This window comes from Xenopus tropicalis, chromosome 2 (genome assembly GCF_000004195.4).
Source record: "Xenopus tropicalis strain Nigerian chromosome 2, UCB_Xtro_10.0, whole genome shotgun sequence".
NCBI classification, from domain to species: domain Eukaryota; kingdom Metazoa; phylum Chordata; class Amphibia; order Anura; family Pipidae; genus Xenopus; species Xenopus tropicalis.
The window spans coordinates 168,040,941-168,113,029 of NC_030678.2; the positions used below are offsets into that span (position 1 = coordinate 168,040,941).

A 72,089-nucleotide genomic window follows, 5' to 3' on the forward strand; every position below is an offset into this window, starting at 1 on the left:
TCACATGGTACCAGAGCCTCCAAAGAACCCAGAATGCTTTTTGGTTCAGAATGGCTAAACCTTTAGAAGTTTATACAATGTAGTTGGGGAAGGGGGAACCTGAAAAGCCCCCAATGGATGTAAAAGGGCTTACTTCTATTACAGATCATTTCATACATGCCTAGCACTATAAAAACCAAAGGCCGAACTACTCAATGCCCATTTCTGGGTTGCAGCAATAGCTTAGAAATAAAATTAGCCTGCCCTGCTACATGGATAAATATTTATATTTATTTTTAGCTCATTTAGATACCATGAGAGTGCTACAAATGTTTGAGACAAGGGATGGGCCCAGCCAGCCAATAGGAACAAAGCCCTCACTGGGACTCCCAGCAGTTGCTATGGGCTCCATTGTACTTCTAACAATGAACCCTGTGCCAGGAAAGCACATGACTCCGCACCACATGACCCGGCGGGCACATGACTCCGCACCATGTGACCCGTAACCCGACCAATCACCGGACCCGGGCAGCGCCGCTCTCACTCTATATATTCCGTGGGGGTGCGAGTGTTGCTGCTGAGTCGGAGTGAGTCGGAGTGAGGGGATGGAGAGGCTGTGCTGCTTAGTGTTCCTGGCTCTGCTCTGCCGGCTCGGAGCCGCGGACACCCCGGCCAACTGTTCTTTCCCCGACCTGGAAGGCACCTGGGAGTTCCAAATAGGAGAGGGGAGCGGGGCGGCCCGGGACAAGAGTATCGACTGCTCCCAGTTGGGTGAGTTCTGTTATCCTGTTACCCAGCATCCTCAGCGCTCTCAGAGCGGTGTCCTCTCCCCCTACCAATGGCAGGTAAGTAACCTTAGTGCTGTAACCAGGCAACATGCCTGCAAGTAGTGCAGAACTACAACTCCCAGCATCCCTCCTGCTACTCCCTCACAGTGCAGAACTACAACTCCCAGCATCCCTCCTGCTACTCCCTCACAGTGCAGAACTACAACTCCCAGCACCCCTCCTCCTGCTCCCTCACAGTGCAGAACTACAACTCCCAGCACCCCTCCTCCTGCTCCCTCACAGTGCAGAACTACAACTCTCAGCACCCCTCCTCCTGCTCCCTCACAGTGCAGGACTACAACTCCCAGCATCCCTCCTGTTGCTCCCTCACAGTGCAGGACTACAACTCCCAGCATCCCTCCTGTTGCTCCCTCACAGTGCAGGACTACAACTCCCAGCATCCCTCCTGTTGCTCCCTCACAGTGCAGGACTACAACTCCCAGCATCCCTCCTGTTGCTCCCTCACAGTGCAGGACTACAACTCCCAGCATCCCTCCTGTTGCTCCCTCACAGTGCAGGACTACAACTCTCAGCACCCCTGCTCCCTCACAGGGCAGGACTACAACTCCCAGCATCCCTCCTCCTGCTCCCTCACAGGGCAGAACTACAACTCCCAGCACCCCTCCTGCTGCTCCCTCACAGGGCAGAACTACAACTCCCAGCACCCCTCCTGCTGCTCCCTCACAGGGCAGAACTACAACTCCCAGCACCCCTCCTGCTGCTCCCTCACAGGGCAGAACTACAACTCCCAGCATCCCTCCTGCTGCTCCCTCATAGTGCAGAACTACAACTCCCAGCATCCCTCCTGCTGCTCCCTCACAGTGCAGAACTACTACTCCCAGCATCCCTCCTGCTTCTCCCTCACAGTGCAGAACTACAACTCCCAGCATCCCTCCTGCTGCTCCCTCACAGTGCAGAACTACAAATTCCAGCTTCCCTCCTGCTGCTCCCTCACAGTGCAGAACTACTACTCCCAGCATCCCTCCTGCTGCTCCTCACAGTGCAGAACTACTACTCCAGCATCCCTCCTGCTGCTCCCTCACAGTGCAGAACTACAACTCCCAGCACCCCTCCTGCTTCTCCCTCACAGTGCAGAACTACAACTCCCAGCATCCCTCCTGCTGCTCCCTCACAGTGCAGAACTACTACTCCCAGCATCCCTCCTGCTGCTCCCTCACAGTGCAGAACTACTACTCCCAGCATCCCTCCTGCTGCTCCCTCACAGTGCAGAACTACTACTCCCAGCACCCCTCCTGCTGCTCCCTCACAGTGCAGAACTACTACTCCCAGCACCCCTCCTGCTTCTCCCTCACAGTGCAGAACTACTACTCCCAGCATCCCTCCTGCTGCTCCCTCACAGTGCAGAACTACTACTCCCAGCATCCCTCCTGCTGCTCCCTCACAGTGCAGAACTACTACTCCCAGCACCCCTCCTGCTGCTCCCTCACAGTGCAGAACTACTACTCCCAGCACCCCTCCTGCTTCTCCCTCACAGTGCAGAACTACAACTCCCAGCATCCCTCCTGCTGCTCCCTCACAGTGCAGAACTACTACTCCCAGCATCCCTCCTGCTGCTCCCTCACAGTGCAGAACTACTACTCCCAGCACCCCTCCTCCTGCAACGTTGAGGTGGAAGTACAAGCTGCAGCCCAAACCACATCTGGAAGATTACAAGTAGGCTGTTGCTGCTCTGGTTGCCATTGGTTACTGCCCTTGTGCACGTTTGCTGCTGTGCTAGTTAATAGCACCCAAGAGATTTCTGCCCTAGGCCCGAACACCCCGTGTAAGAGTTCCCAGACACAGACACAAGGAAGTAAATCAACTAAACTCCTACTCTCAGCGTATGGGAAATATAATCTAGAGCCAACTGGTTGCGCAATGAGTCTGTCATTAACCCTGTGCGGTGTGTGTGGGGGGTAAAAGGCTGACGTCTGTTAGATTGTTTCAGGAGTCGGAACCAGAAGTAGGCACTGGGAGCGGGGGGTATGACACACAGTAGGGGGATATTTTGCAGAAAATATGACTGCTCCCCCATCTAGAGTGTGGGCTCTGTTAGTGCTCAGCCTCTGGTGGTGGAAACCATATTTGGAAGATATTTGCCCTTTAATTCTCTCCATAGTAAGCAGAAGGGTTTCCAGTCGGCAGATTGCAGCCATTGCCCTAGGTGCAAATTCTCCGTGCATGGGGGTTACCTGGGGCAATAATAAATAACCCCAGTGCTGGAACTAGGGGTAGGCAGAAGAGGCACCTGTCTAGGGCGCAATGGTGGGGGGAAAAACAAGTAGGTACTGCTTCTTTCTCCTACCCCTAGTTCCGGGACTTCCCCCCCCCCCCCCCCCCCCCCCCCCCCCCCTCCAGCGGCCCAGGCAACCCCGCCCCACACACAGGGTACAGGTCAAGCCATAGGGGTTTGCCCGGCCAACTTGGTCTAATGCTGAATAAGCCCTACATGCTAACTCCTAGGAGCCAGATACACTTTTTAACAGAGCTCCTATCTTGGCCATAAAGCAGACCGGTACTGCTGTTCTGCAAGAGAAAGGAAAAACTGACTTTGAATCCTTTTAAGCCAACAAAAAGGTTCTGTCCTGTAACTATTCTATAACTATTCTGTAACTATTTATTTTTCGCCAAAACAACACGGGTTCTATTGTTTAATGACCCTGTCCTTTTAATAAATCACCCAGCGCTTCTCCCCTTCTCCTCCCTCGGTTACACGGCTACGCATGAATATTCTCTATATAACTGTAGGCCCGGGACCGTTCCCCTATGAGCCATTCGGAGTAAGTTTCACTTTTGGATTTGGAAACGTAGACTGTTTAATGCAGCTGGCAGGAACCCGAGCCTGCAGTGTATACAGAGTGTCTCCAGTTCCAGTGATCCGGCCTGTCTCTGTCTCTCTCATGGCTCCAGCTCAGCGCTCTCGGCCACAGGTCGCTTAGTCTTGTGATCTCTCTGCACACAGCCAATAACTACGGAAGTGCAGAGAGAGAGAGAACCGAGCTCCTCTAACTGCTGTTACTGGAAGTGCCGTTGATTAAGTGATAAATGTTGGTTAAAGGGGAAATCCGCTCTGGTACTGACAGACTATATAATCCTTAGCAACTTTCCTCTATACGTTTATTATTTGTACATATAATTGCAGCTGGCTTCTGCTACACTGTTTCGGGATAGAACCAGCCGTGCAGAGGATATAAACAGGCGGGCTGCTTTCAGCGCAGTTACATGTACAAGTAACATTGAAACCAAAATTCCCCCTTAAAGTGGCAACCCACAAAAGATAGCAGGTTGAGTTATACAGGGAACTCTGAGTATCACTCATGTATTATAAGGGATAATGTACCCCCTACTGTAAATGATAAGGATATTAGCAGTCACTGAGGGGTTCTGTGCCCATATAAAGGCACAAGGCTGCAGGCTGAGTTATACAGGGAACTCTGAGTATCACTCATGTATTATAAGGGATAATGTACCCCCTACTGTAAATGATAAGGATATTAGCAGTCACTGAGGGGTTCTGTGCCCATATAAAGGCACAAGGCTGCAGGCTGAGTTATACAGGGAACTCTGAGTATCACTCATGTATTATAAGGGATAATGTACCCCCTACTGTAAATGATAAGGATATTAGAAGTCACTGCAGAAGGCCCCAGGCTGATATCTTTTATGTTACATATATCTTAAATGGAAGGGGGAGAATGCCCCAGTGGTGCTGGTATTAGTTTGGGTATCAGCCATTGATTATGTATATCTAATATAATATTATAGTGCCGGTTACAGTGTGTGTGTGTTGGTAGGTCGGTGCCAGAGCTGTACTGACCCTCATTCTTGTTCCTCAGGTAAAGTGAGAACCAAGCTCACAGTCACCATGAAAGAGCTGTACATTGCGGAGGATCAGTATGGGAACCTGGGCGGCTTCACTCTCATCTACAACCAGGGCTTTGAAGTGAAGATCCTCAACTACCTGTTCTTTGGGTTCTTTAAGGTTCGTTTGGAAGCTCTCCTTTCCTTGTGTCTGTAAATAGATACCTGCGGTTCTGTGGGTTTGGGGCCGGCCCCGCACATCACTGCAGCTATAACCTTGAGGGGTTTAGCCTTGGGCCTTTGAGTTTAGAATTTATTTTCTTAAATAAGGCTTTAGGGCATTGGCACAGAAGGCACTTGTCTGTTGCTGGCACCCAGGGATAACCAGCGTCAGACTAAACTCCCATGTCGGCCATTAGGGGTGGGGTGAAGCTGGTCATACATGGCCAGTAAAACCTGCCAGCCAAGTTGGATGCTTATTAACCCATTGGTGGCATGCCCCCCCCCCCCCCCATGCAGTACTCTCAGGATTGGTCAGCATAGGACCATGTTAGAATCTAATTTTTTTTCCTGGGGGCCAGACAGGCTGATTGGCCCAATTTTGCCCTGTTTTCATTGGTGACCAAGCACATAGTGATGTGTGCCCTGAAACTTACTGGTTAAATTACTTCCTATGGCAAAATATACCTAAAGGGGAATAAAATGCTTTCTCTGGGGTGGAGGATGGGTAGTTCCATTGTATTAAGGTCCCTATACACGGGCCGATAGTAGCTGCCGATATGGGTCCCTTGGACTGATTCGGCAGCTTATGGGCACTAACGACGGGCCTGCCCGACCGATATCTGGCCTGAAATTGGCCAGATCTCGATCGGGCAGGTTAGAAAATCTAGTCGGATTGGGGACTGCATTGGCTAGTTGATGCGGTCCCTGGACTGACTTTGCCTATACCCGCCCAAGGGCCAAACGATCGAATTACCCTGGATTCTTCCGATATTGCCCACCCGTAGGTGGGGATATCGGGAGAAGATCCGCTCACTTGGCGACATCGCCAAGCGAGCGGATCTGCCCGTATATGGGGACCTTTAGACGCTGGCTTACACGGCTTAATGACCCAGCTGCAGTTCCCCGTGCCATACCTCTTAAGGTCCCCATACACGGGCCGATTGTAGCTGCTGATATGGGTCCCTTGGACTGTTTCAGCAGCTTATCGGGCCGTGTATGGGCACTAACAATGGGCTTGCCCGACCGATATCTGGCCTGTAATCGGGCAGATATCGAACGCCCAGGTTAAAGAATCTAGTTGGCGACTGCGCCTAATACCTGGCATTCTAATTCGATCATTTGGCCCAGGGCCAAACGACCAAATTAGCCTAAATTCTCCTGCTATCGCCCACCCATAGGTGGGGACATCAGTAGAAGATCCACTCGCTTGGTGACCTCGCCAAGCGAGTGGATCTTAACATGTATGGGCACCTTTATGCGCCAGGGTTCCAGTAGTAAATCTGTGGCACGTGGGTATGGGACAATACAGCACTCCCTGTGAGCTCACACATATTCTCAAAAAGCAGATCTTTATCATACAAAGAGTCGGCGGGGGGCGCCTTCCTGCAGATGAGTGGGTGATGAATAAATATTACACATTTTTGTGCTGAAGCAATGTTTGGGTAGGAAGGGGAAGTGGTTAAGTCTTGTGAGTGTTGCACTTTAGAGCATAAGAGGGATAGAGTAAAAGAGCTGCAAGATTATGGCCCTGCTGATAGAGGCTCCCGTGACTATATAAGCACCATTATATTGGCTTGTGATGCACCCCTAGTCTTAGGCTGGCCACATACATTAGGCGCTCATAGTCTTGTTGGCCAGTACACCCCATATCTACACAGGCTTCCCATTATCCCTTCTGCTGACTATTGTGTATACAGTGCCTTTTAGTTACACCTGCCCCCAAGACAGGACCTGCAATTAGGATGAATTAAGTTGGTATTTATTAATTACCATTTACCATACTTAATGCTTTGAAAGTTCTACATTTTTTTTTATTGGGGGGAAAAATGATTTAAACAAAAACAAACCTTAGGGTTGAATATTTATGCAGCCGACAAAGTCAGAATTTGGTAGGATTTTCAAACCTGCCTGATTGATATCTGGTCAATTTTCAGCCAAATATCTGAGTCGACCTGTATAAACAGCCCCATACACGAGCCAATAAGCTGCTGACTTGGCAGAGTTGGCTGTTTTTATCTTTCGGTGTATCGATGCTTTAGGGCTCTGGCACACTGGGAGATTAGTCGCCTGCGGCAAAACTCCCTGTTCGCGGGCGACTAATCTCCCCGTGTGCCAGAGCCCTTAATGTCTTTGTTCACTTTAGGTCACTGTTGTAATTACTTATTTCCCAGCATTCCTTTCCCAAATGAACAATGTATTTTCTTTCTTCAGTATGAACAGCGAGGTTCTAATGTCACGAGCTACTGCCACGAAACCTTTCCCGGTTGGGTACACGATGTGCTGGGTCGCAACTGGGCTTGCTTCGTTGGGAAGAAGATCTCTGCAGACTCGGGCGTCAGGGTTAATCCTGATCCATTCCCGAAAAAGGAGATGTAAGTAAGAACGACATGGGGTGTTTAGAAACCTCCCTTATCAAATCTAGATATAAGAGGGGTAGCTCAGTGAACCCCACCCCCAGTAACCAGGTATCCAAGTATTTGGCTTTCAGTTCCACAGTGTATAAATTAAATACAATTCTCCTATGTTTCTCCTGCCAGGCTCACAAGCAGGCTCTACAACTACAACCATGACTTTGTGAAACAGATCAATGAAGTGCAGAAATCATGGACCGCCACCGCCTACCCTGAATACGAAGGCATGACTATCGAGGATCTTATCCGGAGAGCCGGGGGGCGCAACTCCAGAATTCCAATGTATGTAGACATGAACTGTTAATGAATATGCAGTTGCTATTATATGTACATATGTATGTGTACAGATCTGCAACTGTCTATCTGCCTTCCTTCCAGGAGGCCTAGGCCAGCTCCTTTGCCTACTGATGAGAAATACCAAGGCCTGCCAACTGAATGGGACTGGAGAAACATCGCTGGGTACAACTTTGTCACCCCTGTTAGAAACCAAGGTACAAAAGTTTGTGTATAATTCATGCTGGTCTGCCTGTGCAATACCAAAGAAGGATTCGTGATAGTTCCCCTTTAACTTGGCAGTGACCATTATTATTATTAACATTTATTTATAAAGCGCCAACATATCCCGCATCACTGTACAATATGTGGTTTACATACATTGGGCATACGGAGTAACATATAAAGCAATCAGTAAACGATACAGGAGGGGAAGGGAGCCCTGCCCAAAAGAGCTTACAATCTACAAGGAATTACTGCATTTCATACATTGGGCATACAGAGTAACATATAAAGCAATCAGTAACCGATACAGGAGGGGAAGAGAGCCCTGCCCAAAAGAGCTTACACTCTACAAGGAATTACTGCATTTCATACATTGGACATACAGAGTAACATATAAAGCAATCAGTAACCGATACAGGAGGGGAAGGGAGCCCTGCCCAAAAGAGCTTACACTCTACAAGGAATTACTGCATTTCATACATTGGACATACAGAGTAACATATAAAGCAATCAGTAACCGATACAGGAGGGGAAGGGAGCCCTGCCCAAAAGAGCTTACACTCTACAAGGAATTACTGCATTTCATACATTGGGCATACAGAGTAACATATAAAGCAATCAGTAACCGATACAGGAGGGGAAGGGAGCCCTGCCCAAAAGAGCTTACACTCTACAAGGAATTACTGCATTTCATACATTGGGCATACAGAGTAACATATAAAGCAATCAGTAACCAATACAGGAGGGGAAGAGAGCCCTGCCCAAAAGAGCTTACACTCTACAAGGAATTACTGCATTTCATACATTGGGCATACAGAGTAACATATAAAGCAATCAATAACCGATACAAGAGGTGAAGAGGGCCCTGCCCAAAAGAGCTTACAATCTACATGCCCAGATATGGGTATCTGGGATGCTTGCTAAGTTAAAGGAGACCTATAGAATAAATGAAAAAAACTTTATCAATCTTGTAGTTAATTATGAATAATATATGGTGCTGGTTTCACTTTGGTCAAAAAATTAATACTGTCTGTAAAAATGGCCCTATTGGAGCTCCCTATAGAACCTCTCAGGTCCCTGTTTGTGTTTTATATGAAGGGTGGGTGTGTCCTCTGCAACGGCCAGAAGCACAGTAGGAGGGGAGTAGCCAATCACAGCCCTGCAGTCACACAAGCACAGACAGGCTTTAGTTCCCTATCAGGTCAGCCTAGCTGCTGATTGGTTCCTATCCTCCAGTGCAGTGTGCTGAGTAGCGCCCCCCTGCACAGCCTGCGAAAGGAAGACCAGAAGGTGGAACAGATGGGCGGACTAGTGGGGTATTTGGAGTAATTTTCAGTAAATCAACCCAAAATACTACTTTTTAAAGCACATTCCTTCTATACTTAGATGAATAAGTCAGGAATTAGAAAACCTAAAATGGATTTAACCGATTAATATAAGCCTCCTATAAATCAGTCTGGCTGTTTGGTCTATTCTACAGCTTGAAGTGTCACAATTTTTTTTTTTTTTTTTTGTATTTCCCCAGCAAGCTGTGGAAGCTGCTATGCCTTTTCCTCAATGGGTATGTTAGAGTCTAGAATCCAGATCCGCTCTCAGCTCTCTCAGAAGCCCATTCTGAGCCCACAGCAAGTGGTGTCCTGCAGCAATTATTCCCAAGGTAAGCGTGCCCTCGTGTAGAACATCTGCTGGCTCATGTTGTTCTGTTGTGCCGCAATATTATATTAAGCTTCAGAGAGAATCATTCACAGCGGTTATACAAACTTGCACAAAGGTCAGTTTAATCAGGAGCCAGTTAAGTTATGGTTTGGGCTTGGGAGGGGGGACCCACATAGATGACAGAAGGGTCATGCAAACTGCACAGCAGTAATACCCTAGTCTGGCTCAGACTCATCCCAGTTCTACAGGGCTGCAGTGCTAATCACTGCGTCTCCAATGTTTTCTTATCAGTAGAGGTTGTAGTAGGGAAACAATATCCCTTATAGAAAGAAATTATTTATTGCACCAATCTGAACTGGTTCCTGCGAATGAGGGGCATGCATGAGGAATCATGCATACAGTAGCTGTAATAAATAAATATATATATATATGCCCCTGACTTGCCAGAACTATTTCCCCTCCCTCACCTTCTTCCATGTTGGACTTGGAGTCCCTCAGCTTTTCAACCCTACCTGCAACTCTCAGACCTGCATCAGAAAATCCTACCCTTGTCCAGGCACGTGGATTTTGCCAAATCCGAATCCATAGGCCAATTCATGGGTCGCTTGGGTGCCTGAGCAGTCACTGGCATTGAACTAAGTGTAGGTCTGGCCAAAGCTCAGCCCCAGGATTGGGAAGCCAGGCCTTCTATATAGTTGAGTGTTTCATGGTTCCTTGTGTTTTTTTTTGTTACCGGATGCAGTATGGCTTATATGGCATAGTACCGGATGCAATATGGCTTATATGGCTTAAAAGGGTGGTTCACCTTCAGGTTAACTTTTTTAGTATCTTAAAGAATGGCCTATTCTTAATAACTTTTCAATTTGGTCGTTTTTTTTGTTTGGGTTATTTGCCTTCCCCTTCTGACTTTTTTTCCAGCTCCCAAACTACTGCTCTGTGAGGCTGCTATTTTATTGTTACATTTTATTACTAATCTTAAGCCCTCCTTTATTCATATTCCTATCTCTTTAAAACCACTGCCTGGTTGCTAGGTTAAATTGGACCCTAGCAACCTGCTGAAATTCCAAACTGGAGAGCTGCTAAATAAAAGCAAATTTTGTCTTTAAAATAGCATTATCTACATCATACTAAAAGGTGAACCCCTTTTAAGTGAGATCATGTGATGAGGTATCGGGGGTGACTGGGCAGCAGAAGGCAGTATTGGGGTGTGTATTATCCTTATTCTCCACTTCTGATTTCAGGTTGCGAAGGTGGCTTTCCCTATCTCATTGCCGGGAAATACGTCAGTGATTATGGAATTGTGGAAGAGTCAGACCTCCCTTACACTGGTTCCGATTCCCCCTGCACCTTGAAAGATTCCCAGCAAAAATACTACACCGCCGAGTACCACTATGTTGGCGGCTTCTACGGCGGCTGCAACGAGGCCTACATGAAGCTGGAGCTCGTTCTCGGCGGCCCTCTCTCCGTCGCCTTTGAGGTGTACGACGACTTCATGCACTATCGCAGCGGCGTCTACCACCACACTGGCCTGCAAGATAAGTTCAACCCCTTCCAGCTGACCAATCACGCGGTACTCCTGGTGGGATATGGCACCGACCAACAAACTGGGGAGAAGTACTGGATTGTGAAGAATAGCTGGGGGGAGTCCTGGGGGGAGAAAGGATACTTCAGGATACGCAGAGGCACCGACGAGTGTGCCATTGAAAGTATCGCTGTATCTGCAGAGCCCATTATTAAACTCTAACCCCCATATGTAATTAAAGTGTGCCCAGGAGCAGTAACCCATAGCAACCAAGAAGATGTTTGGTTTTTTTAACAGGTAAATGCTACTTGCTGATTGGTTGCTATGGGTTTCCACTCCTAGTACCTTTTATTACATAACCCCATAGGTCTTCTCCAATGACCTTTTGGTTTTTGTTTTTCCCTATTCACATGAGTGACCAGACCTGCTTCATTTTTGTTAACTGTGGGGTTTGTTAGGACCCTACTCTGTGCACTAAATTTAAAGGCAACATGTACCCTGTTTATGTGCTAGTATTGCAGGAATAAATAACCTGCAACCAGCTGGGGTGAGCAGTATTTGTGGATCACAAGATGGCACTGTTGCCATTGGTTCTTCTCTCTCAAGTGGTGATTGGCTGAGAAGAGACTAGCAAAATGGCAGCTGTTATTTTTATAAAGTCACTTCTTCAATAGAATACATTTTCCCTTTAAATCAGAGTACGGTTTGGTCACCTCGTGGGCTGCACTTAGCTTTAGTCCTGAATCTTGCCCTATTTCTATTGTGTTCTTTGTGCGATAAATCACCTTTTTTATGTCTCCTAAAGAGCCAAAATCCGCTGCCTGTAAACGTGAAAAGCACTTATATATCCCGCACTTCACTCAAGTGTTAGACTATTACTAAGCGACTGATCATTGGGGTCCAGCTGCCCCCCCACAATAAAGGGACACGTTATTTATTTGATTGGATGTTATACACTGGGTACGGAAATCACTCGGCGTATCTCGTATAACCACTGAAATAGTTGGCGGATATATTTTTATTCATCAGGGTTGTTGAGCGGCGCAGCATCCAATAATCGCCCTGTGCCGCCTCGTGAAAGGGAATCTCTGGCCTGTGCCTTATGTCTGAATCAGGGACAAATTTATGCTTTTTATAAGGAAATTTATATTGTATGTCCTATACTGAAAATGCTGAATAAAATAAATGTCTTTTCCTAATGTCGGTTGTAAGAAATACTTCATTCATTGAGTCCTACGGGGCTTGTTCAGCTTTCAGCATGATGTAGTCATTAATATTCTAACACCATTTGCAATTGGTTTTTTCGGTTATATAGCTTTTTGTTCAGCAGCTCTCCATTTGGAAATGTCAGTAGCTTACTGGTTGCTAGGGTCTTGTTTACCTTAGCAACTAGGCAGGGGTTTGAATGAGAGACTGGAATATGAATAGGAAGGGGCCTGAATAGACAGATGAGGAATAAAAAGTAACCATAATTAAACTGTAAGCTCACAGCACAATAGCTTTTGGCTGCCAAAAGCTATTGTGCTGTGAGCTTACAGTTTAAAAAAAAAATGGAAAGATGTAGACTGGAAGGCAAATAATTAAAAAAAATTATAATAAGACCAATTGCAAAGTTGGTAAGAATTAGCCTCGAACTATGGCCCGCAGGCCCCCCAAGGTCATTTACCCGGCCCCTGCTCTGTCTTCACCCCTAGCTACTACCTGTCTTCCTCAGCCCCATTGTGTCACATCACCACAGAGTCAGACTGGGGGGTGCAGGGCAGGTTCCCACACACCCCCTAACCCCCACAGGGTCCCCAACCTGACATCTTCCCCTGAGCACGTAGATGCTTAACGCGTCGGGAGGAATGGTCGGCCAGGAGAGCGCCGGCAAGGGTCGGGTCTGGGCCGCCGGGGCCCACCGGGTTTTGTCACCACGTCCCACTGGCCAACACCAAAGACGTGATACAGTGACGAGGCAGACAGCTAGTAGCCGGGGGGGGGGGACTGTGAACTGGCCCCCTGTTTAAAAAGTTTGAGGACCCCTGAATTAACGTAACATACTGAGTTATTAATTTAAAGGCAAACCACTCCTTTAACTCGTGTCTCTGTGAGACGCCTCTAGGTTACTGGGTTTTTAGACCCCCCCCCCCCCCCCCCCCCCCCCCCTTCCGTTTCAAACCATTACAGTCCAATACAGAGTAGAAAATGCTGATTTGTCGAGGGGTCAAGATACACTTTGGGAGCTGTATTCTCATTCAGTACCCCACTGCCTATAGAAAGCTGCAGTATGGATTCCCTCTGGTCTGTAAACTGAACTAATTCTGTTCCTTCCTTGTGCCATTAGGAATAGCGGGTAGTGACGGGGGGGCCTCAGCTTGAAAATACCCCCCCCCCTTCCATCATGAGCAATGACAGGCACTTCCCATCCGTGTGAATGACACAGAGACATAATGTGCTTATAGGCCTTATAGCTGCCCACTGGGTGGTTCACATTTACATTAGAATAGTTCTAAGAAACTCTTTCATTTTCTTCATTTTGTTATTGTTGCTTATTCGGTTTCTTGTTCAAATTACTGTCTGGTTGCTAAGGTAATTTTGATCCTATAGCAACAAAAGGGAAAGTTGTGCTTGCCACTAAATTTTAAACAATTAGGCCTGGGTGCAATGAGGCTGTGACCATAAAATTCATATAGACAACAACAAGAGATCCTCTGCTCTCACCCATGATAGATAGATAGATTCGATAGATACCGTAGATAGATACCGTAGATAGATACCGTAGATAGATACCGTAGATAGATACCGTAGATAGATACCGTAGATAGATACCGTAGATAGATACCGTAGATAGATACCGTAGATAGATACCGTAGATAGATACCGTAGATAGATACCGTAGATAGATGATAGACAGATAGATACAGTAGACAGATACAGTAGACAGATGATAGACAGATAGATACCGTAGATAGACAGATACCGTAGATAGACAGATACCGTAGATAGACAGATAGATACCGTAGATAGATAGATAGATAGATACCATAGATAGATAGATAGATACCTACCGTAGATAGATAGATACCGTAGATAGATAGATAGATACCGTAGATAGATAGATAGATACCGTAGATAGACAGATACCGTAGATAGACAGATAGATACCGTAGATAGATAGATAGATAGATACCATAGATAGATAGATACCATAGATAGATAGATACCGTAGATAGATAGATAGATACCGTAGATAGATAGATACCGTAGATAGATAGATACCGTAGATAGATAGATACCGTAGATAGATCCGTAGATAGAATAGATACCGTAGATAGATAGATACCGTAGATAGATAGATACCGTAGATAGATAGATACCGTAGATAGATAGATACCGTAGATAGATAGATACCGTAGATAGATACCGTAGATAGATAGATACCGTAGATAGATAGATACCGTAGATAGATAGATACCGTAGATAGATACCGTAGATAGATACCGTAGATAGATAGATACCGTAGATAGATAGATACCGTAGATAGATAGATAGATACCGTAGATAGATAGATAGATACCGTAGATAGATAGACAGATAGATACCGTAGACAGATAGATACCGTAGACAGATAGATACCGTAGACAGATAGATACCGTAGACAGATAGATACCGTAGACAGATAGATACCGTAGACAGATAGATACCGTAGACAGATAGACAGATAGATACCGTAGACAGATAGATACCGTAGACAGATAGACAGATAGATACCGTAGACAGATAGATACCGTAGACAGATAGATACCGTAGACAGATAGATACCGTAGACAGATAGATACCGTAGACAGATAGATACCGTAGACAGATAGATACCGTAGACAGATAGATACCGTAGACAGATAGATACCGTAGACAGATAGATACCGTAGACAGATAGATACCGTAGACAGATAGATACCGTAGACAGATACGTAAATACCGTAGACAGATAGATACCGTAGACAGATAGATACCGTAGACAGATAGATACCGTAGACAGATAGATACAGTAGACAGATGATAGACAGATAGATACAGTAGATAGATAGATAGATACCGTAGATAGATAGATAGATACCGTAGATAGATAGATAGATACCGTAGATAGATAGATAGATACCGTAGATAGATAGATAGATACCGTAGATAGATAGATAGATACCGTAGATAGATAGATAGATACCGTAGATAGATAGATACCGTAGACAGATGATAGACAGATAGATACAGTAGACAGATAGATACAGTAGATAGATAGATACAGTAGATAGATAGATACCGTAGATAGATAGATACAGTAGACAGATGATAGACAGATAGATACAGTAGACAGATAGATACATAGATAGATACCGTAGATAGATAGATAGATACCGTAGATAGATAGATACCATAGATAGATAGATACCATAGATAGATAGATACCGTAGATAGATGATAGACAGATAGATACAGTAGACAGATAGATACAGTAGACAGATAGATACAGTAGACAGATAGATACAGTAGACAGATAGATACCGTAGATAGATAGATAGATACCGTAGATAGATAGATAGATACCGTAGATAGATAGATAGATAGATACCGTAGATAGATAGATAGATACCGTAGATAGATAGATACCGTAGATAGATAGATAGATACCGTAGATAGATAGATACGTAGATAGATAGATAGATACCGTAGATAGATGATAGACAGATAGATACCGTAGACAGATAGATACCGTAGACAGATAGATACCGTAGACAGATAGATACCGTAGACAGATAGATACCGTAGACAGATAGATAGATACCGTAGATAGATAGATAGATACCGTAGATAGATAGATACCGTAGATAGATAGATACCGTAGATAGATAGATACCGTAGATAGATAGATACCGTAGATAGATAGATACCGTAGATAGATAGATACCGTAGATAGATAGACAGATAGATACCGTAGACAGATAGATACCGTAGACAGATAGATACCGTAGACAGATAGATACCGTAGACAGATAGATACCGTAGACAGATAGATACCGTAGACAGATAGATACCGTAGACAGATAGATACCGTAGACAGATAGATACCGTAGACAGATAGATACCGTAGACAGATAGATACCGTAGACAGATAGATACCGTAGACAGATAGATACCGTAGACAGATGATAGACAGATAGATACAGTAGATAGATAGATAGATACCGTAGATAGATAGATAGATACCGTAGATAGATACATAGATACCGTAGACAGATAGATACCGTAGATAGATAGATAGATACCGTAGATAGATAGATAGATACCGTAGATAGATAGATAGATACCGTAGATAGATAGATACCGTAGACAGATGATAGACAGATAGATACAGTAGACAGATAGATACAGTAGATAGATAGATACAGTAGATAGATAGATACCGTAGATAGATAGATACAGTAGACAGATGATAGACAGATAGATACAGTAGACAGATAGATACAGTAGATAGATAGATAGATACCGTAGATAGATACATAGATAGATACCGTAGATAGATAGATAGATACCGTAGATAGATAGATACCATAGATAGATAGATACCATAGATAGATAGATACCGTAGATAGATGATAGACAGATAGATACAGTAGACAGATAGATACAGTAGACAGATAGATACAGTAGACAGATAGATACAGTAGACAGATAGATACAGTAGACAGATAGATACCGTAGATAGATAGATAGATACCGTAGATAGATAGATAGATACCGTAGATAGATAGATAGATAGATAGATAGATACCGTAGATAGATAGATAGATACCGTAGATAGATAGATACCGTAGATAGATAGATAGATAGATACCGTAGATAGATAGATACGTAGATAGATAGATAGATACCGTAGATAGATGATAGACAGATAGATACCGTAGACAGATAGATACCGTAGACAGATAGATACCGTAGACAGATATATACCGTAGACAGATAGATAGATACCGTAGATAGATAGATACCGTAGATAGATAGATACCGTAGATAGATAGATACAGTAGACAGATGATAGACAGATAGATACAGTAGACAGATAGATACAGTAGACAGATAGATACAGTAGACAGATAGATACAGTAGATAGATAGATACCGTAGATAGATAGATAGATACCGTAGATAGATAGATAGATACCGTAGATAGATAGATAGATACCGTAGATAGATAGATAGATAGATAGATAGATAGATAGATACCGTAGATAGATAGATTGATACCGTAGATAGATAGATACCGTAGATAGATAGATACCGTAGATAGATAGATAGATACCGTAGATAGATAGATACCGTAGATAGATAGATACCGTAGATAGATAGATAGATACCGTAGATAGATAGATACCGTAGATAGATAGATAGATAGATACCGTAGATAGATACCGTAGATAGATAGATACCGTAGATAGATAGATACCGTAGATAGATAGATACCGTAGATAGATGATAGACAGATAGATACAGTAGGCAGATAGATACAGTAGACAGATACAGTAGACAGATATATACCGTAGACAGATAGATAGATACCGTAGATAGATAGATACCGTAGATAGCTAGATACAGTAGACAGATGATAGACAGATAGATACAGTAGACAGATAGATACAGTAGACAGATAGATAGATAGACCTACACTTCTTATCTGATTCATTAAGATCTACTGCTGCATTATACATTTAACAGAGGGACTGAGTTTTACCGCCAACTTACATATCTTAGTAGAAAAGCTCAACTGAACATTATTTCGGGGCCCTAAATGCAGTTTGCTGTAGGGCCCAGTAACATCTGTTTATGCCACTGGTTGCAGTAGAAATATTGCCTTTATTGGCACTGAGTAAACGACCAATCATTCGAGTCGGTGAGGGACATCTCATTCCATCTTCTGCTCAAACCGCTTCCCCCCTGCTTATCTGGGTGGGTTCCCACTACAGGTTGGACATTGTTGGTGGGATTTGCTTACATCCCTACTGTATGTACAAGGTTGCTGGTATCTACTATTGCCTACTCATTGCAATACTCCTCTCAGCATCTGGCCACTAGGGGGCATCTTTGTGCTGCCCCATACAGCATGTAGTATAATAATATACATACGGCCATTCATGTAGAGCCACAAAGGCACCGGGGGAAATCACTTGTAGGTTGGTTGGGCTTAGTAAGTCATGTTTTTGTTCCTCATTATTATTATTACTGGGAGTTTCTGAGGCTAAAAAAAAGTTCTTTATTGTAATCCTGTCTGGCTCCATGTTATTCCCCCTCCTTCTACCACCTGACTCAAACAATATGGCATTCATGTACCTTATAGCGTATTGATAGCCAATACAGAGCGGGGCGGAGCAGCTCAGCAAGCATGGTGAGTGGGCACATTTCATTCAAAACAGCCTTGTGCCTTTATATGGGCACAGAACCCCTCAGTGACTTCTAATATCCTTATCATTTACAGTAGGGGGTACATTATCCCTTAGAATACATGAGTGATACTCAGAGTTCCCTGTATAACTGAGCCTGCAGCCTTGTGCCTTTATATGGGCACAGAACCCCTCAGTGACTGCTAATATCCTTATCATTTACAGTAGGGGGTACATTATCCCTTATAATACATGAGTGATACTCGGAGTTCCCTGTATAACTCAGCCTGCAGCCTTGTGCCTTTATATGGTCACAGAACCCCTCAGTGACTGCTAATATCCTTATCATTTACAGTAGGGGGTACATTATCCCTTATAATACATGAGTGATACTCAGAGTTCCCTGTATAACTCAGCCTGCAGCCTTGTGCCTTTATATGGGCACAGAACCCCTCAGTGACTGCTAATATCCTTATCATTTACAGTAGGGGGTACATTATCCCTTATAATACATGAGTGATACTCAGAGTTCCCTGTATAACTCAGCCTGCAGCCTTGTGCCTTTATATGGGCACAGAACCCCTCAGTGACTGCTAATATCCTTATCATTTACAGTAGGGGGTACATTATCCCTTATAATACATGAGTGATACTCAGAGTTCCCTGTATAACTGAGCCTGCAGCCTTGTGCCTTTATATGGGCACAGAACCCCTCAGTGACTGCTAATATCCTTATCATTTACAGTAGGGGGTACATTATCCCTTATAATACATGAGTGATACTCAGAGTTCCCTGTATAACTATAGATACGGTGAGAGCCACAAGTGAATGAGGCCCACTATGACCCCCGCTCAGTAATCCCCTGACGTTCCCTTATGCATGTGATATGTCACACTGATGAGCTTGGCCCCTGTGTCATGTGAATGTTCGGGGGGGGGGCACGGTCAGTAGGAATCCTGTCTGTACAACGGCGCATTCATTGCATGTTCTATTCTCCGTGGGGCTTATATCCCCAGGAAGCGCAGAAGCCGATCTGTCCCCAGAAAAGACGTGCAAACTGGACTGACCGGGCCGAGCAGATTTATAATTAAACATTAACCCCTTCTATGCTTATGGAGTCCCACCAACAGAAATTATGAAAAATAAAAGCTGAAATTGTGTTTTTGAATAGACATCAGGCTATAGAGAAGGGGCGGAGCTTCCCTTGCATCAGGTCCCAGTGTGACCCATAGATAATAAGGGCTGCTCGGCTCCCTGTTAGAATATCCCTGGGCAAGGAATGGAGGAATGTTTATGGCCTGATTGTATAGAGCCCCATTCCTTTGCTGGTTCTTACAGTAAATCCCCTTTGGGCCGGTAACAAAGGGCTGAAGTCATGTGCTGGATGCTGACTGCAAGGAATTCCATAATGAGTCTGTGCCACGCTCGGAGGCACGGCCAGGAATCCTTACTCCCCATAAACCCTTCCTACAAACACACAGGACTGACTTAGAACTGTATCCTTCCATCTGTCACATGATACCACTTATTTGGGCTGAAATGCTTGCGCCGTTTAACCCTGTAAGTGCCTGACATCTCATAAGATCTACAGGGCTGATATTCATCTACACAGCAGATCCATAAGTGCCATTAGATCAAAGTGCTCCAGCACAGAAAGGGTTAAAGGGCATCTTGTATGTTGTGTATAGGCCTTACTCTGCCAGTAAAGGGGTGCGACTGCTGTATGATAGGAATGACCCATGCCTGCAGATTTGTACCCCATATAATACCTCCCAACTGTCTCGATTGTCGCCGGACAGTCCCTCTTTTGACAGCTCAACCCGCAGTCCCGGATTCTTACTGAAAAGTCCCTCATTTCCCTTTGCTCTTCTGCACTGAAACTAAAAAAGATCTTAACGAGCGTCAACTGCACTTAGATACAGTGTTTCTCACATTTAATTAAATAAGTGGGCTTTCGGCAGAGAGCCCAGAAAGGTAAAAAGCCCCCCCTGCACTGAGATACAATTGTAAGTAATAAGCTAAACAGGTCTATTGGGGGAACTGAGACTCACAGCTTAAAGGGCAAGTTCACCTTTTTCAGCAAAACTGTAATAACACATAAAACAGGACCCCAAAACCCCCAGAAATGTGTTCAAACTTTAAATAACCTGCCAAATTTATGAAATGGGAGTGGTATTTAGGGGGTGTAGTGGCAAAAGTGGGTGTGGCCAAACAATTCACTGTGCTGCGCGCACCATTTATTTTTGTCCCTCTTTCTGTTTTGAAAATGTTGGGAGGTATCAGTGTGGGACTGGGGTGTTCCGGACCTGCTACACGCCTTGATGGGAGGGGGAGGGGGTCGGCGAGGGCTGTGGGTTTTTTCCCAGTGCCCTGTCAGCCCAGTCCGACACTGCCCCATATATTCATATCTTCCTTATGCCGAGGCTCATTTACAAACATAACTGTAAAGCCGAGAATGCATTGATGCTATTTACTAAGCTACTTGCTACCCAGGAAATCCAGCATGGGGTGCCGACAGCCTTATCCCTACCCTAGGGGTGCCGACAGCCTTGTCCCTACCCTAGGGGTGCCGACAGCCTTGTCCCTACCCTAGGGGTGCCGACAGCCTTGTCCCTACCCTAGGGGTGCCGACAGCCTTGTCCCTACCCTAGGGGTGCCGACAGCCTTGTCCCTACCCTAGGGGTGCCGACAGCCTTATCCCTACCCTAGGGGTGCCGACAGCCTTATCCCTACCCTAGGGGTGCCGACAGCCTTGTCCCTACCCTAGGGGTGCCGACAGCCTTGTCCCTACCCTAGGGGTGCCGACAGCGTTGTCCCTACCCTAGGGGTGCCGACAGCCTTGTCCCTACCCTAGGGGTGCCGACAGCCTTGTCCCTACCCTAGGGGTGCCGACAGCCTTGTCCCTACCCTAGGGGTGCCGACAGCCTTGTCCCTACCCTAGGGGTGCCGACAGCCTTGTCCCTACCCTAGGGGTGCCGACAGCCTTGTCCCTACCCTAGGGGTGCCGACAGCCTTGTCCCTACCCTAGGGGTGCCGACAGCCTTATCCCTACCCTAGGGGTGCCGACAGCCTTGGCCCTACCCTAGGGGTGCCGACAGCCTTGGCCCTACCCTAGGGGTGCCGACAGCCTTGTCCCTACCCTAGGGGTGCCGACAGCCTTGTCCCTACCCTAGGGGTGCCGACAGCCTTATTCCTACCCTAGGGGTGCCGACAGCCTTGTCCCTACCCTAGGGGTGCCGACAGCCTTGTCCCTACCCTAGGGGTGCCACCTGTCCGGTTTTGACCCATACAGTCCGGTTTTCAGTGGTGCTGTCCATGTAAAAACTATCTGCCCAGTCCTCCCAATTTGGAAAACCGGGCAGGATTCTTGAAGATTGAAGCGGCGATTGGCCAATCTCCGATTGCTGCATCATAGCCCTGCCCCCTTGATGTCATACCCTACCTCTGTGATGTCACTCCCCGCCTCCCTGCCCGGGGTACCTGGTGGCAACCCTACTCTACCCGCTGCCATTGGAAAGGTGGTAAATACAGAGATGAGTTGCGGGGACCTGCAGCAATTTTTTATTGTGCGGCGCAAGTGCAAAATACAGGGTGGGCTACACTCACTTTCTGCGCTGTGTACCCTGCCCGTAATAAATGAGCCCCTGTTATTAGTGATGAGCGAAACGGCCTTCTTCTTCTGACTCTTTCAGCTTTCAAATGGGGGTCACTGACCCTGGCAGCCAAAAACGATTGCTCTGTGAGGCTCCAGTTTTATTGTTATTGTTACTTTTTATTCCTTATCTTTCTATTCAGCCCCTCTCCTATTCATATACCAGTCTCTCATTCAAACCACACCCTCATTGCTAAGGTAATTAAGACCCTAGCAACCAAATAGACCCTAGCTGAAACTCCCAACTGGAGAGCTGCTGAACAAAAACGGAAATACTAGCGCTACTTTTTGAACACAATTGTGACTTTTTGGAGGCGACCAATGTCCTTTTTTTCATGTGATTGCGACGTTTTCCTCACTCTGCGAATTTTTCTTGCATTGCTGCAGTTTCTCCAGAAAAAATTGGTGAAATGCGGAATCCATGCCTGGCAAAAAAAAATTTCTCGTGACTATGCAGCAGGGCTCCATGGAAGCAAAGTTTATCTGGGGCAAGTTACTCAGAGCCTATACCCCAGGGCATTCAGCCCGACTGCAAATATAAAGCAACTAGTGATGAGCGAATCTGTCCCGTTTCGCTTCACCGACAAATTAGCGCAACTGCAAAAAAATTAGGAAACACGAAAAATGGTGCTCGTCAAAAAAAATTGTTGCACGCAACTATTTTTTTTACATGTGTTATTTTTTGTGTTTCGCAAATTTTTCGCCTTTTCTGGAATTTTTTCACAGTTTCGTGTGTGTCATTTTTTTTTGACGTGCGTAACTTTTTTTTTTTTTTGTCACACTGGAATTTTTTTCTGCCGCAAATGTTTGTACCCCGTTTTGAGAAAAAATTCGCCAATGGCGAAACACAGAAATTCCCCGTGAATCCTGACATTATTAGTGTAATCCCCACCGCGGCTGTATTTTCCCATACAGTCTGTGCAGTTTATGGGCGCTGCGTTCCCTTCCCAGTACCGTGGGTTCTGCCTTGCTGCCCCTGCGCTGCTGCCACTAAATCTGCTCTTCCCGTGGGAAATTTCCTGCATTCCAGAATACAGTGACGGGCAGTCTGCAAATATAGATCCGCAGGGAGAAAAGTTCATGGCGCTGAGCTGCACAGACAGCACCGAGCTGCACAGACAGCACCGAGCTGCACAGACAGCACCGAGCTGCACAGACAGCACCGAGGTGCACAGACAGCACCGAGGTGCACAGACAGCACCGAGCTGCACAGACAGCACCGAGGTGCACAGACAGCACCGAGCTGCACAGACAGCACCGAGGTGCACAGACAGCACCGAGCTGCACAGACAGCACCGAGCTGCACAGACAGCACCGAGCTGCACAGACAGCACCGAGGTGCACAGACAGCACCGAGCTGCACAGACAGCTCCGAGGCGCACAGACAGCACCGAGGCGCACAGACAGCACCGAGGCGCACAGACAGCACCGAGCTGCACAGACAGCACCGAGGCGCACAGACAGCACCGAGGCGCACAGACAGCACCGAGGCGCAGACAGCACCGAGGTGCACAGACAGCACCGAGGTGCACAGACAGCACCGAGCTGCACAGACAGCACCGAGATGCACAGACAGCACCGAGATGCACAGACAGCACCGAGATGCACAGACAGCACTGAGATGCACAGACAGCACTGAGCTGCACGGAACCCTTTATGCACAGACAATGTTGCCACAATAATACATTCTAACTAGAAAGGGAAGTTTGAGAACAAACATCTTGTTGGTTTGAAAAACGTGAAGTCACTGAATGAAATCTGATTGGCTGTTGTTGGCTCCACCCACTTTTTCTAACCTTGGATCACAGTTATATAGTAAAAACCACTGTGGGTCCCTGGCTTTAATAGTGTCTGAATGGCAGCAATTTAAATTTTCCCACTGAAAGTCAACGAGTGACATCTGATTGGTGGTTACTGGCTCCGCCCACTTTTTCTAACTTGAAACTGCAGTGACTAACTGCAAAGTGCAAAGTTTACAGTTTCAGCAGCTAGCCCTGGGGCCAAACGATTGAATTATAATGATGGGCATAGCAAAAGTCGGTCTGGGGACCGCATCAATGAGCCGATGCGGTCCCCGATCCGACTAGATTTTTTAACCTGCCTGATCGATATCTGCCCGATTTCAGGCCACATATTGGTCGGGCAGGCCCGTCGGCAGTGCCCATACACGGGCCGATTAGCTGCCGAATAAGTCCAAGGGACCCATATCAGCAGCTACTAGAGCCTTTAGGCTCTTCTAGTGCAAAGTGCTATTGTGCCCTCTGCAATAGTGATAGGCGCCCCCCCCCCCAGGGCACGGGGTCCATTGGGGGGAAGCATCACAGGTGTGGCTTCAGGGCGGCCAAGGACACCCCTGAATAGCCGCGTCATACTTGTGACCAGTCAGTCAGATGCAAATGCCACTTTGGGGGCACTCCGGCACCACTGCTCTGCTAGACACCACTTTTTAAAAATTTTTTTTTTTTTTTTAATTCAACCCAGAGCTGTTCCCGAGAAGGGAAGCAAATGTGCCACTGAGAGATCATGACAGCGAGTAGTGGCAGTTACGTGTGACTGACGGGGGCTGCTATCAGTTCAGATAAACACCCCCGGATCCGCCCAATTGCGTGTGACAAGGGGAAAGGGATGCGGTTTGTGCCATTGCCAGACGTGGAGGCAGATTTTTAAAAATTCAAATAAACTTATTGCCATGAATGTCTGACATTTACTTAAAAGTCTGAACTGAAAAAGTCGCTTAATAATTCTTGAAAATGTGCAACTTTTAGCATTAAAACCTGAATTGGGAAATAAAAATCCAACTGTTAGTAAGTGTCCCCCTTAGACTGGGGTAGCAGGGAATTGCCAGCAGGGGGAGCAAGAGAAGCTTGTCTGCCTGCAGTGTGACTAGCACTTGGTTTGGGGCTACTATCAGTTGGCAAACTGGGCCAGCCTGTGGGCAACTGAAATTTGTTGGGGACACAGTACCATGTGATCCTTGGCCAATACCTGGCCATATATTTGTATGGGCCCCCGTCAGATATTCATTGATTCAAGCCTACAACTAACTGTCCTACCGACAGCAACTATTCACTTGGCCGTATTTGTATAGTTTTTGAATTATTTTCCTTCCTCTTCCGTTTCCAGATTTCAAATGGGGGTCACCATTCCCATTACTTGTCTTTCTATTCAGGCCTCTCCTAAGCATCTTCTAGTCTCTCATTCAAACTTGCTGCCTGGTTGCTAGGGTAAACTGGATCCTAGAAACCAGTGGCCGACATTCTAAACTGGATAGCTAAAGCTAAATAAATCAACCACAAAAGCAAGACCAGTTGCAAATCAGCACAGAATATGACTGTCTACTGCATACTAAAGGTTAATTTAAAGGTGTACTACCCCTTTCAGTTATCTGTCTATACTAGTTATGTTAGTAGCCATCAGCGTGCAATTCTATCTTATGATATTTAATGATATGATCCGATGATATCTCAGTCAGCACTGATGGCCACATTTTGCACTAATTGTCAAATGTTCTCATCATTAGGCAGAATGTTATCTTTGTGTTCCCCAAATAGATTGTAAGCTCTACGGGGCAGGGACCTCCATCCTCTTGTGTCTTTGACTCTTATCTTATTGCAACTGTATCCTGTATTTATTTGTATTTATTGTTATACTTTGTATTTATCTATTATTATCTTAATAACCCCCTGTTTGTATTAATGTATTCTACTGTACAGCGCTGGGTACATAAGTAGCACTTTATAAATAAAGATATACATACACATACATACATACATACATACATACATACTTCCCCTTTAAATGGTAATATAAAAAAGTATCAGTAATGTGAATACCCATCCATAGAATAGATAGGCGGAGGCTGCTGAAACAAGGTAAGGCCATTAGGCACAGTCAATGGAGTAAGTGAGTACAGTGAGGAGGAAAAGCGGCGTATTGATAACTAATAAAGAAGTGATTACATTTAGTGCCTATCCGGCTAGTTCTAGAGCTTGATAAATAACCTTCCGAGGGGAATTTACTTTAGCGCCATTGCTCCGGGCTAATTAAATTCAATCACTGTTTACTGGAGTGCTCTATAGGCAGCTCTACCTGCTGGAATTAATCATGGGATATGTCAGGGGGACCAGAAGGGAGACTTCTCCATGGAAAGGCTGATTTACCCTTTAAATCCCCTCCTGTCTCGGGAACTATAGGCTGATTCAGGAAAGGTGGGTAATATATGCAGAAGACTCGTTAGCATTTTAATATCCTCCGTGCTTAATAAGCTCAGTGTAATTATCGAGAATCGGTGGCACATCCAAACATTTCCAGAAATGATGCACTACCCAGCGCCCCCTATGGGTGAGTTTATTAAATCCATGTATTGTAAACCTAAAGCAGAGTATAAACTGGAATGTGAAGTCTACTGTCCCCCCAAAAATAATCCGGAACCCAAATAATCTGGAACTCAAATAATCTGGAACCCAAATAATCTGGAACCCGAATAAGCCTTCAGCTAGGGGAGCGGATATAACAGTTTTTGAAGAGCAGTCACTCACTGAGCAAATCTTCAGAATTCTTCATTAAAAATATTTTTATTGGGGTACCATAATCACCTTACGTGTTTCATTTTTACACTTAGGGGGCCGTTTACTAACTGTCAGATTTTTTTTTTGCAGATGATAAAAGTCGTGGGAAAAAAAGTTGCAATTTTTTTGAGATTTACTGTGCGTCCAAACCGCTAAAAATTTGAATCTGATAATTTGCCAGCAAAAAAAAAAAGAATTTGAAAAATTCTAGTTTTTGGGGTGACATTTTGAAAAGGTTGCAGTTTCGGCATCTTTTTCCCCACGCTGATTTTTTCAGTTTGGATTTTTTTTTTTTTTTTTTAAATGTCCGACATTCGTGGAAATGGGTTGAATTTTCAAAATACAAAAATGAGAAATGTTAGAGTGTTAGAGTAATGCCATTAATTACAGGCCTATGATTAAGTGTCTGTGAACGCAAAACGCGTAAGGCAATTATGGTACTCCAATAAAAACAATTTTTAATTAAATTTGCCTGAAAATTTGCTGATTAAGTGCCTGTTTTTCAAAAGACTATGATATCCACTCCCCTAGTTAAGTGCTTATTTGTGCCCTGGGTACCCCTGGAACTATAGCAGGGTGACTGTTACCCCAATGTTTCTATATATCTGTAATCTTGTTATGGGCTAAGGGGGCCCAGCCTGAAGGCCAGTTAGGGGGGGATTTGGGGTGAGTGCTTATTTGTGCCTTGGGTACCCCTGGAACTATAGCAGGGTGACTGTTACCCCAATGTTTCTATATATCTGTAACCTTGTTATGGGCTAAGGGGGCCCAGCCTGAAGGCCAGTTAGGGGGGGATTTGGGGTGAGTGCTTATTTGTGCCCTGGGTACCCCTGGAACTATAGCAGGGTGACTGTTACCCCAATGTTTCTATATATCTGTAACCTTGTTATGGGCTAAGGGGGCCCAGCCTGAAGGCCAGTTAGGGGGGGATTTGGGGTGAGTGCTTATTTGTGCCCTGGGTACCCCTGGAACTATAGCGGGGTGACTGTTACCCCAATGTTTCTATATATCTGTAACCTTGTTATGGGCTAAGGGGGCACCCTTCACCCTTCAGCCTAGAGAGCTGCACGAAACCTACGGCACATCCTTCCCCGTTATCAGTAATAATATCTATTTAACTGACGTCTCACAAAGCTCACAGAATGTGTAGCGTCTCTTCCGTCTCATTTTAATTTTTTTCCTTCCTTTCTTTTTTCCTCTCTTTTTCTATCCTCTCTTTTTCCCACCCCCTCTCCCTCCTCCTTTATCCTGGCAGGATTCCACTAGAGAGCATGAGATTAGTTTGCTGGGAGTTTGGGAAACAAGATGCAGAGCCACCAGAAAGAGCACCTCTACAAGATCTTGGTGATCGGCGACTTGGGAGTGGGGAAAACCAGCATCATCAAACGCTATGTCCACCAGAACTTCTCCCCGCACTACCGGGCCACCATCGGGGTCGATTTTGCCCTAAAAGTGCTGAGTTGGGATTCAGACACGGTGGTGCGGTTGCAACTATGGGACATCGCCGGTGAGCTATAAGGGGGGTCCCCTCCTAATCATATTAATTACAAGTCCTATTAGCCACCCTAATGCGCGACTAACTCATTAATACAGTTAATTAATATGTACTAACATGACTTTTTTTTAATGACAGCAATTGTTAGGGGGAGGGATGCAAAAAGTTCAGCAGAAAATACAGAAGAAAAAGGAAGTGAAACAGAAGCAAAACTTGCAGATATAGATATAAAAGATAAAAAATAACTTATCTAAGATTTAATCTTTTTTAAAAAAAAATTAATTTGAATTTCTGCAGAGTTTTATGATATAATATCTCCACGGTTCACTTTATTTTTCTAAGCATTAAAGCAAAAGAGGGGAGTGCCCTGCCCTGTATACGGCGCTGGCACCTAGAAACGTTAAATGTCACAGCTCCTGTAGAAATTCCATTGTGACCTCACTTTACGATCTTAGAAATTCTAACAATGTCATTTTTGCCTGTTGAATGCTTTCCCTGCCGCTCGATTATATTCTGCTAATTGTGATTTATTCAGCTTAATTGCTTTACAAGGCAAAAGCCAAAACACATAGAGATATTTTTATGGAGCAGTTACTCTTTGAAGTTTGCTTTTAACGATTGGTGTTATATGTTTTATGATACAATATATTTATGTACGGTCAATATTGATATTCCCTTTTATAATTATATCATATATATCATGTTTGGTATTTGGCTGAATCTTTCACAAAGGATTCGGGGTTTGGCCGAATCCTAAAATAGTGGATTCAGTGCATCCCTAACATTGAGCAATAGGCATTTTCTATACATATACAGGTATGGAATCCATTATCCAGAAACCCGTTATCCAGAAATCTCCGAATTATGGAAAGCCTGTCTCCCATTGACTCCATTTTAATCAAATAATTCCGATTTTTAAAAATGATTTCCTTTTTCTCTGTAATAATAAAACAGCACATTTTACTTGATCCCAACTAAGATATAATTACCCCTTATTGGGGGCAGAACAGCCCTATTGGGTTTATTTAATGGTTAAATGATCCCCTTTTCTCTGTAATAATAAAACAGTACCTGTACTTGATCCCAACTAAGATATAATTACCCCTTATTGGGGCAGAACAGCCCTATTGGGTTTATTTAATGGTTAAATGATTCCCTTTTCTCTGTAATAATAAAACAGTACCTGTACTTGATCCCAACTAAGATATAATTACCCCTTATTGGGGGCAGAACAGCCCTATTGGGTTTATTTAATGGTTAAATGATTCCCTTTTATCTGTAATAATAAAACAGTACCTGTACTTGATCCCAACTAAGATATAATTACCCCTTATTGGGGCAGAACAGCCCTATTGGGTTTATTTAATGGTTAAATGATTCCCTTTTCTCTGTAATAATAAAACAGTACCTGTACTTGATCCCAACTAAGATATAATTACCCCTTATTGGGGGCAGAACAGTCCTATTGGGTTTATTTAATGGTTAAATGATTCCCTTTTCTCTGTAATAATAAAACAGTACCTGTACTTGATCCCAACTAAGATATAATTACCCCTTATTGGGGGCAGAACAGCCCTATTGGGTTTATTTCATGGTTAAATGATTTCCTTTTCTCTGTAATAATAAAACAGTACCTGTACTTGATCCCAACTAAGATATAATTACCCTTTATTGGGGGCAGAACAGTCCTATTGGGTTTATTTAATGTTTTATTGATTTTTTAGTAGACTTAAGGTATGAAGATCCAAATAACAGAAAGACCCCTTATCCGTAAAAACCTTGGTCCCGAGCATTCTGGATAATGGGTCCTATACCTGTATTCATTTATGTGTATGTTGTAGTTACCCTGCAGCAGAAGTGAGAATATCTGTAGGATCTTCCCCCCCCCCCCCCGTAGGAAAGAGAAATGTGTATCTGCAGCAAAATCAGCCAGAGAAACGTGACTCCCACTGGCACAGTGTAGCCTTGTATAAGTTGTGCCGCCCGTCATGTGTCGTCCCATCATATGATGGAGTTTGCCCCCCGCAGGAGAGAGTGTTGGTCCCCCCCCCCCGCTGTGCAGAGTTAGTACGTTATTCATACGTTAGTCGTTTTTAGTGTTGCAGGTTTGGGGGGGGGGGGGACTGTTTTACAATTAAAACAGGCACAATGTCTGCCAGTGCTGCCCCTTATGGGGGAGACAATAAAAGTATGCAGTTTTCTCATACACAGTTTTGTGTATAGGGAATATACATTACATTAACATTTATTTATAAAGCGCCAACATATTCCGCAGCGCTGACATATTCCACAGCGCTGTAGTCTTGCAAGCCCGCAGCAGCTTTTTTGATGCTACTGCACTTATGCAATGCGACTGCAACTTTTTTGACACGACTGTCACTTGTTCCTGACTCTGCAAATTTTTTTTGCTGCAGTTTCGCTATAAAATTCACCAATGGTGAAAAGTAAAATTTGGCTGTGATTCCATGCCTGCCGATAAAAATTCGCTCATCATTATTATTATTTTTATTTATATAGCGCCATCAGTTTACGCAGCACTTTACAGAATAGAGGGGTACAAAAGACAGAACAGTTAACATGTACATATAAAAAATTCACAAAAATAGGTTACAGTTGCATTTGGATGAGGATCGGAGACACTAGGGGGGAGGGCCCTGCTCGCAAGAGCTTACATTCTAAAAGGGAGGGTGGCTGAGACATAAGGTCAGGGTAACGAGCATGGCGTTAGAGTTCATGTTGGTGTGTAAAGTGACAGTAAGTGCGGAGTGAGAGGTGAAAACCAGTGGTTAGTGAGTGTATAAGGGAAGATTAGGGGGGCTCAGTGGGTAATCGCATTTCTGAGGGTTTAGGTTATAGACTTGGAGAGTCTGGCAGTGCCTAATGGGACGGGGAAGGGGGTTCCAGAGGATGGGTGCAGCGTGTGAGAAGTCCTGGGTGCGAGAGTGAGAGGAGGTGATGAGTGAGGAGGAGAGAAGGAGGTCGTGTGTAGAGCGAAGGTTACGCCTGGGGGTACTTGGGGATTAGGGGGGTTAAATAGAGGGGTGCAGCACCAGTGAGTGCTTTGTAGGTGAGTACAAGAATCTTGCACTGAATCCTGTACGTGACAGGTAGCCAGTGCAAGGATTGGCACTTTGGGAGCGGGAGGAGAGGTGTATGAGTCTGGCATCATCACTAATGGTGGGGGATATGATAGTAAACTCCCATCTGCTTGTCATTCAGGACACTCAAGGCAAGTATTAAATTCATGGCTTCTACTTAATCTGTGTATGGGCCAGTCCCCCACAAAAAAAATCAGAGGAGCCCAGCCTGCATGGAAACCCCTACCCAGCCCCCCACTACCCAGCTGCCCATTTGCGTCCCCCCTACAACCAAACCACTCATGTTGTGCTATGTAGGAAAGCAGGGATTTCTAATAAGGAAACAGCAATGCCCCCCCCCCCCCCCCCCAACTGGAGGGCCTGCTTCCTCTATATTTATACCAGTGGTATGGGCCCTAAGGCTATAATTTTGCTATTAACATAACAAAAGCCCCACAGGTGCAAAATCTGAACTTGGCCAACCTCCTCACCACCCCAGAAGCCCCCGCAGCCACAAGAGGCCCTTACCGTGGCCCCCACCCCCCCTTGCAGGGGCCCCCACCACTTGTTGATCCTCTCCCCAGAGAGAGCGTACACTAAATTTACTTTTGGTGCATCCAGGGAGGGAGATGTGCAGCCAGGGGGGCTCCAGTGGGGATCGGGTCTGGGCCGGCCCAGTCTGAACCTGTTCAGGTGCAACCAATACACTTTGCTGTGAGTCGCTGACAGATTTCCCCTGCTCTAAATGGCTGCGTCATTCAATTATCATATACCATCAACAAACTAACTAAATAACTACTGTAAATAACAAAATCTATTTGTGAAATAGAATTATCATAGGAATGACAGTTCCCCTTTAATCACATGATCTCTAGCAGTTTAAGCCATGGGATAACACTCACCCCACCCATTTGAAACTAAGGGTAAATAAGTTCTATTCATTCTGTTTTTACATAAATCCAGCTGAGATACAGGCAGTAGCGGATTTTCCATACCAGTTTCTGGCTTCAGGCGATTGCTCTCTATGCCAATGGGGGTGAGATTTAGCATCGTTCGCTGAGCAACTATAACACTATAACACCCGGATTCAGGGTCCTTAGGGATTATTCTTGACAGTAAGTGCAGGGTGTAATTTTGGGTGCAATTTACCCTGTTTTATAACCTACAATTTAGCCGTTCCCCCAAAAATCCCAACATAATGTGGCCCACACTCATTGCGCCATATTCAGCACACTATTCTTTAGGCGCAAATCTGTTGTGCGTATTGGCGCAGCAGAAATCATGGAAATACTGCCAGATTCAGGGTTTGTTTATTAAAGTTGTTAAAAACAACCAGTATCATATGGCAAAGGTTTCCCTAAATATTAATATTAAATTGTGCATTACTGGTTAAGGAGCATTTTAGAAAAGAAAACTTGTAGAAACGATATTTTCCCGCTAGGTAACACCACCCCCCCCTACGCACACATTATATTCCGTAAATGTGTAAAACTTGTGAATGAAAGTGAGTCCCAGTCGGGATTAGTAGTATTTTTTTTCCCAGACTGTTACAAATTCCCGGTGGGATTATATCAGCGCAGTAATCTGTACAAGCACGTTACACATTTGTTTTGCTACAATGAGCCTCTCGTAAAGGAACATTTTTGGGATTTCTCTGCCAGCACTGCCCTTCCCACCCCTGTACCATGTAATCCCAGGCTTCCAACTATGGGCTGCACCAATACAGCAGCCCTAAACAAATCACACCAAATGGCATTTTAACAGACAGAAATGATGCCAACCCCACTCTATTTGCGCTTAGTTTCGGGCACAACTGTGTCGCACGTGTTTTAACACATCAGGTGCAAATTTGCCCCATTTGAATTGTGGGGGTGAAAAAAGCTGCATAACGGGTGAAGGAAAACATGGTGAATTGTGTTTGAAAGGGAAAAGATAAGTTGTTGGAAAGTTGAAGGGGAATATCAGAACATAGAATGGGGAGAACATAGTAACGGTGAGAAGGAAAAAATAAAAAAAAAAGGGCAGGAGATATAATATAACAATGAATAAGAAAGGGGGAAAAGAAGACAGGACACAAGCTGACAGTGTTGGACTTTGATGAACTGGGCTGCCATTTCAGGGTCCCACCACCCCATCACTGCCGTAACAGAACCCCCATGCCCCTGATGCAAGCCCTCCCACTGCAGGATGGGGTCCCAGGCCCACGAGGGCAGGGGCTCACTGGGTTTATCTGAGCTTCTCTACCAATTCTGTGCCCATATTTCCCCAAAGTTTCTCTTCATACCTAGCTTTAGGTCCAGACCTTGATCAGGGCACTACTTATACCCCTCTGACCTTAAGGCAGGGGTCCCCAAACTTTCTTACTCATGAGTCACAGACAAATGTAAAAAGACTTGGGGAGCAACACAAGCATCATAAAAGTTCATGGAGGAGCCAAATAAGGGCAGTGATTGGCTATTAGGGGCCTCTATGCACCCTATCAGCTTACAGGGGGCTTTATTTGGTAGTAAATCTTGTATTTATTCAACCAAAACTTGCCCCCAAGTCAGGAATTCAAAAATAACTCCCTGGTTTGGGGGCACTGAGAGCAACACCCAAGGGGTTGGGGAGCAACATGTTGCCCCTGAGCCACTGGTTGGGGATCACCAGATACAGGGAATCATTGGTTTATCAGCCATATTCAACCATAATAACAACAATATCTAAGACAGCAAATACCCCAAATCTCACCCTAACGTACCTTTAAGCTTGGCTTTCAGTCGTATCTGTGAGAGAAAATAAGCATAGTCACAAAGTTTCCCCCAACTAAGCTTCAGGCTTGGCTTCTTTCACTGCTCCATGCCCCCCAGTGGGAACCAGCATCACAGTTTGGGAACCAATAGATGTACCTTGCAGTGCTATTCTTGCCAGTGTATCTGTTCTGGAAAGCTTCCAGCTTGTGGTGGCTGCTCCCACAATTAACCTTCCAAGGGCTTTCTATAAAGTACAGGAATTATTCAAAGAAATAAGCTTATGGTAAGTGGACATATTATATTGTTTCTTATTCAAGAGGTTCTCTTCCAGGAAGCTCAGTTTTCAGCCAGACATGTTTGGTTGAGGCACTGACCAATCCTGAATGCTAAAATCCGGTTCAGCTGAGGATAATTCCATTATACAGAAGATAAAAACCCAACTTAACCCTACAATGGACCATAGAGCAGAAGTCATTATTCTATCATGACATCAACAAGTTCACTAGAATAAGTCCTGCTTTTCTTGCAGTTGTTCTTCAACTGCGCCATCCTCTCCTTTGTGAAACATATGTAGAGTTGAGTTTAAATCCAAGACCGCAAAATCAATAGAATGTAATTAAGGCAAATGTGATTAGACTGCATAGTTGCAACTCTCAGTTTAGGGGTTTGGTATTACTCTCTGAGGGATAGTGAAAAGGTAATATTGTATGCAGAGTTGCATACAATATTTGTTTATTTTTTGCTCATATACCTGTTATATACTTACCGAATGTGACATTGTCTGCAATCCTCAAATGGTTTCTTGCTTCCCTTCCCTTCTTCCTTTCTGTACCCCCTATTTGAAAATCAATAAAGAAAGAATTAAAAAAAAAAAAAAGAAAATAAAGGTGGCCATGCACAGGCCGATTCCAGCTGCTGATATCCGTGCCGTAGACGGGCCTGCCTGACTGACATCTGGCCTGAAATTGGCCTGAAATTTAGTCGAATCGGGGACCACATTGGTTTGTTAATGTGGTCCCCGAACCGACGGACGCCTATACCCCCTGGGCCAAACAACCGAATTAGCCCGATAACACCTACTTGTAGGTGGGGATATCGGGAGAAGATCCACTCACTTGGTGACCTCGCCAAGCAAGCGGATCTTAGTGTGTATGGCCACCTTAAGACACATGCATAATGATTGGTTTCCCACAGAAATATACAGCCAATATCCCAGTCTCTCTCAAAGTCCAGTTTCCCTATGCAGTTAATGCAGAAATCAAAGCAACAAAATCATGTGAAAAAGCAGGAAATGTATTTTATACTCACAGGGGGAACATATTCAAAGCTGCACAGAAATCCCAGCACTATTTAGCAGATCAGTTACTCATTAAATTGAGTGAGATTAATGACATCTCCGACGTGTTTGTTATTTCTGATTGGGGGAAAACAAGCGCTCAGCGACCCAGAGGCACAAATGGTACTGATGCAGCAATGGATCAGGTCTGTACAAAAAGGGCAATGCCAGGTTCTCTATAGACCCAAACAAATGGCTAGCTTGTACAATATCAGACCTCCTTGGCCCGTGGACCAGTCATACACCATGTGAAAATAAATAGACTTTCCCACAGGAGAGACATGCTCACATTTAGAATAATTTGAAATCCCTACAATACCTACACCATCGGGATTCTTCTTGTGTGGGACTGGGAAAGTGTAACACGGGGAGAGTGCACATTCCTTGGCTTTGGTGTTGCACGTGAGAAGGATTAAATGCACGAGGGCTCTAGTGAAAAGTTGCACGTGTAAAAAAATTGTGAGATTCAAACAACAAGTTGCATGTGATAAAACAAATGCCAAAAAAGTGGCACGATAGTCGCGTTTCGTGAAGTTTCTGCTGTTTCACAAACTTTTGCACAGTTTTGCAAGTTTTTTGGTGAAGCAAAATGGGACAGATTGGCTCATCGCTATACACGATTAAAAAGTAAATCAGCCTTTATTTGAAAGGGGCAACTGCACACAGTACAATAAGAAGTACAATAAGCATTTAATATCACCTCGGGCAGGGACCTAAAACAATCAGTTTCTCAATGTGTGCCCATTTCCACTTTGTTCCCACTGGGGTCAACACAAACATAAAATTGTATATATTTGAGAACTTGCCCTGACCCAACAGATGACTTTTACGCACAAAGCCCTCAGGGCATTATAGGGAGCATTGGTTGCTATGGGCTAAGGAGGGATGGCTGATGGATACACAGAGAGGAGTGCTGAGTGCTTGGGGGCTATACTGTCTGAGAGAGTCGGCAGAGAGCCCTCCATAAAGGGAACATTGTTAGAGAGGCACATGATAGTGCAGCCCATCTGATAAGCTCTGTGATCATGAGATGGAGCAACGGCACACAGTGCTAGCCTCATGTGAATTATATCTGTATATAAAGTGCTGGGGACATCATCGAACTCAATGCCAGCAGAAATTATGTTATTTTATCCTTTACTGGATAAAAAAACTGGACTATTCCTCAGCAAGATAATGTATTATATCAGACCCTGCCCCAGTGGAGCTTACAATCTAAGGTCCCTATCCCATTCCCATCAGTCCCTGCCCCAGTGAGCTTACAATCTAAGGTCCCTATCACATTCCCATCAGTCCCTGCCCCAGTGAGCTTACAATCTAAGGTCCCTATCACATTCCCATCAGTCCCTGCCCCAGTGAGCTTACAATCTAAGGTCCCTATCACATTCCCATCAGTCCCTGCCCCAGTGGAGCTTACAATCTAAGGCCCCTATCACATTCCCATCAGTCCCTGCCCCAGTGGAGCTTACAATCTAAGGACCCTTTCTCATCGGCACCACCAACAGGCCTCCTTGACCAACATCTGACCTGAAATTGGGCAGATCTTGATTAGGCAGGTTTGATTTTTCCGTTGGATAGGAACCACATTGGCTCGTTGATGCAGTCCGTGATCTGATACCGCCTACACCAGGGGTGTCCAAAACGTCGATCATGGTCCACCAGTCGATCCCCCGTGGATTTCTGGTGGATCACGTTGAAGTGGTTCCGTGCTTTTATTGGGTATGCGTACGTATGCTGTGCTGTGTACATACGCAGGGAGGGGCCAAAGGTCGACCACAGGGGGGAAAAAGTCTGGGCACCCCTGTCCTACACCAAACGAGCCAATCTTACAGTGTATGGCCACCTTTACATTATGGTCAACTTCATTAAAAGCCAATTAACCTACTTGCGTGTTTTAGAAGAGTGGGACTAAAACCACAGCACCTGGAGGAAACACACACAGAGGCATACGAACCCTTGGATATAGTTGTCTACAACGGGGTCACAATAGAAGAAGCAGTGGAAGTGTGAGAGAAAGCGGGTCTATACTTAGTTACAATGTACATTGTATGTTGACTGCTATGTATGACTTGCTTCAGTTTCATCATGTTGCGATGAATGGCAACAAACGTGACTTGATGGCCTCAGGCCAAGTCTTCTCCACCTTGTACATAACCATATTTCCTTACTCTTCAGCCTTTGAGTTAACTTACAATCTGTAGCCCTATAAAACAATAAAGACAATTTTCATTAATATCCCCAAACTATCTTTTTTTTCAGGCCAAGAACGATTTGGGAACATGACGAGAGTCTACTACCGAGAAGCGGTGGGAGCGTTTATCGTTTTCGATGTCACAAGGCCGGCAACCTTCGAAGCGGTGGCAAAGTGGAAAGAGGATTTAGACTCAAAATTGACTCTTGCAAATGGGGTGCCAGTATCAGCTGTGCTGCTAGCCAACAAATGTGACCAGGGAAAAGATAACTTTAAGAACCATTTCACCAAAATGGACCAGTTTTGCAAGGAACATGGTTTTGTCGCTTGGTATGAAACATCTGCAAAGGTACGAATGCGCTAAACCCCAAAATCTTCATTTTAGTTCCCAAATCTTATGTGTGACAATGTGTATATCATGGTGTATATCCCCAGCACTGTAATCCCTCTAGCCCTTATAGAACTTCATAAATTCTCAGTCAGCATGATGGGGGGCTTCCAATAGCCAAAGGCTGAAGGTTGGACAAAGCTTGGAAGGTATAACCAGACTGGCTTGGGACACAGGTTATTTTTTAAAGGCCTCATATACTTATCAACACCAATCATTCTCCTATTTAAAATGCCACTATAGAAATAACAAATAGAGCTATAACACATGGGTAGTATTGCCTCCGTCCACTTGAACCCAACAAGAACCCTACAGTTCAGCCATCTATCCACTTGAATTGGAAACATATTAGTGTCTAGGCCAGTTCTAGTTCTTGAGCATTTCTCTGCCATCTTCCAGAGAGCAAGACTTGTGCCTCCGCCTAAGGCTAATAAATGTCTGTAGAGTTTATCATAACAAGCAGCTTTAGATTGCCTCCATAAACAATTATAACTAGGTCCATTGTAATGATGGACTCAGAGTTTAAGAAACACTGACCCAATGAAACCCAGGCAACCGAGATAAGAACAATGTCTTAAATCAGGGTTCTGTAGTAGCCATTGCCATTGAAATTCAACTCCCAGTATCCCTCTGGACCCATTATTACCCAAGGTGATGATATTTTATTTGTAATACTCAGGTGGTGTTCCAAAAATACTGTAAATGCCCTCCCCTAAAACCAAAAAATACAGTATAAAGCAAAATAAGCAGTAGATGTGCAATGGGGCCACAAAGGGCCGGTAGACATACATAATTTCATGCTTGAATAGTTTTCTTGGAGAACATTTATTAAATGCCTGTATGGCATTTCCTCTCTGCACAGGGCAAATGGAGGCAGTTCTTTGGAAGGGTGGTAGGTTGCTCCTACAAGCAGTTTTCCTTTATTTGTCCATATATATCAGTGATCCCCAACAAGTGGCTCGGGGGTAACATGTTGCTCCCCAACCCCTTGGGTGTTGCTCTCAGTGCCCCCAAACCAGGGAGTTATTTTTGAATTCCTGACTTGGGGGCAAGTTTTGGTTGAATAAAAAAAGATTTCCTACCAAATAAAGCCCCTGTAAGCTGATAGGGTGCATAGAGGCTGCCTAATAGCCAATCACAGCCCTTATTTGGCTCCTCCATGAGTTATTATGGTGGATGAAATACATTCTGAATTGTGCCCTTTACATGCAGTGCAGTTGGTAAATGAGCCCTAGAACATTAACATCGTGGCCATCACAGCCAATAAGTGTAGTCTTTATGGATGTGAAGAAAACGGCTCGTTTGCACATTATTCCGTTCGTCTTTATGGCAGAAACTGCATTTCTCTTGGGCAGCTTATAAAAGAAAATCAGTCTTTTCATTAATATTTCTCAAATCCCTTTATTAGCGAGTCCCTTAATGTCCAGAAATAGAAATAGGCTTCCGTCCCATCACAGAGGAAAGAAAGGATTTTCTATGAGAGAAGGCAATGAAGATGGATACAAAGCTAAATGAAATGTGATATGGTTTGGAATCACATGACATATAATCACATTTACAGCACAGCAAAAATGACTGGATTTATTAAGTCGTAAAACTATTTTGTTGACTCAAGATATGGAAATGATGGTGCCGGCGCTGCCTGCCTGGGAATTGGCTGCTAAATAACATTGGCTGCCTCAGTTGGCTTGCACTAATGTGCTAGGTACGGCTACAGTGCGCTAATTATAGTTATGCTGAAGATTAGCTGCCTTACAGTAATGTTCTAGGCAAGCTGATCTACAGTAACATTCCAGGGTACTTAAGGTAATATGCATGGTGGCTAGCCTTAAAGTGATGCTCTAGGTTAACTGATTTACAGTAATGTCATAGGTTAGTTATAGTAATGTGCTAGAATAGTTATCTTGCAGTAATGGTCTAGGTTAGCTAATTTACAGTAATGGTCTAGATTAGTTACAGTAATATCCTATGATAGTTACCTTATAGTAATGTTCTATGCTAGCTGATTTACAGTCAGCGTCAGACTGTGGTCCGGTGGGCCCCAGCTCTAGTGGGCCTCGTGGCTCAGACCCGGGGGGGGGGGCTATGGGTGCGGGCACCCGCAGGGTCCCTGGGGCGGGTCTGTTTACAGTAGTGGTCTAGATTAGTTACAGTAATATGCTATCGTAGTTACCTTATAGTAATGTTCTGTGCTAGCTGATTTACAGTAGTGGTCTAGATTAGTTACAGTAATATGCTATGATAGTTACCTTATAGTAATGTTTTAGGCTATCTGATTTACAGTAAAGTTCAAGGTCACAGTAATGTGCTTGGTAAATTGCCTTAGTGTAATGTTCTAGGCTCGTTGATTTTCAGTAACATTCTATGCTACTTACAGTAATGTGCTAGAATAGTTTTCTTACAGTAATGCTCTTGGCCATCTGCTGATTTACAGTAAAGTTCTAGGTAACTTACAGTAATGGGCTTGGTAAGCTTCCTTACAATAATGTTCTGGGCTAGCTAATTTAGAGTAATGTTCCAGATTACTTGCTGTAATGTGCTGGGTAAATTGCCTTACAGTATTGTTCTTGGCTAGTTGATTCACAGTAATATGTCAGGTTAGTTAATATGCTAGGATGATTGCCTTGCAGTAATGCTCTAGGCTAAATGATTTACAGTAATGGTCTAGGTTATTTCTAGCATTGTGCTACCTTTATGCACAATAACCACTTACTATAATGTTCTAAGCTATCTGATTTAGGTTAGTCTGATTTAAGTATGTGCTATGATTGTTACCTTACAGTAATGTTCTAGGCTAACTTATTTACATTAATATTCTAGGTTAGTTCTAGGAATGTGCTATAATAGTTACCGTACAGTAAAGTTCTAGGCTAGCTGAGTTAAAGTAATGTTGCACGTTAGTTACAGTAATGTAACCTTACAATAATGTTCTAGGCTAGGTTCTAGGATAGGTGAGGTAGGTTCTAGGAAAGTTACCTCACAGTAGTGTGCTACTTGCTACTTACAGTGACATGTAATGCCCTGTTAGTTGCCTTGCAGTAAGGAACTAAACTAGTTAGCTTGCAGTAACAAGGGTTAAGCAACCCTATATTGATGCTGGCCAAAGGCATTGCATTAATTCACTAGGTTGGGTGGCTTACACTAATGGTGAAAGTTAGTTCCTTACAGAATTAGTTATGTTAGTTGCCCTACTGTAATATCCTGAAATAGTTGCCATATAGTAATCTGCTTGGCTTGGCCCCTTGGAGCTACCTGTATATGTCAGAAGCCTTGGTTAGCTGCTGTACAGAAACATTATAGGTTAGCTGCTGTACTGTACAGTTGTCATATTGTAGTGTTCTAACTGCAGTAATGTTCTAGGTTTGCTGTAGCACAGTGATGTTCTCGGCTAGCTGCCATACCCTAGTGTTCTATATTAGCCACAGTATAGTACTGTTCTAAGTTAGCTGCAGTACAGTAATGTTCTAAGTTAATAGGAATAGAGTAATGTTCTGGGTTAGTTGCAGTACAGTTATGTGCTTGGTTTACTGCCTTTACTGCAATTTACAAGATTGGTTGCGTTAAGGTGGCCAACCCATATATTACTCTGACCATTCTGCCCACTGCCCGAATGGATAGTTACTGTACCAGGGGCCATACATGGCCACTTTAGTATTGGTCTGTTAAGTCGGACTGGGCCTCATTGTTCCATCATATTCCACCATATTCATATATAGGCACCCAAGGACCCTTGACTATGGTGGTAGCTATTGGGGGGGCAGCTGTGAGTGCCTGTACATTCCCCATATTTAAAGGCCCTTTATCCTCCAGCATCTATTCGATTGCAGTTTTGCATCTCTTTGGGTCAGAGGCAGATTTCTGTGCCAGAATGGAGCAGCGAGGGTTAAAAAACATGACAAACTGTTCCCATTTTTTATCTTTCCCCTCATTTAATAAACAAGTCCTAATGTGCTGAGTTCTGCATTATTTATACACTGATTTTCAGTGAGTTCTGCTCCAGCATTTTCTTTTTCAGATCTATCCCCCACAAAAACATTGATGTTAGAACATTGGCTGAAACCTCATTAGGATATAATTGCTCGGCTTCGTTATTAGTTTTTATGGCTCGGGGAGAGCAATCCTGTCACATACTGTGAAATCAACCCTCCGGGCAAACTGTAATATGTACAAAAACTCTGTTTTGAAATCCTCCCAAATTGGTTTCTAACCACAAAACGGCAATGAAAATAGAAATAATGCAAATATCTGTCCCCAGCTCTACAAATACTTAGTGGGACTTTGTAGCTTTAGATTCCCCATCAGTTGTGCTTGAGCCATTGCTTTATCCCTGATCCCTACGTTCCATGGGCGCCCCCTCGGCTGGGAATCATTTCCACTTACCTCAAATATGTGATGTACAGTATTTTTATGTTTGTAAAATGCTTATTTTGGACAATATTTGGGGATGTAGAGTGAAAGCAGCCTAAGAGAAATGGAAAGGCTCCCTAATGGCCCACCCAAGCAATATCTGGGGGGAAATGGCCATATATCAGGCAAGTTGTAAAATCCCCTTGGGCAAGGACTGCTCTGGAATGTTGAGCAGTAGGCTCCTATTATAATCATTATGGAGGCCTAGAAAGACCAGAAACAATCCAGGGACCTAACTGGGATCCAGTTAGGGCAGTGATACCCAACCAGTGGGTCGTTAGCACCATGTTGCTCCCCAACCCCTTGGATGTTGCTCCAGTGGCCTCAAAGCAGGTGCTTATTTTTGAATTCCTGGATTGGAGGCAAGTTTGGTTGCATAAAAACCAGTTGTACTGCCAAACAGAGGCTCGTTTAGGCTGTCAGCCCACATAGGAGCTACCAAATAGCATATCACAGCCCTTATTTGGTACCATTGTGAACATTTTTCATGCTTGGGTTGCTCCCCAAGTCTTTTTGCATTTGAGTGTGGTTCGCGGGTAAAAAAAGGTTGTGGACCCCTGAGTTACGGTAAAGATCTTCTTGTTTGGTGACCATGTCAAACAAGTAGAAATAAAAGTGTACGCTCAGGATTAGAGATGGAGAAAACTTGGTTTTCTGGGTAAATAGTAATTAAGAATGGGGAGAGAGGATTAGGCCCAGAAGGGACTTTGATTTGGGCATTGCTGGGGCCTGGGTGGCAAAAATAATTCCGATATATAGCTGTGGCTGGGGAAAGACAAGATAAAGGTGGTGGTGGGACATTAGAGACAGGCACATTTCCCTATTATCTTAATGTTTCTCTAGAACAGAGCACAGATACCTGTTCAGGTATAGGATCGGTTATCCAGAATGCTCGGGACCAAGGGTATTCCGGATAAGGGGACTTTCCGTAATATGGATCTCCATACCTTATGTCTACTAAAAAAAACAATAAAACATTAAATAAACCCAATAGGATTGTTTTGCATCCAATAAGGATTATTTATATCTTAGTTGGGATCAAGTACAGGTACTGTTTTATTATTACAGAGAAAAGGGAATCATTTAACCATTAAATAAACCCAATAGGGCTGTTCTGCCCCAATAAGGGGTAATTATATCTTAGTTGGGATCAAGTACAGGTACTGTTTTATTATTACAGAGAAAAGGGAATCATTTAACCATTAAATAAACCCAATAGGGCTGTTCTGCCCCCAATAAGGGGTAATTATATCTTAGTTGGGATCAAGTACAGGTACTGTTTTATTATTACAGAGAAAAGGGAATCATTTAACCATGAAATAAACCCAATAGGGCTGTTCTGCCCCCAATAAGGGGTAATTATATCTTAGCTGGGATCAAGTACAGGTACTGTTTTATTATTACAGAGAAAAGGGAATCATTTAACCATTAAATAAACCCAATAGGGCTGTTCTGCCCCAATAAGGGGTAATTATATCTTAGTTGGGATCAAGTACAGGTACTGTTTTATTATTACAGAGAAAAGGGAATCATTTAACCATTAAATAAACCCAATAGGACTGTTCTGCCCCAATAAGGGGTAATCAGTTTTAAAATTCTGTATTATTTGATTAAAATGGAGTCTATGGGAGACAGGCTTTCCGTAATTCGGAGCTTTCTGGATAACGATTTTCTGGATTAGGGATCCCATACCTGTACTTCTTTCTGTAGGTGCTCCTGTCTGTGTCTGGCAGCAGTACATACAACTGGGGTAGGTGGTTGCTTGTACATGGGTATCCTCCATTCAGAACATGCAAGACAAGAGTGCCGGGGGGGGGGGCAAGGAATTAGGGAGCCCTGTACCGACACCTTCTTGCTACAGACATTAGGTATAACCCCTTGGACCTTTCCAAACTGTGCCACAGCTCACATCTATGGACGGTGTGTGTATGGGGCACTAAGGGCAACAATATTGTGCCTTTGAACCTGCCTTTCAAAATGTAGGTGATTTGAGGCAGAAAGATAAAGAAGGTTAATCCACATATCCCGGTGATAAACAGCCAGCAAAGACGCCCCGGAGCGCGCACATCTCATTATGGATTGCTAAAAGAATATATTCATGATGAATGGTTTCGGCATGACCAGACAATGAAGTCAATGTAGGATTACAGGAGCAAGTACATCATCTATCAACACAATCATGGCGACGGCAAAATAATAATGATTTATTGGTACAGCACAGTCGCCATTTCCAGACTATTCAACCTCTCATGCTGATATTATTTTTTTTTATGTTTCATGGTTAATTAGCAGATTATCCAATTGCTAAACCGCTTATTAAAGGGGAACTCCACCCAAACACAACTTAAGCTTTTTGTAAAGTAAACATCTTTTATGCAGCCTTTTCATGATGTTTAATGTAATAATCTGGTTTGGAACAGTTCCCTAAGCCCCGCCCCCTGTTCCACTGCTGATTGGCTGACTACTTTGTGACTCAAATAAAATGTAACAGTAGTCGCCTGTCCCTCAGCCTGCCTTCAGCCTGCCTCCTCCCAATCCCACAATTCCCTGCTGCACACGTGATGTCAATAAGGAAAGGAACATCCCAGTGCAATGCATTGTGGGTTATGTAGTTCCTGCATGCTGTCTGTAATCTGTGGGGAAGTTGTTACAATTTGTAACATCAATGTTTTAGTCCCTCCTCCCCTGCCAGGATTTCAAATGATGCAGAAAGAGTAGAACTGTTTTGTAGCTGGATTTCAGCATATAAAAATGGGATTTATTCCTACTTTTTGAAGGAACAGATTACAGGGATAGGGATATTAGGGGTTTCTGTGTTGTGTTTGGCTCTTTAACACATTTAGCTTCGGACGAATTTCCCTTCTCAGTCTCTAATGGTTTTACTGTCACTCAGTTAAGGACATAGGTGCTACACAGCACATGTGCAGTTATCAAAAGGAAATATTTGTGCAGCTTTTCCCACACTCATACAGGGTAGACAGGTCTCGGCCAAATCTAGCCAAGGTCGGAGACCCCATGAATGTGTATTAGCCCAAACCCTAGGCTTTTTTGAGAAATCACAGAATGGATTAGTAGCCCTGTAGCAAAAAGAGGGAGGGTGCATATGGCATGGACAACACAGTGTGTCAAGCAGTCAAATGCCATTCCATGGCACGGGCACCACTGAGTAATGGCCATAGTCACACAGTCCTCTCTGCCCCCTCCTAAAATTTCTAAGTTAATAGGAGTAAAGACCACAACTGACTCACAAACTATAAGTAACCATAACATAATCTGAAATGTAACTATAATTTAGTTAACATTCAAGTAAAAGCTCTGGCCAAATCCATGCCCTCAAATAGCCACTGAAGGTTGATCTGATGGAGGTCCCCCATCCTGCACCCTACGGAAAACCCTGGGGCTAGTTCCCTTTATTACTTCATACCACTCCCCTTTTAAACCCCGCCTATAGCTGCAACCCTGAGCAACTGCCCCTCAGATAGATGAATCTCCACTCCACTGGCCCCCCAAAATCTGAAAGTACCCCCATAACTAACCCTAGTAAGGGAGGGATGGTGAGGGCTGCAAAGGTAAAATAGTACCTGTTGTCTACTGCTCCTTTAATCAACCCCTGGTCAATCACCAATGGGACTACTATTCCCACGACCCCTTGAGACCCCCCCTTCCCTTGAGGGGGAGCACTAATTGCGGGGACATTGTGCTAAAAACCTAACCAACCCTGACTTCGTGCCAAATGTGCCGATATAGGATTCAGACAATTATTTTTAGCGGTCCAACAAATTGTTGTTTGGTGTAAAAGGCTCAGTGAAGTAACATTTGTCACCGTACCAAAAAATTAACCAATCAGCTACTTGGTTACAACATGAATCCAAAATCCACTTTATCGTCAAGAAACACATTCATTTGCACACAATTAATTCTGTTGGCATAAAATATTTGGGAAATGATTTTTGTCAATACAGAAGTCATTCTAGGGACACCAGTACAGTACATTTTGCTCTCAGATTTATTTTGATACTACAAGGGGACATTTCTGTTCACAGAACCCATTTTAGTATTACATAATTATTCTTATTTGCACATGGAATTTTGTGCTGACCAGTTTCCCCCCCCTACAAAATGATTTTGTGACAAAATTAATTCTGTGACCAGAACAGGTGTTTTATGGCAAAGCCGGCAGAAAATAAATTGCATACGTTTTAGCTAGCGACACTGCTGCGAGAACACAATAGGACTCATTTACAGTTTTGGACACAATCCTTACCCACAATGCAGTGTTTTCCCATAACTTCAGCATCATTGCAGCTGCCAGAGAGTGTTGCCTGGCACTGAAAAGTCATGTCATTTTTGACATTTCCAGTCAAAATGACTCCTGCTCCTGATTCTTTAGGTGCAATTTCACTGCACATTTTGATGCTGGCTGCAGTAAGAACCCAGAAGCCACTGGGGTGGCTGGTATTTTACTGGCATAGATGGTAAAATACCAGCCAAGGGTGCCCCTAACCCACCTCCAATGTGTCCCTCTTTTTGCTTTGATACTCACCTAATTCCATATTAATTAATTCCTTGCTGGCCTGGCTCTGCCCATTTGATAACATAACTCCACCCTATAACATTACTGCCCCTCCCATTTACGTTACCATAATGGCAACCCTTCCAGTGTACTGCGGAGGATTGGTTTGTGCAGCCACATAGGCAAAAGTGGAGGCTTTTTTTCTTATCTCTGCTGCTGCACCATCTAGTGGGAGAGACTTTATTACTTTTTTTCCTTAGTATTAAACTTATTATTACTATGTGTTTATAAAGAGCCAACATATTCCACAGGTCTGTACAACAGAAGGGAGTATACATGAAACATACAGACTGCATACAAATATTGACTGATACAAGAGGGTCCTGCTCAATAGAGCTTACAATCTAACTTTAGGAAACCTTTTGCCTATCCCTAAACGTACATGCATATAGAAGTAAAGTATAATAATTGGGATGGATGGGGCATTTCTTACTTGTCAAGAATAAAGTTGGTCTCTTTCCAGTATGTAGCAGTAGGAGGCTAGGGGAGCAGAGATTCTCCTTAGAGGAGGTCCTGTGGGTGAGACAGGCCATAGGGGGGACTACTCTTTTGTATGGATTTCAGGCAGATCTAGGTAGATACCATATATACTAGCAAGGGTAGAAGGCAGTGAGATGGACCACAAGGTCCTAGTAAAGACATTGTTCCTGCATAGTGTAGGTACTAGTCAAGGGTGCTACCTTGTTGCACTTGTAAAAGGTAAACTATCAACATTGATGGTCAGTTGTGACCATTGGCTTGGGAATAGAGGGGAACATTACTGATAATATTGTGCTGCTCATAAAAGTTGGTAGGTTGCTTTATTGCTTGTACATGTTTACACATGAGAATGGGTCTATAAGCAGATGGAAACAGAATGGTGGCCCCTCGGTGCAGAGAACACAGTATGAGCAAGTTGCACCCAGGATCACTATGTGATAGGCACAAATACAGGGGTTAAAATGGCAGCACTGAGGTCCTTATTCCAATTTCAACCCAGCCACTAACTGCACAGAGATTATATTGAGTAGAGCTTAGATTGTAAGCTCTATGGGTCAGGGACTTTCTTCCTACTGTGTCTCTTAGCACATGGCACTTAATCTCTGTGTATTTATACTTATTCATTGTATTTACTATAATACATGTCCTCTGTGTGTAATTCTGTATATTGTATAGCTCTGTATATCCTTGTAGCTCCATTGCTGCCCCGCTTCACACTTACCTTATCAGCGTTGGAGCAGGTCCAGGGGGGGCTGCATATAGCACAATAGTACTCTCTACGTGATCCTGCAGGGGGTGGGGTCAGAGAATGGGAGTGGCCTATGGGCCCCCCAATCAGGAATTTGGTCTCTGGTAACTGTACAGAAGTGACTGAATATAAATATAGGAATATAAAATATGAAAGTGATAGAATATGGTAACTGTATGGAAGTGAACACAATAGATCTATCATAGTTAGAATTATCAGCAATAAAAATGATCTTAGCCTGCAGTCTTCAACAGCGCACAAGGGAACTATGCCCTTAAGACAGTCGACTGTAATGAATAATGGGGTTCCAGCCATCTGATCAATGTAATATCGGCTGTATATTATTTATGAATATCCAGTGGTAATAAAGTTTTTATTCTCTCTTCATACAGGAAAATATAAATATCGATGAAGCCTCCAGATGCCTTGTGAGCCACATAATCGCTAGCGAGAGCGATCAAATGCAGCCCGTGGAACCCGACATTGTAAAGCCCCAAATCTTGAATTCTTCCAAGATAGCAAGTTGTTCCGCGTGCTTTAAGTCCTAGGAGCTGCTCCTCAGCATCATTTGATAAATAAAACGGCCAATAAATGCTTTCTGCTTGGTAAAATTCACGTTTTTTTTTTTTTATCAATGTCTTGTCTTGTCTAGCTGGTAAAATCAGAAAAGAGGGTTCATTTATGCAACTGCTGGTGCTCAAAAAAGTCCAAAGATGCAATGGAAAGTCCATATTGACTCAATACAGTAGGTTACGTATGTCCAAAAATACACTTTCATATAGGGGAAAACTGCATGTATCCTTAATGAATAGGACACAAGTGCCCCTACTGATGCTGGGGTGACCTGGAGCTACCTTCACCTAGCAGTAGCTCCAGGCTTCCTACATTGGTTGCATGAATAGGGTGACCAGATGCAAATGCCATCGTCTTTGGAAGTGAGTGCAGGTTGGGACACCAGGAGATCTTCTGTTACTCTGTTAGGCCAGTCTGACTATGCCCTTAACTGAAATCTTCATATAATTTTATAAATAATAATGTTTATGTGCTTGGATATGTCCTATCCTAACAAATAACCAGGGGTGATTCTATCCCTTGAGATAGCACTGACCTTCACTGAGCTGGTGGGGGTCCAAAGGGTGTCTCATCACTAGTCCAGCTTAAAGAGCTGAATTTCCAGTTTAATAACCTTATATTTGGCTCTTAAACGTTAGCTTTTTTGCAGACCATCATAACCTGAGGGCTGTTGTCAAGGTCCTCACCTTGAATCTGTTATTACGTTACCCCTATAAAGTGTATAAAGTCTATAATGGTGCTGTCCAACTTTGTCAAACCAGAGGTGTTCCACACATTAGGTCTTTGGAACTCTTCGGTAGGATGGAGACCAAGCAACCTCTGGACTGAAAGCCTTGAACTAGAATGCCAGACCAATTACAATTCATGTACTGCCTGGCCATGTTCTGAATGATAGAAATTTAAGAGCGTACGCGTGGGGATTCAATGGTTTTTATTGATTTGAAGTCAATGGGGCACAGGAGATTATAATCTATACCTAGGGCTCTACTTGATGGATTTGTCTTTCTGTCAACCTTATGCTCCTGTCCAATGACAGTTGGAGGGCCCCAAAGTGGAAATTCTTATCCCGTATCCTTATAAATAAATATTGAGCTGCATTATTCCATTTGTAATATAAAAATTGTTCTAATCTATCAACTGCACCCGCTGGGGGGGGGGGGGAAGGTGGGGGGAATTAATCTTGTATCACAATGTGCAGGGCAAGACATACATTCTAATGAACCGGCTATTTAAACACAAGGCAATGAACTTTGTCATTGTCACCACGAACCATAGTAATTATGATGTACGGCTAATAGGATGCAATGCAGCAGCTGAGCTCAGCGTATTTAGAAAGTAAAAGGTTTGCAGGCTGAGAATCGGCATTCAGTAGCCACATCACGTCAGTTATATGCCCAATCTGAATGCATTTGCTCATTCATAATTTTCCGGATAAGGGTAGATAATATTGAGGGGCATGTCGGATTCTGGGTGTTTATTGGGCTGATGCCAAACAAGAGATGCTGGGTAAAGCGACCAATAGTTCCCACTAATAAGAAACGCTGCGGCTGCTGCAGTCACATGAATTGCATCAACAAAAGGGTTTGTCACATGGAAATTCAATTGAAGCCCATGGGAAAATCAGAAACTGAATAAGGAGATAAGATGGGTCATTTACAAAGATATAAGCAAGAGGACTATGGTACCTATAAGCACAGTTGCGTAACTATATATACAGCCGACCCTGCAGTTACGGGAGGGCCTGGACCTCAGGGTCTGCTGTATCTTAGCCCCCCCCCCCGGCCCCTTTCCTACCTTGAATATAGCAGTGTGGTCAGGGCCGGGAGGGGGAGCGGTGGAGGAGGCACTGGTCGTAGGCACTCCATAACCATGACCCTTAGTTCTCATTCAGGGAGTGCTAAATAAAATAATCCAGCACCAACTGCAGTGCCTGCCCCAGCCCTCCCCTTACCACCTTCCATAGGGCACTCCCAGTGGTACTCGCTGATCTGTTGCTATAAGTTACTAGATCAGTGATCCCCAACCAGTGGCTCTGGGGCAACATGTTGCTCCCCAACCCCTTGGATGTTGCTCTCAGTGCCCCCAAACCAGGGAGTTATTTTTGAATTCCTGACTTGGGGGCAAGTTTTGGTTGAATAAAAACAAGATTTCCTACCAAATAAAGCCCCTGTAAGCTGATAGTGTGCATAGAGGCCCCTAATAGCTAATCACAGCCCTTATTTGGCTCCTCCATGAACTTTTATGGTGCTCATTTAACTGTGGCTCATGAGTAAGAAAGGTTGGGGACCCCTGTACTAGATCAATAGAAAACTTTTCACCTTTATTAGAGTAAGTTTATAGTAAATAGATGCCACACAATTTACCCCAAAACCAACCACCTTACACCAAATTTCCCCAGAAGAGACTATTTCTTTTAGGCATATACCCTTGCATGTGGTGGAGGCCAGGGTGTTGTGCAACTATAACTCTCGCACCAGTGGTTTTTGAACTTAACATAAACTGTATATTTAACTAAATCCATGAAGGAGGACTCTATTCCTACAGGGTCAATCAGGAACAACATGTAGCAACATAAGAACAGTGGGAGCCCGGACAATTTCTCTATCTATCCCTGAGTCTGTACACTTTTTCCCTATTTGTTGGCAATAGTAAACCCCGGGATCTCTAATCCCACTGACAATCCTTGTTGGAGCCATGATCTGCTCTCTAGCAAAATCAAACCCTAGTGTGACCTATTACATAGTATATCCTGATCTATCTAGACCTAAACCTAGGCCTAGTTTCCGTGGTATGGAAGTCCAAGGTGACTTATAATATCCTCATATTTGACAACATTGGGTGCATTATTTATTATAAAATCTTTTAGTGAGTCATGGGACAGGAATTACATCATTGAGCACCGATTATAACTGATGACATCACTAAGTACCGTTTATAAAGACATAATTTACAGGATATTAATGGCTCTTGTGTGTTATAGAACATTGTTGGTGGGATTTGCTTCCATTTGTATGTAAAAGGGTGGCCACTGATGTTGGGGACCAGGCCTGGCTCACATCAACGTTCCAATTCATGCTACAGCCGCTCAGTTGGGTTTAGGTCAGGGTTAAGTGCGGACCCAGTCAGGTTCTTCCACTCCCTTCTCTACAAGCCCATTCTGTATACACCTTATATTATGCACAAAGATTTAGAAACAGGAAAGAACCTTTCCCAAAGTGTCAAAAAAAAAAAAAAAAACACAAAGAGGTGAAGAACATACAATCTCCTAGTCCACAGTGCCCTGGTTGCAATGGAATCCAGGACCCCAGTGCTGCAAAGCAACTTAAGGGGGTTGTTCACCTTTGAGTTAACTTTTAGACCCTCAGTTAGGCTGAAGTCTCTTTACATCTCTACACCTTATTAAAGGGGAACTCCACCCAAACACAATTTAAGCTTTTTGAAAAGTAAACATAATTTCAAGCAACTGTGCAATATACATCAGTTAAACAATCTGCAGCCTTTTCATGATGTTTAATGTAATAATCTGGTTTGGAACAGTTCCCTAAGTCCCGCCCCCTGTTCCCCTGCTGATTGGCTGACTACTTTGTGACTCAAATAAAATGTAACAGTAGTCGCTTGTCTTCAGCCTGCCTCCTCCCAATCCCACAATTCCCTGCTGCACACGTGATGTCAATAAGGAAAGGAACATCCCAGTGCAATGCATTGTGGGTTATATAGTTCCGGCATGCTGTCTGTAAGCTGTGGGGAAGTTGTTACAATTTGTAACATCAGTGTTTTAGTCCCTCCTCCCCTGCCAGAATTTCAAATGATGCAGAAAGAGAAAAACAGCTGGATTTCAGCATATAAACATGGGATTTATTCCTACTTTTTGAAGGAACAGATTACAGGGATAGGGATATTAGGGGGGTTTTTGTTGTGTCGGGTTCTTTCACAAATTTTGATTCGGTTCCCCTTTAATTATAACCTCGTCAGTTGACTGTGTTATTCCAGTGTGTAAATGTATTTTCACTACGTGGCATGCAATTTATAGTCCAAGATCAAGGATCTAGTTCCACCTTTTAGACTGAGGAACAGGAGCACCATTTAGTCACTAGGCTCCTTGCCTCTTCTACACTATAGCCAACTTCATACAAGTATATGATTAAAGGCTACGTTTAGGAGAAATCAAATTTTTATATGTTATGGAGAATGATAAAAAAAAAGCAGCGGAATATTTAAAGTGCCCTTTACAAAAACATTCGGAGCCATTAGCGATGGCTTTCAGCGTCTATAACAGGAGACATTATGTTGTGCCATAAAGAAGCAGACAACTGTCGGCAGCCGCTGTTATGCATACTAATGGCAAAAGCTGCAATAAATTCGCTCTCAGCTGCATTTGTACGACACAGATTTGCCGCGTTATGCAGGGAAGCGCATTCTCAGGGGATATTACGGCAGAACGCTCCTTGCTGGGAAGAAATGGCTTTCTGAGAAGGGAAGGCTGGGCCACGTTTCTCAGAATGCGAACATTAAAACTGATGGATTGTGAGATTATGTTGGAAAGAGATTTTGTCAGGTATTACCCCCCAAAGGGTAAATATACTCTTTTTGTATTCCACGATGAAACCATCTCTCTGTCAGCAATGTGGAACTACTGGCACAAAACCTGCATTATTTCAGGTGAAATAAAATTCTAATACTGCCATCGATATTTTCCAGTTTGCTGCCCAGTTTTCCAATTTTGTCAAATCGCTGCATGGAACTTATAGTTTGGCACAATTTAGTGTCGTCAGCAAAAATAGAAACAGTACTGTCTATGCCCACCTCCAGGTTATTAATAAACAAGTTAAAAAGTAAAGGACCAAAGACTGACCCATGTGGTACCCACTAGTCCAATCAGAAAATATTCCATTTACCCCCACTCTGTGTAATCTATCCTTCAGCCAGTTCTCTATCCAATAACAAATATTATTTTGCAGGCCAATATCCCTCATAGTAACATAGTGACTTGGGTTGAGAAAAAGACACACATCCATCAAGTTCAACCATAATGCCTATATATTACCTGCCTAACTGCTAGTTGATCCAAAGGAAGGCAAAAAAAACCATATGAAGCCTCTCTAATTTGTCGCAGAGGGGAAAAAAATCCTTCCTGACTCCAAGATGGCAATCGGACCAGTCCCTGGATCAACTTTTTACCAAGAGCTATCTCCCATAACCCTGTATTCCCTCACTTGCTAAAAAGATCCATTAATTTTATCATTAACATTATCATTATATATAGATTGTAAGCTCTACGGGGCAGGGACCTCCATCCTCTTGTGTCTTTGACTCTTAACTTATTGCAACTGTAACTGTATCTTGTATTTATTGTTATACTTTGTATTTATCTATTATCTTATTAACACCCAGTTTGTATTAATGTATTCTACTGTACAGTGCTGCGTACATAAGTAGCGCTTTATAAATAAAAATATACCTACATACATACATACATTAACTTTTTGCACAGTACTGCATCAAATGCTTTAGCAAAGTCCAAGTAGATGACATCCACTGTGATCTAGGTTGGGTGGTACTGGGTCAAAAAAGTAAAGCCTAGATCTGAATTGGACATTCAGAATTGAAGCAGAGCCCCTCTTTTGTTGATGTAATAATGTTGACCCCCATACCTATATTGGTTGGTCTTATCAAGTGATCCCCAACCAGTGGCTCAGGGGCAACATGTTGCTCCCCAACCCCTTGGATGTTGCTCTCAGTGCCCCCAAACCAGGGAGTTATTTTTGAATTCCTGACTTGGGGGCAAGTTTTGGTTGAATAAAAACAAGATTTCCTACCAAACAAAGCCCCCTGTAAGCTGATAGGGTGCATAGAGGCTGCCTAATAGCCAATCACAGCCCTTATTTGGCTTCTCCATGAACTTTTATAGTGCTTGTGTTGCTCTCCAAGTCTTTCTACATTTGACTGTGGCTCACGAGTAAGAAAGGTTGGGGATCCCTGGTCTTATCCATATATGATTGTGGCTGGAAAAGTGTGCCCCATGCAGTACACCCTCAGTCATAAGGCAGAAAGCTGGTAGAGAAATAGAGAAAGGAGAAATATGAGAGCCAAGAAGGTTATTAGTGCAGTAGTTGGCTCTCCAGTAGAGAATGGAGCATCGATGGAAGCAGTAGAGCCAAAGGCCAAGGCAGGCAAGGTCATACCAGGTAAGCAGAGGGAAACTAGACAAGAACCAAAAGTGGAGTCTAAAGGCATAGTCAAGAATGGTCAAATAAGAATAAGCAGGAACAACACTAACAATGGAAAATTGATGTCCAAGGGCCAAATAACCCCAAATCAGGTGTAAGAACAGCAACGGCATGCACTCAATGGACTCCGGGACAGCAATTGTAAAACTTCAAAAGGCTTTATTTAATGATCAAGACCTGACGGGTTTCGTGTGTTACCACACGTATTCATAGGTACCAAAGGGCCAAATAACCCACATAATGAACTTAAACAGTGCACATTATGTAATTTGTGTGATGTAAAAATGTGCAAACACATAAAAATTGCACAAGCACAAACCACAAGTAGATGAGGACCTGAGCTGGGTTGGGTGCAGGTCACGAAGTAGCTGGTCGGTCATCATTAGTCCCCTTATATATTTATACATAGAAATCTGAAGTAATGTATTTACCAGGCCCCATGGTCTGATTGCCATACACCTAATTCTTCCTTAGATATCTAAAGTAATGTCTGTATGTAAGGGGTTCTGGCCACATACCTAATTCTATCTTAGAAATGTGAGGTGAGGTATCTACTAGACCACTAGTCCTACCTACAAAGACTTTAATATTATTTAAATGTTACATTTCAGCTTGATTAATATAAGTAAGGGAATACCAAATAGCAGAAATGCCATTGAGATAATATGAATGGGTTATCCTGAAGAATGCAAACCACATGACGCGCACGGTAATCAAATGATCTTTTTAAAATTACTGGTTCATTAATCTGAGGAAAATATCTGTCATTGATCAAAGCCCAGTTCATGAAGGTCAACGCACTGACTGAATAAAAAAAAGTAGCAGAAGACGCTCCAGCTCCACTACAAAAGAAACGTGACGGGGCCTCATGAACCCGAGGCTGTTCCATTGCATGGAGCACAAACAAACCCAGCCCTGGAAATTTATTAGCAGTTTTCGAAAGGGTCAAAATGAAAAACGAAATCTGGTAATGGCCTGTATCAAAGGAATACATGGCTTTAATTGGCACCCCGCTGTTGGGATGTGTTGGTTCATGCCAAAAATGTACAAATCCGTGTCCTTAGGAATACTGCCTCAGTTATTTCTGGTATTTGAACCTTCACGGCTCTTGGAAATCAGGAAAGCTACGAATGTGCCGGGGAGCGGGTCTCGTGGGGATGGCATTCTTAGAATGCAGGGCCGATTTTAGGGAAATTGGCAGAAAGCACCAGGGATGTCCTGCCGAGCAGCCTCCTTACCAACATCTGAAAAAAGACATTTAAAAGCTTCTGATGGGGATTAAATAGTAACATAACTAATATCTGCCCCCACCAGGGGCCTGTAGCATGGCAACTCCTACCTGGCCCCCTGTACACCCACTCCCAGCTCCCCACCCACATCCCCTGCCTGCCCACCCATGTCCCTCATTCCCCACCTGAGGGGTAGGAGCAGCTGGAGAGGGAGATTTCTTTACCGCTATTGAGACATCTGCGGCAATTTATCTAAGCTGGAAGGCAAAGTGCAAGAAAAAAAACTGCACCACTGTTTTGCACTTTGCACCCTGTTTTTCACTCCTTAAATGACCCCAATAGCAGATGCAGGATGGTTGTATATCCAGGATAGATCAAAAATAGTGATGAGTGAGGTTTATATTTCCTTTAAACAGAACTCTAAGCCGCAGTAACTATACGGCACTGGGCCCCCACACAAAAATAATCTTCCAGAGGGGTCACTCACAGTTAGGAGAGCAAGTAGGGAGGGGGGGTACTTCTGTAGTTACATAGCTACATAGGGTTGAAAAAAGACCCATCAAGTTCAACCCTTCCAAGTAAACCCAGCACCCACACCCTATACTTACCAATCTATACACTCACATACATAAACTATATATACAAACATTAATACTAACTGTAGATACATCCCCCAGCAGGGCATTCCCCAACCCCACTGCCCTCACCGTGAGGAACCCCCTACCCAACATCCCCCGGCAGGGCATTCCCCAACCCCCTCACTGCCCTCACCGTGAGGAACCCCCTACCCAACACCCAAAATATCCCACCACCCCAGGCCCACACAATGATCGGAACTTTGGGTGCTTCACCCCCACCTCCCGATCATGGCCATAAGAGGAAGTAGGGGGTACATGGTCCACGCAGGGTGGGGATGGAGGCTGAAGGCAGTGCAGGAGTTAGCAACTGGGTGGGGGGGCTCCTGGGGTGGCAACCCTGTGAGCCCCAGACATCCGAGTCCCCTACTGCCCCCGGATACCCCGCAGGGTCTGCTTCCTCTATAGTTACGCCAGTGCAGTTACGACATCTGCAGTGGAAAAGAGATCTATATAAAACCCAATAAACGTGCTGCTCCATAACAAAGGCAGGCATCAGATGGAGAAAATTAAAAAAAATAAAATGCAAGGACATCAGTCTGTGTTTTATGATAAAAGTAATAAAAGTGATGACTTTTTAGCAATAAAGCGAGGCACTGGCAAGAATAAAAACAACAGAAAGTCACATAGGAATCTATGCCAGGCCTGAGAGTGACAGAGCACATAAATACTAGCGAGAAATGCTCCCGGGGGTTACAGAGAAGCAAGCCTGGCCTTCTAGCGCAACGCATTCCCCAGCCGCGTTTTCTCACCCTAACGAGAGATTTTACTCATTCTCAGATCAGAAGCTTTCGCCGCTGTTTAATTGCGCAGCAATAATGTGATAGTCTGGGAAATTGCCCAGTACTTTGCTAAATATTTCATAACTTTTAAAGGAAAACTATACCCCCAAACAGTGTAGGGTTCTATAAAAACAGGTCACATTAAACAACTCATATATAAAAGTCTGTATCATCTAAATAAACTATTTTTCTCTGTAATAATAAAACAGTACCTGTACTTGATCCCAACTAAGATATAATTACCCCTTATTGGGGGCAGAACAGCCCTATTGGGTTTATTTAATGGTTAAATGATTCCCTTTTCTCTGTAATAATAAAACAGTACCTGTACTTGATCCCAACTAAGATATAATTACCCCTTATTGGGGGCAGAACAGCCCTATTGGGTTTATTTCATGGTTAAATGATTCCCTTTTCTCTGTAATAATAAAACAGTACCTGTACTTGATCCCAACTAAGATATAATTACCCCTTATTGGGGGCAGAACAGCCCTATTGGGTTTATTTAACGGTTAAATGATTCCCTTTTCTCTGTAATAATAAAACAGTACCTGTACTTGATCCCAACTAAGATATAATTACCCCTTATTGGGGGCAGAACAGCCCTATTGGGTTTATTTCATGGTTAAATGATTCCCTTTTCTCTGTAATAATAAAACAGTACCTGTACTTGATCCCAACTAAGATATAATTACCCCTTATTGGAGGCAAAACAATCCTATAGGGTTAATTTCATGTTTAAATGATTCCCTTTTCTCTGTAAAAGTCATTTACAGTATTGTAAGATTTGTAAAATAATGCAATGTTTATTGAAATACGTTAAATAAATAAATGACTGTGATGAATCATTTGCTGTGCTGTTATATTCCTCTCTTTGTACTGAGAATATTGCAGTTCTTAGAGAAGGCACAGAGATGTTAGAAAAGTTGGATATTTCATTCACTTTCCCCACTGAAAGGTTATAGCTGTCGCCACCTACAGGCCAATTTACTAACATTCAAATTCTTCCTTCATGTTGCAAAAATAAACTTTATTCTGTTTATCAAGTGCTCATATATTTTTTGTCCCACACCAAGCTGCACAAAAATATTTTCATGTGAATGTGGCCTTTTTTGACTGTATTACCAATTGTCACTGATATATAAATAAAAAACGAAGACCATTTGAAAAGTTGTTAAGAACAGGCCTTTCTATTTCATACTCATACCTCCCAACATTTGAAAAATGAAAAGAGGGACGCGCAGTGTGGCAATTTTTTGACCACACCCACTTTTGTAACCACGCCCCAATTACCACCCCCCATTTTTTAAAAAAATACTCCTTTTATATAGATGAAATGGCGGGATCAGACGCAAATGTGCTATACCCTCATACTGTACTACCTAAGGAAAACAATATAGCAACTCCTACATTAAAATACAAATATAGAGAGAAGGCAGTCAGTTATAAGTGAGTTATAACTATGTACCAGTTTTGCCCCCATACACAGTGCCCCCATACACAGGAGCGCCGCCACACACAGTGTCCCCCATACACAGTATCCCCCCATACACAGTTCCCCCCATACACAGTGTCCCCCATACACAGTACCCCCATACACAGTTCCCCTATACACAGTAGCCCCCCCATACACAGTAGCCCCCCCATACACAGTAGCCCCCCCATACACAGTAGCCCCCCATACACAGTAGCCCCCCATACACATTACCCCCCACAGGAGCTCCTACTTCGTCTGCGGCTCCTCTCCTTATGCGGCGGCGACAGGCCCTTTTATAAGGTTGAGCCTGTGCGTAATGATGTCACACGTACCCACAGGCGCAACCATATAAAAGGGCATGTCGCGCTGTATAAGGAGCCGCATAAGGAGTAAAGCCGCCGGGGAAGTCTGAACATCCGACTCCAGCCAGCGCATCCCGCTGTGCTGGATAGTTCAATGAATGTCCCGCAATGCGGAACATTCATGGAACTATCCGGGACAGTGGGATGTGCCATGAAAAGCGGGACAATTGGGGGGTATGCATACTAAAAGTTAAACTGAGGGTGAACCACCCCTTTAAGAAAAGAAAGTCACACGGCAGCCACCCCACATCACTATGCAATGTAGTAGCACAATCTTATACCATATAGAGCAGGGAGTAGGGTGTAGAGCAGACAGGTTGAGCCTGAATAGAATAAAAAATGGGAGCTTCTGTCTGGCTATTCAATTGCATGCTGGGTATTGTAGTTTTATATTAATCCTAGCTGTAGGCTAATTGTTAGATACAAACTACATTACCCAGCATGCCCTGGGACAAGGCATGTCAGGAGTACTAGAGGAAAAAACTTTGGCTAGTTTCCAAACTACAAACCCGCCAAGGCTCCAAAATATAGCCCAAATCTGTACCTTGGCGGGTTTGTACTTTGGAAACCCACCTGGGCTTTAAATTAGTAGCCCAATTTGGCGGAAAAACCACCAACCTGGCAACCCTGAAGCAGGTTGTAATGCAGGGACTGAGAGGTTAGAAAAGCAGCAAAGCAGAGTAGAAAGGGAGCTTCTTGCTGCACCAGTCCTATTGCATGCTGGGTAATGTAGTTTTACATTAACCTTGGCTGTAGGCTAATTGTTAAATACAAACTACATTATCCAACATGCACTGGGAGAGGCATGCCAGGTACACTAAGGGAAAAAAAGTTGTCTAAACCCGCTAAGGCTCTAAAAAGTAGCCCAAACCCATACATTGGTAGCTTTGTACTTTGGAAACCTACCTGAGCTTCAAATTAGTAGATCAATTTCGTGGAAAAACCACCAACCTGGCAACCCTGTGTGCTGACAGGAAGGAAGTGCTGCAAAGGAAGTGCTGGGGGGGGAGCAGAGAGTAAGGGGAAGGGGCTGTGAGATCCCAGAGATTACTGTGTGTGGAAAGTCAGTGGGGAACCCCAGTGGCAGAAAAGTGCATTCTTAGGGCTCTGAAGAAACTGCCCCAGTAAAACAGAGATGAAACAATCTGCAATATTACAGAAAGTAACTCCTGGCAGGCTGTATGGACTGCAGTTATTTAAATGCAAAATGTCCTGCAAATTAACCTATCAACAGTATCTCTGTGAGTGATTGTGGGTCAGGGAAGTTACAACAGCTAAAACCCAAATGACTAACCTAGTAGGCCAAGATCCCATACTGCAGCAGCCATAGGACACACCCAGCATCATGTGACCAGGCTGCGGCTCAGCCTCTGCGTAAAAAGAAATAGAGAAAGAAGTATGAGGCTTCAGCTGCCAGTGAGACTTGCAATGTTATAAGCAGAAAGGCAGCGAATCAGTAGTGACAACACTGGGGGGTGAGTTACAACACTGACCAACCCAACCTTCCTGCCCCCCGCCCGCAAAGGGGACACTTGTGATGACAGTTTAAAGGAACAGCAACACCAAAACAGCTATAATGATAGGTAAGGGCTTTCTTCCCATTGGATTTTTTTAATTTTCAGCTTGCATATACAGGTATGGGATCCCTTATCCGGAAACCCGTTATTCAGAAAACTCAGAATTACGTAAACCTGTCTCCCATAGACAGGGCCGGAACTAGGGGTAGGCAGAAGAGGCAGCTGCCTAGGGCGCAACGATTCGTGGGCGCCAGGCAGCCTCTCCTGCCTACCCCTAGCCCGCTCACTTTAGTCATTGCCCCCACCGCTTGTCATTACGCGGTGGGGGCAATGATCTAGCCGCTAGCGCATCGCCAACCCCTTTAGCACACGCACGGGGGGAGGAATCAGAGAGGTTGCCGACCGGGTTGCCTAGGGCGCCCGGTCAGCTTGGCCCGCCCCTGCCCATAGACTCCATTTTAATCAAATAATTCTGAATTTTAAAACTGATTCCCTTTTCTCTGTAATAATAAAACAGTACCTGTACTTGATCCCAACTAAGATATAATTACCCCTTATTGGGGCAGAACAGTCCTATTGGGTTTATTTAATGGTTAAATGATTCCCTTTTCTCTGTAATAATAAAACAGTACCTGTACTTGATCCCAACTAAGATATAATTACCCCTTATTGGGGCAGAACAGCCCTATTGGGTTTATTTCATGGTTAAATGATTCCCTTTTCTCTGTAATAATAAAACAGTACCTGTACTTGATCCCAACTAAGATATAATTACCCCTTATTGGGGGCAGAACAGCCCTATTGGGTTTATTTAATGGTTAAATGATTCCCTTTTCTCTGTAATAATAAAACAGTACCTGTACTTGATCCCAACTAAGATATAATTACCCCTTTTTGGGGGCAGAACAGCCCTATTGGGTTTATTTAATGGTTAAATGATTCCCTTTTCTCTGTAATAATAAAACAGTACCTGTACTTGATCCCAACTAAGATATAATTACCCCTTATTGGGGGCAGAACAGCCCTATTGGGTTTATTTAATGGTTAAATGATTCCCTTTTCTCTGTAATAATAAAACAGTACCTGTACTTGATCCCAACTAAGATATCAATAATCCTTATTGGACATAAAACAATCCTATTGGGTTTAATTAATGTTTTATTGATTTTTTTAGTAGAGAGATCCAAAAATGGATACTGTACCGTTACCTTGATTTTATAATGTCTTTCCTTTTTCTTTTTGGAAAATAAATAAAAACATAGTTCCAAAAAAAAAGTACGGAGATCCAAATTACAGAAAGACCCCTTATCCGGAATACCCTTGAATACCCCTGAGCATTCTGGATAACGGGTCCTATACCTGTATTTAAGCATATAGCATATATGATATATGCTTAATGTTACTGTGTCATTTTTATTTCAGCAGATGTATCATTTCCATGTGGCTATTTGGTAGCACTGAGAGTACACATAGGAAAATATTTTCATTCCATTTCTCACAAAAGAATTAGAAATTCTACTAGTTTTTGGGACAGATCAATGTGCAAAATACCTGCCGTGTCGTCGCTAAGCCAGATCTACCTTATCAGCAGGGACAGGCCATTTATCAGAGCCAAGTAATGATTGCAATCCCAGATACGTCTCTTGGCGCGGCTCAATCCTAATTTATGCAGCACAATCCTCTCCCCTCGGAGCTAAGCTCTTACACAGCAAAAGAAACGGCAGCCGAGGGATCAGGATTCCGCACTGGGGAGAGAGATCATAGGAACAAAGGCATTAAAATGCACAACTTACCATTATGGATTTGGAAAGCAAAATATGATCAGTGATATTTCATCTCCCTGCCTAAAACATGGGTGCCCACAGCTAAGAGATTCTCTATTCAGAAGAGGCTTTGTGGTAAAACCAAATATTTTTCTTTTTCCCTCCACTATAAATTGGCCACTGGAGAAACTGGTTTATTTGATCTGACCCAGATGATTAAGCAGCATGGGGTCTCCCTTACACATTAAAGGCACTTTTTTTTATTTCTAACGTTCGAGGTTTTATCCTTCCTTTAAAGGAGAAGGAAAGTCATTTTGGCAATTTACTGCCAATAGATTTGCCACATTAGTGCCACCTAGAACAATATATTTATTCTGCAGAAACCATGACCATACCTGAGTTAGCAGCTTTAGAAGCTTTCTCCGTTTGCTTAAGATAACACCTGCCATTTTAAGTTGCTTCCTGCCTGCAGCTCTAGCTGTTATAGCTGAGATCACACATTCCTAAGGGAGGGGGGAGGGAGTTCTTAGCATTCTAGTGGGAGGGGGAGCAGCAGAGGGGAGAGAACTGGGCAGACTCTGGCCCCCGGGAATTAAGGATGTTTCTGAGAGAGGAAGTCAGACACTGGAACATCATGTTTACAAACAAAGAGACTAGAAATTCTGTGTTTCTTTTGATAGAGGACTCAGCAGTACTGTAAGTGCTTATGGCTGTGTAGGGATCTCCAAAATTAGGCTCCTTAAGATGGTTCCCCTAGCACAGGCTCCCAAGGGTTGGGAGGTAATTAGTTAACAGGGAGTATCTCTGCAGTTTCAGTTAGCAGCCACTGGGTGGTGTGTTAGACTATAAAAGGGAGTGCAGCCATGTGCTGCCAGGTTTTCTAGCCCAGGACCTCCCTCTGTTCAGAGGCTTATAACGGGTTAGCCTTTAGATAGTAGCTGAAGGAAATAGCTCACTCTAGGAGTGGGAGACAGGTTAATTAGTGGGCAGACATCACCCCTACAGGAGATAGAGGGATTAAGATCCCCCAGCACTCATAGCTGGAGTCAGGGATAACAGTGCTAAATTCAGGAGATTGCCTAATCCAGTGGGTGCTTGGGCGTGAGTACCGGGGTGAGGTTTCAAGGGGGTGTAGCACTAGAGAGGGTCTTCTGGCGTGAGTACCAGAGGGAACCCCAAAGGAGGATCACTTGGGGGTAGTACCGCGAGTAGCCCCAGGGAGAGAGGGTTTCCAAGGAGGAGAGTGTAACCTGACATTTGACAGTACTCCTGTATAACCTGCCTGTCTGTTCTATCTGTAAGTAATAAATAAGTTCCACTGGTTAAGCATCATTCCAGTGTCCTGGTCTCTTCATCTAAGGAGGATCCGCACTGCCTGGTAAGCAGCTACCCCAAAGGAAAGGGGCAAGGTACCGGGAGTTTCAGGAAGTCCCTGACCAAGGAGCACAGTATCAAGTTCTCAGGGAAGATAGTTACAGTTCAATCTGTCCCTACCCTGGGTGGAGGCATGCCACTAAGTAAAGTAACACCTGTTCCCCCATAGTAAGCGGGGGCTCAGGGCTCCTGTTAGCACCAAAAGTATCAGCAGGTAGCAGCACTGTCACAAAAGTGGGCTACAGCTGTAGTTACATAGACTTTTCTGATAAAGCTTACTTAGTTTTTACCTTTCCTTCTCCTTTAACATAAATACTAAATATACAGTATTGAAAGTTATCGTTTTCTAGAGTGGTGATGGGTTTGCTGGGCCAGTATGACAGGTAGGTGTCTCTTGTCTGAATTCTTCTGTCATAGACTCCTGCAGGTCTGCTTCTGATCTTGAGAAGTCTATATTGGCATATTTAAGCTGGCTACAGGCAGGATGATCAAAGCTGCCAACTTGGCCCTCCAGGCCCCTGATGGAGGGCCCTACCAACAAGTAGAATAGACCCCAATGGAAAACAATGACCCTTGGAGGCAAGACCACACCCCATAACCACCCCAGTCACATTAAGCTGTAATCCCACCATAACCCTGCCCACTCCACTTCTAACCCTGCCCCCTTTGTAACCCACAAATTTCACTTTTACATTTCTTGGGGCCCCCCCTCTGCCAGGACCTCCATTCATACAGTGAAGAGAGCTACAGAAAAACTATGCATCTTCGTTTATACTGCATTTTTTATTCCAATACATTTCTCCAAAGCCTCTCTTTATGTTAGGAGCCCCCCTCCCCAACATCTCTTCCTATCTCTTGTCTAACAATTGTTTTCTGATAAAAACACAGAATTCACTGAAGAATGAAATTGCATTCAGAGCAGCGTAATCATGAAATTAGGCATACTGCGTTGCGCGCCTTGCGAATGCCTTTCAGAAACGGACGCGGCAAAGCATTTTCTTTTTTCACAACAGTAATCAAGTTAAATGTAACGATGGGGAAAAAACAGAGAGCGGCTCGGGTTATAAACAGAACTATAACCCGGCATGTTGCCAAGATGAGTGAGTGTCATCAGAACCAGGAACTTCCATTTGTTCCAGTCCATTTTGTATCCAAAGAAACATGAATTCCTTGTATTGATGCATGGAAACAGTAGCAGTCACAAAGTGACAAGGAAGTGCCCCTTTCTATATTAAATAGGTGGAATAAATAGGGGTTGGATGTGAGTTTTTTTTTACCCCACCCATGGTGCTACTAATCACTGTGGGGAAAAACATGCCCCAACAGTTTAAAATTGTAGCACTGTGGATATGGGGGTACGTTAATCCAGCTGCTCTTTAGGTAAAACACTGCTATAGGCAACTCGGCTCTCAGATGGACCCTCACAGAATGGTGGAGGTAGGGTCTAGGTGCTAGTGGTTAGCGGTTCTTCAATAGGTCTAAAAAATAAATGAGAGGGGGCTTCTTTAAGTATACTGAATATTCATGGGTATCTACCAGGATCTCTCAGTGTTGCCTTCTAGGGATTTCATTTACTAACACTGGATCCCCTACAGTCTGGTGGGCTTTACCTGGGGAACTACCCTACCTTTCAATCTTCTCTTTGGAGCATAGACCTTCACTTACAAGCTTGTACTGGCTATCTTAAACTCCTAGTGGCTGCCCTGCCACTAACTAATAGCCCTCATTCATGGGGTTCTTTTTCCTAACTTCCATCCAGACTACTTTAGGATTGTGGCTTCTCATCTACTGAGGTCTCCTTCCTCAGGCTCTTCAGCAACATCCACCCCCCCACTTGGAGGCAAAGTCCAAAGAGGAAGAACATGCCTAGGGTTTCCCATAACACCCCTTGGCCAATAGGAACTCATCCCATCCGCTGGTATTGGTTACAATTTATGCAGTAGGGGAAGTTAATTCTTCCCATGCCCAACAGAAGTTAACTCTTCCCATCCTCTACAGCAGTGTTCCCCAACCAGTGGCTCGGGTATAAAAAGGTTGGGGATCCCTGCTCTACAGAATGTTAATGCTCTCATACTTTGCTCTAATACTTCCAAGAGCAAACACCCTAACATGACATATCAGCACCCAGTCTGACAGGGAGGTGTTATTCAAATGAAAGGTGACCTTTAGAGAAAGCTTTGTTCTACCTACATTTTATGTCAGCAAGATTTTATCTTCCTGTCTGAATAATATAAAATTGTAATAAACACTATGATATTTATCTTTGTTTCTGAAATATTCATCTTGGCCTGGAATACAAATTTTTTTTTGCCAAGGAAATAAACCCTGAAAATGCCATATTTATAGACTGCTTAAATGTCAGTGGAATCTTGAAACCCAAGGCTGTTCTAGCACATCAACAACTCATTCATTTTTGTTACTCCTCTTTTACTATAAGGCGATAGAAGGCTATATGTACCCATAGATATGGCACAGTGGTTAGATGGTCACCATTCTACTGCAGTGCTGGAGTCCAGGGTTTGATCCCAGCCCTGTGTTTCCTGAGGGTTTTCTTCTTTTGAAATTGATTAGAATATGCTTTTTGTAAATGTTATAGGTATTTTAGACTGGAAGCTCCAATAAGGACAAGACTGCTTTGAATGAAATATATATATATATATATATATGAAACAGATAAAGAAGCTACCGGCACTCACGAAAAAAGTGTTGAAGTTGCCTGGGTGCAGAGTTCAAACAAGTATACACAGAGAGGAATAGAAACCGCACTCGCAGGGCTTAAGAAAGACGAAAAATTTATTATGTTGCCAAAAAATGAGCTAACGTTTCGGCTGCAACACCAGCCTTTGTCAAACTTTGACAAAGGCTGGTGTTGCAGCCGAAACGTTAGTTCATTTTTTGGCAACATAATAAATTTTTCGTCTTTCTTAAGCCCTGCGAGTGCGGTTTCTATTCCTCTCTGTATATATATATATATGGATATTAGCAGTCACTGAGGGGTTCTGTGCCCATATAAAGGCACAAGGCTGCAGGCTGAGTTATACAGGGAACTCTGGGTATCACTCATGTATTATAAGGGATAATGTACCCCCTACTGTAAATGATAAGGATATTAGCAGTCACTGAGGGGTTCTGTGCCCATATAAAGGCACAAGGCTGCAGGCTGAGTTATACAGGGAGCTCTGAGTATCACTCATGTATTATAAGGGATAATGTACCCCCTACTGTAAATGATAAGGATATTAGCAGTCACTGAGGGGTTCTGTGCCCATATAAAGGCACAAGGCTGCAGGCTGAGTTATACAGGGAACTCTGAGTATCACTCATGTATTATAAGGGATAATGTACCCCCTACTCAGGGACCAAGAAGAGGGCAGCCGCCATGTTGGAGTTGGCACAAGTGACTAAGGAATAAGAAATGAGCAGGAGCAACAGACACAATTCAAGGCTAAATGAAAGCAAACAGCATTATAAACATGTGTCTGTTACACTTACACTGAGCACCACACAAACAATATTAGAAAACTGGGCTTTATTTGCTGCAGAAAGGGTTTTGGCAGGAGTTAATAGTGGTGTATATTACAGACAATTTCCCTCTGCATTATCTGGGCCCCTGTGCAAACCTCTATAAAAGATGCAGTTATGTGATTTGGGAACAAAGAGCGTTGATTACAGAATAAAAGCAATCATTCCTCCTTACTGGGAGTATTTTCCTGCAGAGCCAGTGACGCACTCAGATTCCATACGGTAGCAGAGGTTTTGGCACAAAAAATTTGCGGGCACATCAAATAAAGGCACGGGCAAATAAAAAAAAGGCATGGACGGATCCAAAAAGGATGTGGTTGCGGCAAAAAAGTCACTTTGTACCCGCGTTTTATGAATTTTTCTTTCACAGTTTCGCTAATTTTTCGGCAACTATTTGATTTGTGATTGTTCTATTGTTCTAACTTCTGGTTGCTCTGGACCTGGTAATGTTCTAGTGCTGTGTCTGGTAAATAGGGGTATCCATTCAATAGATGAGGATATAATTCTGCCTTCTTATTTGTAGACTTTGCCTTCAACATGAGGGCTAGTTTGGGCAGCATGGTGGCTCAGTTCCCCCCATGTCTACATGGGTCTCCTCCAGCAAATACACAAAGACAAGTTAACTGGTTTCTGACTAAACTGGCCATAGTGTGAATGCAATAGGGAAATTAGATTGTAAGCTTCTCTGGGGCAGGGAATGAGGAATAAACTCTGTAAAGTGCTGCAGAAATGTGTCAGTGCTATATAAATAACAGGAAATAAATAAACAGTACTCACATAGATATTGCAGCCTCATCATTAGTTAGTTATCATTAGTTTTGGCGATGGCGTCATCAATCCAATCAGTCATCCAATCAGTTTGAATTTGTTTAACTGAGGTATTCTATCTAGCTATAACGGGAGAATATTACTGGTCTTGCTATAAGTTTGAGAGAAGAGACTCATTGTATTACTATGGTGGTGGCCTCATCATTAGGTTGTGTCTTATGGTGTGACAATGGTGGTGGCCACCTGATAAGGTCATATCTAATGGTGTGACTTTGGTGGCCTATCCTTAGGTTGCAACTCATGGTGTGACTAGTGATAGCCTCATCATAAGGTCTTTATTTCATTGTGTGAATATAGTGGTGGGCTCCTCATTGCGTCTCATGATGACTATAATGGTGTGGCCATTATTGTGGCCTTATCATTAGGCTGTAATTCATGGTGTAAATATAGTGGTGGCCTTTTTTATTAGGTTGTATCTCATGGTGGGACCATAGCAGTGGCCTTATCATTAGGTTGTATCTCATGGTTATAACATACACCATGCTCACCAGTAGTGAGTCTATGCAATGTGTATAGAATAAACTGACCAAGACTTTGCATCCCAACCGTCCCAAAACCACCCAGTTTCAATCAATCCCAGCAAGTTACCCTTCCATGGGTAGTATCAGTGGGACCCTGCCTAACCGTTAACAAGCACATTTTATTAACGGTGCTGTGTGGTATTCAACAGCCTTACTCTGCCTGCACCAGCCTTGTTTCTTGGCCACTCTCTGTGACCATAGTAGTGGCCTTATCATTAGGTTGTATCTCATGGTGTGACCATAGCAGTGGCCTTATCATTAGGTTGTATCTCATGGTGTGACCATAGCAGTGGCCTTGTCATTAGGTTGTATCTCATGGTGTGACCATATCAGTGGCCTTATCATTAGGTTGTATCTCATGGTGTCACCATAGCAGTGGCCTTATCATTAGGTTGTGTCTAATGGTGTGACCATGGTGGTGGCCTCACTATTAAGTCATATCTCATGGTACAGTGAACTCGTGGCCTCATGATAAGGCTGGGACTAATGGTGTAATTTGGATGGTGGCCTTATTTGGTTGCATCTCGTGGTGCGACTATGCATTTTATTAGGTTGTATTTAATGGACTATAGCAGTGGCCTTATAATTAGGTTTAATTTATAAATAATTAGGTGTCTCATAGTGTGACTATGGTGGTGTCCTTATTTGGTTGTATCTCATGGTGTGACAATGTTGGTGGCCTCATCATTAGGTTGTAACTTATGGTGTGACTATGGTGTTGTCCTCATAATAAGATATTGTGATTAATAGTCTTGATTTGGCCTAATTACCAATGTATGATGTTACTAGTAGGACTCCTGTTTGCCAGCTTGCCAAGAGTCATCTTGCTGTTATCTAAAGTACAGACATAACTGGAATTCACATTATTTTAATGAAATAAAACATGAGAAGGAGGGACATATTGCTGTATTGTTGTTATAAAAAGTATTTGATTAGTACCAAAACAGAAGGAGCCACAAAAGCACAAAGTAATTTCACCCTTGTTGCAATGAGACAGGGCTCGGGACTCTTCATTTGAAAATTCTAACACAAAAGAAGCCGTAGGAGGTGCGTTTCTCTCAGAGCCAAACAATCAATGTTATTTAGGGAAATAGTGATTACACGTTAGAAATCCATGCGGAATCCAAACGTCTCTCAGATATCAGCCCACGGGGAAAGGAACAACAGGAAAACAATAGCTACGCAACATCTAAGTTACATTTGGTGCAACAAGTTGTCATGGAAACCCGAGTAGTGCATTATTCAGTATACATTGATGATTCACAAATCCATACAGTTTTAATGGGCATTTAAACATATTCAGGACCCACACAGGCTTTATCAACAATGCATAGGTAATGCTCTATAGCTCAAAATGGTGGCCCATATATATATATATATATATATAATAGTAAATGGACATACACTATATGACCAAAAGTATCCAGACTTTAGAATTACTTGTCCTCAGTTGGAGCTTACACTGCTGTCTCCAGCAGCAATGTCAGCATAGGTTTTCTATGGGGGATCATCAACAAACAAACCCTATGTTCAATGCCAAGTGTTGGCTGGATTACTGTAAGGGCTATTGCCCTTGGACTGTAGAGCAGTGAAAATATGCATTCTGGAGTGATAATTGGCATCTCTCCATCTGGCAGTCTAAAGAAATGGTTTGGGTGTGGAAAATTCCAGGAGACCACTACCTGCCTGAATGCATAATGCCAATGGTAAAGACTGAAGAAAAAGCATGGTTTTCCATGGATTGGGCTAGGGCTTATAGTTTAAAAGCAAATCTCAAGGCTACAGTGTAATGATATGTTTGACAATGCTATGCTTTCTTCATTTTGGGGAAGGCTTTTTCCTATTTCAGCACAATAATGCCCCCATGCAAAAATCCTGGTCCACAGAATGGTTCTGTTGAGATGAGCCTACAACTTACTGGCCCTGACCTTAACCCATGTGAACATCCATGGACTTCAGTGCCAGTAGGGTCATGTATAAATATGAAGGCCTAGCGCAGGTACCCAATGCTTATGCTAAGATCTAAATCTTAGTCCAATGGTTTTCTGACTTTTTAGATTCATGCCCTTCCTTTGCAACCCAGCATTTATGCAAACCCTTGCATTGGCTGCTATAAGTTCTTCTAAGGAGGACTGCTTTTACCGTTTGTAAAATTTACCTTTTATGCTATAACAGAGCATTGATGAGATATATAAGGCAAATCAGCCAAGCAAACTCTGAATCCGATGCCTGCAAATACTTATCTAAGACGTGATTTGCAATATGTACAGCCTAGCAAGAACATAGCAGATGGTAGGGACATGCTGTAGTGCATCAATCTACATTTGGGATGTAAAAGTGCAAAGTATGCTTAATTTCCAGGGCAACCCATTACTGTTGCACTGTCTGTACTGAAGCTAACACCATATATACCATCCCTTCTGGTTTATCTACTTCTCTACATCACTATGTGGATCTCTAGATGCCCAGTTTGCCCAGAAAAAGAATTACCCAGTAAATACTCTTTATTCTTACAGCAATATCCCTTTAAGACATAACTCACAGTTCATTCCATTTGCTTCTGCACGACTGGAACGACGTTTTAAATGATTATCAAAGCCTTTCTACAAACAGAACTGAACTGGAAACAAACTCAGTTACAGCTTGATTTTTAATTGCTTAGCAAGGTTACACGAATGATGTTTTATCCATTGTGCTTCTACCACTTCTGCCCGTCCTTCAGAAATCATTGGCTTATTCCAGAACTGAATGTTCTGCTTCACAAACAAAGACCTGCACTTCTGTCCCTACTTTTATTCTCTCTTTAATCTTTGGAAACATAAATACAGCTTTACTCTAACACAGGGCCAGTTTTAAAGCCAATAAGGGTGTTTTATGTTGTATTTATTGTTGGAAAGAGATGTGATTAGTTTGTTATAGGGTGCAGTTGTGGCAAGCCTTGCAACTGTAATGTTGTCGAATTTCTTGGGAAAAAATTTGCATTGATGGAAGAAATGCAGATTGCGCTTGAAATTGCGCTTTGCTCCATGCACTTACAGAAGTAAATGAGCCCTAATGTCATCCTCCTCTTTAACTGTATATTTTGGGGTAATGGTTGCACTCAAGCACAGTATGGCACAGTCATTTTCAAGATCATCCTGAGCATGAAAACATTTCTTGGGGTACCAAACAAGGGCCGTGATTGGCTATTTGGTAGCCTCTATGTGGACTGAAATCCTACAAGAGGCTCTGCTTGGCAGTAGACCTGGTTGTGTTGCAACCAAAACTCAAAAATAAGCACCCGCTTTTAGGCCACTGGGTGCAA

The 72,089-nt window shown here is 43.5% G+C and overlaps 2 protein-coding genes across 3 annotated transcripts; both read left to right on the top strand.

The window, feature by feature from the left end:
* Positions 1-500: 500 nt before the first annotated feature.
* Positions 501-12,115, top strand: ctsc (cathepsin C). Of its 2 annotated transcripts, NM_001037259.1 has the most exons (8): positions 568-750; positions 4,643-4,788; positions 7,041-7,201; positions 7,367-7,522; positions 7,619-7,731; positions 9,264-9,395; positions 10,636-10,950; positions 11,332-12,115. In NM_001037259.1, the coding sequence occupies exons 1-8, from the start codon at positions 585-587 to the stop codon at positions 11,427-11,429; spliced, it is 1,287 nt and encodes a 428-aa protein (NP_001032336.1). In that variant the 5' UTR covers positions 568-584; the 3' UTR covers positions 11,430-12,115. The 2 variants fall into 2 exon arrangements, with proteins under 2 accessions (XP_012812143.2, NP_001032336.1); XM_012956689.3 differs by having other exon boundaries at positions 501-750; positions 10,636-12,115.
* Positions 12,116-27,733: 15,618 nt separating this feature from the next.
* On the top strand, positions 27,734-48,590 carry rab38 (RAB38, member RAS oncogene family). The gene is made up of 3 exons (XM_002936545.5): positions 27,734-28,055; positions 37,448-37,728; positions 48,368-48,590. The coding sequence occupies exons 1-3, from the start codon at positions 27,854-27,856 to the stop codon at positions 48,521-48,523; spliced, it is 639 nt and encodes a 212-aa protein (XP_002936591.1). The 5' UTR covers positions 27,734-27,853; the 3' UTR covers positions 48,524-48,590.
* Positions 48,591-72,089: the final 23,499 nt, after the last annotated feature.

Bases quoted from the DNA above. Each gene is read 5' to 3' on its own strand.
- rab38 (XM_002936545.5), top strand. From the start codon at position 27,854: ATGCAGAGCCACCAGAAAGAGCACCTCTACAAGATCTTGGTGATCGGC. The intron at 28,056-37,447 runs GTGAGCTATAAG...CTTTTTTTTCAG, and splicing joins GCAACTATGGGACATCGCCG to GCCAAGAACGATTTGGGAAC. The intron at 37,729-48,367 runs GTACGAATGCGC...CTCTTCATACAG, and splicing joins GGTATGAAACATCTGCAAAG to GAAAATATAAATATCGATGA.
- ctsc (XM_012956689.3), top strand. From the start codon at position 585: ATGGAGAGGCTGTGCTGCTTAGTGTTCCTGGCTCTGCTCTGCCGGCTC. The intron at 7,202-7,366 runs GTAAGTAAGAAC...TTCTCCTGCCAG, and splicing joins CCATTCCCGAAAAAGGAGAT to GCTCACAAGCAGGCTCTACA. The intron at 7,523-7,618 runs GTATGTAGACAT...CCTTCCTTCCAG, and splicing joins CGCAACTCCAGAATTCCAAT to GAGGCCTAGGCCAGCTCCTT.